At 34.9% G+C, this 72,089-nt stretch overlaps 1 pseudogene; it reads right to left on the reverse strand.

The window, feature by feature from the left end:
• Positions 1-3,133: 3,133 nt before the first annotated feature.
• Positions 3,134-25,677, reverse strand: LOC104867305 (annotated as a pseudogene).
• Positions 25,678-72,089: the final 46,412 nt, after the last annotated feature.

The following is a 72,089-nucleotide window of genomic DNA, read 5'->3' on the forward strand; positions in this document are numbered from 1 at the left end:
CCTCTTCCTCCTGAAGTGTAAGTCCCTGTCACTGGGAAAGCTCCCTGGTATTGGATGCAAGGCCGGCTAATCAACAAACGGTGGTGCTGGAGGAGCCCCTAACCCAAGGTGGGGGATAGGGGACCACTCAAGTCTACCCATCTTCACACAATGTAAGGACCTACATAGACTTGGAATTACAAGAGCTGATGAAATAACTGAAGCAAAAGGTGGGTGAAACAGTAACCATGTGGCTGGTTGTAGGACAGAGGCTGATAACCCAATGTTAAGCTCACAGGAGATTCCCAAATAGCATAGCCAGCACCCTCTCTAGGCAATGGGTTTTGTAGGAAGTGCAGAAGACAGCCCCACAAGCAAGTAACCAGGCTTTGATAAAGTAGTTGATGGAAGCAAGCCACTTGGTTTGGGCAAATTCAGGAGACTTGCCTGAGCAAGTCACAAAACCGACGACCTTTTAAACTTGGTAGCTGAGCTACTGGAAATGGACATATGACAAATGATGTTTGCTATGCATTATCGCAGCCTGGATGAGGAACTGCTTACAGCATGCATGAAACACCTGATCCTTGCTAGTGGACCTGCTGGACAGAACATGGCAAATGACCATGGATTATGGGGAATTGAATCAAGTGACCCCTCCTCTGCCCCACTGCACGTAGTGAAACCTAATATTGCAGGCCTGATGGACTGTCTCATCCTTATGCTGGGTCGATACCGTTATATTACAGATTTGGCCAATGATTGATGATGGCACGTTAACCTCTGATTGCCTTGAAGATCTGGAAGATGGTGAGCAGTCTGAAGGAAGCTTTGATGGACTGGAGGTGGGCCATCAACAAAGACAAAGTCCAGGGAATGGGCTTGTCAGTCAAATTCTTAGGTGTTATCTGGTTAAGTAAGACGAAAGTAATTCCAGAGGACTCAGAAGGGTGTGACATACGACTGGATAGATGCAACAGAAGCTGCTTTTCAGGCCTGGAAGAGGGCACTTGCACAAGTACAAGCCCTCTGAGTCACTGACCCTACCTTGCTTTTTATCCTGTTAGACTAGATGGTGTTGGGTTTGGCTGGGCCTGTGGCAAAGGCAAGGGAAGCAGAAGCACCCTGTTATCTTTGGTCACAGTTGTGAGAAGGAGCCCAGAGTCAGTATTCCCTGATAAAGAAACAGCAGCAGTGCATACTGCTCTGTGTGCCTGAGAAGGGATCACAGGGTAGCATACTGTGGAAGTTGAGTAGATACCCAGTATGTATGCACATGTATGTCTCATCGTAGGAGTGAGTAGCCCAGGTCCCCACTCTGGGGGGACACATTTGCAACAGAGGGCCTCCTTATCAGCCAGCCCATTGGTGGCTGAATTAGCAACTGTCTGGGGAAGCATGATGTTTAAGGAACAGGAGACAGTAAAGGATGATAGAGTGTAGTTAATGACAACCAACCCCTATGTGAAAGGGAAAGAAGGCCCTCTGGCCGAGGCCTCATATATCTATGGACGGCTGTACTTGTGGAAGAGCCCTGTAATACATGGCAGTTGCTGTCCATCCCAGTATAGGAATCTTCTCTTTTGAAACAGGGACAGGCAGGTCAAGCTACTGACAGATTTGTGGACAGAGTGACTACTTGTAATTAATGAGAAGGAACTCTGCATATTTGAATGGAGAGTTGCACCATATACTGAGGGATGACACTCTGGTTACTGGCTTGGACAGCCCAAAAGTGACAGATAGGGCACTGACTCTAATGCATTGGTGGCAGCCCATTGGATCCCCTCTTGAAAGCATAGCCAGCCTATCTGCAATTTCAATCCGAAGTCCTTAGGTAATAAAAGGAAGTGACATTGTGGCTGCTTGGTCCATCACCCTAGTGGCAATGGATGTAGCTCTAACTCCATTACCCCTGGTAGCAACAGTAACCCAAGTCTGGTGTTCTAAGCCAGAGTGTAAAAGCTGATTCAGGCCACAATCAAATCACAGGATGAGCATGTGGTTTGTACTGACCAGGAAGGTCAGGATCTCCTGATACTGGTTTCTCTTTCTACCTTTTCCTTTGGACCAGGATGAGTCACACTAACAGCGTTATATCTTGGACACACACATTTCACTGTGTACACCAAAAATCACATTTTTGGCTGTGCAATGAAATCCAGACTCATGAAGTCAGCCAAAGGCCTCCCATGGAGGATCTTGCCAGTGTCCCTGCTAAATTGGATTGACTGGCCGTGATAGAACCATACCTACACCCTGGGTTCTACAACGCCAGAATGTCCAGGTGCTTATCTAAAAAAGCACCACCACCCAACAAGGACTGGGACCTGTTTTGTATAATGGGTGGGGGTGGATGATGAAAAATCAAGTAATATTGCTGGATACCAGCTGCACCATGGCAGCAATAGTAGTAGTGATATTATGTTGCATTTATTGTTGTTGTGGTCTTTGTACTCAAGGTTCAGCTCTATGGGCCACTCATACAAGCAACACTTCCCTGAACTTTGTGGGGTGGGATGTAGGGAATCACTTCTGATTGATTTTTTGGTCTAAAAGGTACATTGGTAAATAATTATTTAAAAACTGACCAGGCCATGGGCTGGGGATTGAGCTAAGTGGTTCTGCAGCCTGCCTCACAAGTACAAGGACCCTAGTTCGATCCCTGATACCAAAAACAACAACAACAACAACAAAAAATAAACAAAAAACAAAAAAATTGACCAGGCCCAAAGACTGGTCTTCATCTCCAAACCAGAGGTATAAAGGAATGGGGGTGGTGGGTTGGGGGTTTACCTCCAGCATTACCAAAGCTCAGAGCACGAGGCTCCCACTGCCTCCCATATCCAGGCTGTGAGCCCTTGGGCCAGCCCACAGGTACCTCTGATTGTAACTCTGTCTGGACCAGGTGACCAGTGAGGGCTGGAGGGGGCAGCCAACGGAGTCCAGTGCAAAAACAGATGTAACCAGGAGATGGAAGCAGACAGGTACTGCTTGGCGGTGGGTAAGATGTGGCGAGGCAGGCTGAGGAGGGGAGGGCCTGGGGCAGTACTGCAGCAATGCAGGACGTAGCCCTAGGCCCTGTCCTGGGTGTTGGTTGTGTGGCAGCTGGCAGTCCACAGGTGATGCTCCTGACCCAAGCCCAGCCAGGGTCTCACACATTGTGGGTTCTCTTTGTGAGCTGGGGCTCCTCATCCACCAGCTTGGACTTGAGGTATTCCTTGTAGACCAGGATGTCTCTGGATCATTTTGGTGATTGTATGCTCCTCACAGACCCAGATTTCCTCTGCCACCTGCTGAATGGATCTGAAGTCATAGCTGACCAGCATCAAAACCTCAAACTCATTGATGTTACCTGCCAGTGCATCAATGGGCTCCATGTCCAGGTGGTTGGTGGGTTCATCCAGGAAGATCATGTGAAGGTTCTGCCAGGCCAGCCAGGCTAGGCACACTCCGCATTTCTGCCCATCTGACAGGCTTCAGATTGGGCTCACCTGTTGTTTCCCAGTGAGACCATACTGTCCAATGATCTTCCTCATCTCTTCCTTCTCCTCCATCTCAGGGAAGCACTTCATCATGTACTCCAAAGCTGAGACATCCAAATCCAGCTGCTCCTGTAAATGTCGATGGTAACAGCCTATCTTGAAGTGAGAAGTCTTTCAGATCATCCAGTCTATGGGTAGTAGCCCTCCAGTTAGAAGCTTCAATTGACTGAATTTCTCTGCTCTGTTGGGCCCCACAAGGGCCACTCTGGGGTTGAGATCAATACCAAATTCTAGACTTTTACAGATTCAAAGCTCATCTTTTGTGTACTTAAAGCTCATGCTCTGAACCATAATGACAGATGAAGGGATCTTGCCACATGGGGGGAAATAAAACGATAATGTCTTGTCATTCACAAGACCCTCTCTGTCAGTTCTGAGGCCATCATTTTCTGTAGTGTCTTCTCCTTGCTCTGGACCTGCCAGGCCCGCTTGGCGCTGACTTGACCATACCTAGAAATGTAGTTCTTCATGTGTACAATCTGATTCTGCTCCCAGTGAAACCTCTTCATCTGGTTCAATTCCAACTCCAGCAACGTCTTCACATTCTGGTCATAATTACCCTTATAATACTTCAGTTTCTTGTGCATGTGGATGATATTGGTGCAGACTCCATTCAGGAAATCTTGGGAATGGGACACAAGGATCAGGATGTGCTTAAAGGTCTTCAGTTCCTCTTCCAACCACACACAAGCATCCAAAACCAGGTGGTGGTTGGGCTCATCCTGGAGCAGCATGAAAGGCCAAATAAAGAGGGCTCTGGCAAGGGCGACCCTCATCCTCCAGCCCCCACTAAAGTCTTTTAGATTCTTTTGCTGCACGGTGAAACACAGTGTGTGCAAGATCCATGAGGCCCTCATCTCTGCTTTGCCAGCATCCAGATCCTCCAGGTGCTCGTAGAGCTCCATGACCTTCGCACACTCTGAGTCCTCATGAGCCAGCCAGCCGCTCGACCTCCCACCCCAGCATGGCCTGCTCTGTGTCCACTTCCATCACGCACTGCAAAGGTGTCTTGTCACTAAGGGGCATCTTCCGAAGCAGGTGGTAGATGTCAATGTGCTCGGGGATGGGCAGTTCTTGCTTCCCGATAGCAGAGAGCAACATGGACTTTCCAATTCCATTTAAACCAAAGAGGCCGTAATAATGTCTTGAGTTTAATTTCAGTTTGGTGTCACTGAGCAGCTCTTGACCATGGAAAGTGAGTGAGAGGTTGATCATGTAGACATCACTACTGTTGGGGTGAGAGGTCAGGATACTAGTGACAGTGTGAGCAGTAGCTTTCTTCATCTCAAAGTCCTCCAGCTCCTTTGTCAGCAAATCTACTTTTATAGTCTCTCTGCCATTGGCCTCTTTGTTCTTCTCCTCTGCCACTTGTGGTTCTGTGACAGCATCTCTGCTTTCTTCATGCCCCTTTTGGGGCTGCTTTTGAACTTTGGCAGCTTCCTTCTTCTTGGCCAAGTCAGAGGGCACGGTGCTGAACCACAACCACAGGAGCACTCACTGTCCTTTCATGGAGTCCGGCTTTGTCGCTCGGCCTCTGACTTCTGATTGATTTAAAGCCTAGGGCACCTGAGGACCATTAAGGACATGATTCTTCCATCTAGCAGATACACACAATGGGACACACTTATGTAAGCATGACTTAGCATAGACTACCATGCATTAGTTACCTGGTTCTTAAAGACATAATGATGTAAGGCTGTGTAGTGGCCTACAGAGAGGCTGAGGAGCAAAGACATGTGCTCTTGGTCTCATCCTTGATGTTGTTTTGTGTACTTTCTTTATCCTGGGGTCCTTACCTACAAAAATACCCCTTCAACCTCCTAACCCTGACACAAGCCCAACCTAGGAAACGCAGTTACATAGCAAGACCCTATCCCAAAATAAAAAAAATAAGTGCTTATGAAGTTGAAGTCTCGGGATTAATTTCTAGTACAAAACAAAAACACAACACAATAAAAAGAAGTTTTAAAACCTAGATATATGTCATTGTCTCTCATGCTACTTGTCTGACCTTAGATACTTTATTTCTTTTCACATTCAATTTTTATAGTAATTTATATTTAAAAATCTAGTAAAATTGTGAGAATCAGGTGAAATAAATGATATAGAAATTCTTTGCTTAGAGTAGCAGTACGTTTTCAGCTAATTGTCCAAATCAGTAAAAATATATTTTAATTATTCAATGAAACAATTTTAAAGTAATATTTCATCACTTTCTAGCATTTTGGTACTTACTGTCTTCAAAAACTTTACCAATATTACATGTAGTTTATTTTCTGCATCTTTTTTTTCCTGTAGGACAATGAGAAGAAAAAAAATTTTTCTTTAGTAAAGTTAATCATTTTTTTTCCCTAAAAAGAAAATTATTCTTTTTTGTAAGGAGAATTAATGTGTCCTCACATTGTTAATTCTTGACTTGAGCTAAGTCAGCTGCTAACTCTCTGTGCTTCCATTTCGTGCCTGCCCTAGCAGTTTTTAGATAGAAAGTCTAATTTCTTTTCGAAATATTTTCCCAAACTTGTTCATCTAACTCTTGGCCTTTTCTTCGAATACTTTTTCAGTACTTTAGATGCCCCATGCTTATCCATCTCCCACAAGGCTGCAGAGCAATTCTCAAAGAATATTTCTGAAATAGCCATTCCTATGTAATGAATGTCTTTAAAAGATGTATAAGTTTACAAAACACTGAAGTTTAATAGCACAACATAAGCTTATTCTTAGTGTATTAAGGAGACTATTTAGGGAAGCTTCACTGTGTACCACCTGAAGTATACCATGCAGGTGACCATGACTTTATTTCCTCATAAAAGCAGCACAGTTTTCCTTTCCAAGACCACTGTGGATCACATTATGTTTTGACTGTAGTTTAGATGTTTGATTACAAAACATCTATATTTCTAAGGTGGTTATTCTTCATTATTTTATTTTTGTATATGTTGTTGTAGTCAGGGTTTTTCAAGGGAAATAGATTTAATACAGGACACATAATTTCTAGGATTATTTTATGATATTTACCCAACAAGTCAAATACAGAGCAGTGAAAGAGATCTAGCCACACACTAGAGGCCTATAGAATCCATCCAAGGGCCTGGATCCCAAAGCAATGTCACACACAAGTCAAGCTAAAGGCTTAGAGTCAAAGGCAATGTCCTCCACAAGTCCAACCAATGGCCTAGAGCCCATGGCAATATCCCATGCCTTATGGAGGATCTGCACCCAGAGGGCCCAAAGACCAGTGGTGGAAGCCAGAAAGTTTATGGCAATGGGGTGAAGGATTTGTGCTATCAGGCTGAGAAATCTATACTGGAGCAAGGAAGTGATGCTTCTGGTGAAGATCAGAGCTCCCCTGATGAAAAGACAGCGAATCCCAGTGACAGTAAGGCCCCAAGCTCCTCCTTGGATGAAAACAGCTAAGTTTGCATCAGGAAAACCAGCTGCAGAAATCTAGAAAATCAACAGTGCACAGACCAGGGATTTAGCTCAGTGGTTCCACTGCCTGCCTTGCAAGCACAAGGTCCTGAGTTCAATCCCCAGCACAAAAAAAGAAAATCAACAGCTCATGATTGTCTCCTCCAGTTCTCTTTTTAGGCTGTTGGCAACAATCCTCAGGTGGGCTTCCATACACAACCATGCTAATTCAGTTCAACTGGGCATTATAAGTTGACCATTATTTTACCCATCACATATTTATTTAACATGTAAAATTATACATATTTAGCGAGTACCATGTAATGATTCTATAGGTATATACATGGAGTAATGTTCAAATCAGAGTAAGTATCTCTACCACCCAAATATTTATCTGTAGGAATCAGTCTAACAGTTTATCCTTGACTGGGGGGTGGGGTGAATGGAGATTAAAGACACAGACACAGAAATAATTTAGAATGAGGCAGCCAGGGAGCTCTTTGCCTCTAGTGGACAAAGAGCCCTGAGTGTTTGGCTCACCTCACTTTTATTCACTTACACACAAGAGCAAGAAATTAGGTTAAGAGAAGATTTATCTGCTTCTTGTTATCTACAGCACGTACTCAGGTAAACATCCAGATCTCAGTTATATTGACTCTTCTCTGGAACTTGCAATATGCTAGCATGCCTGGACATTGCCAAAGGAGGCACAGATTGCTGTTTTTCTCTTTTGTGCTCACAAAGGTCAATTAGGCTTCCATCCTCGTTATCTGGTCTCCTACATTGTCAGATTCATTTGTAATGAGAACATATGATATCTTTTCTTGGAGCATTTTTGAAGTGCACAGCACATTATTGTTAACCATAGTCAACATACTGGGCAACAGAATACTCCTTACCCTTCATTATTTCAAAAGAAGTCCAGCTATGTGTTGAGGAATGCATAGACTAAGGCCTCTCCTATCTGCTTATAGAGAGATTTTCAGCAAGGTGATACCAGAAGTGGGAAACCTGACATTCTAATATAAGTAATTCAATATCTCCTTTTCTGCATCAGTATGATTGCTTTCAATTTTAATATTTATATGTATTAAAGTATATTGATGGTATATGGATTATGTCTAGCATATTATACTACTGAGAAAAATTAAATTTTTAAGCATATGACTTTTTACAGGTTTGATTAAAATCAAATTAAGCATTTAAAATATTTTATAGTAAGGTTGTAATATATGTTGAACATTTTTGATATAAAATATCACATTTCAAGCCTTCACATTGTTATTTCTATTATCAAAGTGTCATGCTAGCTACCAATCAAATTAAAAAAATTATGGTCAAAAATAACATTTGAAGGAAGAGACAAATGGTGTACCTCTGCATCTCATAGGTATATAGCTACCTAAAGATTTATCTATATAAGGATCAGTCCTTGTTGGAAGGGGGGAGGCGAAGATTTCAGTATGAGAATTAAAAGCTAGAACCTAATTCCAAAGACAGACCCCAACTGGATCCCAGTGTATAGGCTATCCTCAGGCACAGCCATTTTCAGCTTCAGAATTCTTGCAAAACCAACTGAGCAACAGTGATCAAAAAACAAAATAAAAAGCATTTGGGCAGAACTAATTTGCTATAGTAATAGGCAATTATCTTAATTTATTAGGAAAGTTGGCCGTGGTTCTATTCAATTCAAGTGCTTAGAATAGTGACACCTTGTTTAAACAGAAGTTGAATCATAAGCATGTCCAGCTGTCTAGAATAAAGAAAATCCTGGGGAAAAACTGTAACATAATTATCCAAGCAGGCAAAATAATGTCTAGGTACCAAAGTGCCACTGAAAACTTGCTAAGGCCTTTGATCAGATTCAAGTGAATTTCATCAATATAAATGAGTTTTCTGTTTGTCTATTCCTGTGTTACATGAAATCATTGCAATAACGCTTTGTGCTACCAATATTAGAGACTATGTTTGCAATATACAATCAAGAGTAGTTTGTATGCTAGACATAATAATGATTCTCCAACATGTTCATTCTGAGATTCCCAGAAACCTTGAAGACATTTTCTTAAATTCCAAAATACAATAAAGGTAAAAGATGAGATTAAAGTCTGTTATGTGATCACTAGGATTAAGGGTGTGAGTCTAAGTAGTCTGGATAAGATAAAAGGGGCAGGGAGACACTTGTCAACACTCTCTGGTTACACTGGCTGCCTTCTGGTACCATGTTGTTCCTGCTCTGCCATGCCTGTTTGTCATCCCTATCTTGGAGTCAGCCTAAACCTCTGTGAAACGTAAGCCAAATAAACCCCTTCCCCTTTAACTTTTGGTGTCAGGTATTTTGTCTCAGCAATGAGAGAAAAATAAATAACACAAAACTGATTAATTCATCATGACTTATCCAGGCCCAAGGTAATCATTATCACCCTTGAATGGGTGGGGCCCTAAATGGTCTTTAAAAGGGTAACAGAAGAGAAGACTCATGATGAGAGAATCTGAAGGAGATTTGCTATCTTTGAAGACAGAAGAGGTATGTGAACCAGAGAGATAGAGCAAGGAAAGAGTGTCTTCCCTAGAGCCTCTAGGAAGCATTAAAGTCCTACCTATGCCACAATTTTAGTCTAATGTGAGTCTTCAAACTTATGACCTCCAGAATTGTGTGTATGTGTGTGTGTGTGTGTGTGTGTATACATAATTTGATGTCACAGTGATCTGAACCTCATACAAGTTATCTGATTCATGAAAAATTCAGTTTGGGCGATGATTTATCACCCCACCCACCAACTGCTGCAAAAAAGAGAAGCGCCCATTATTTGAAGGCTAATTGTTGTGCCGTTGATTATTTTATTGTTCTCAGATTCCCTAATCTCCCTCCTCTTACTTTGCTCACTGGGATAGAGGGGGTAACCCTGTAGAACTGGCTTCCCTTCCTTTTATCAACTGGTTTCCTATTAGGTTCAGCAAATGGGACATTTGTGTGCTAGTGGCAGGAGAATGATAGAAGATGGAGCATCAGTGCTCCAACTCTCCCTGCCTCCACTGGTATCTCTGGGGGTGCCACAGGTTTTCCTTGTGTTGTAGCTACAATTGTAGTGGGTGTTTGGCAGCTTGAAAGAGCTTTCTATGATCACACCTTGCACTGGTGGCCCTACCGCTGTTAGATGATCCCAGGTTCTTCCAATTGTACATTAGTTTTTACAGCTGTTTCCTACCATTGCCTGCTTTAATCTCAGCTAAAACCTTCTTCACTTTCTGATCTCTCCTATAAATAAATCTTTTTGGTTCAATCCTTGCTATTTAAAATTCCTGGAGAGCTTTTGTTTCCCTCACTGGAAACTGTGCTAAATAATAATCTTCCCCAAAGTATGGTTGCATAGGTAACTTTAGGTATTTTTCTAACATCCATGATGTTGGTGAGAAGGATTATATTTTAGATGACTCTCAGTATTAGGCTTCACAGGTAAGTGGCTCAGGAAACAGTATCCTGTACACCATGATAAAGAGGAGTTTGATGATGTTGCTGTGTCCTGTGGAGGTAATGAAAGCCGTAACAGCAGTGGTGAAAGAATAATACAAATGGCAAATGGTGGTTTCAGTTTGAGTCTTTGTATTCAAAACAAGTTGTGTCTGTGCAGGAAAGTCTGCCACTCAGCGTGAACCTTAAGCTCTACTTTGGTTGGTGCAGCTGTAATATGAGTACCATCTATCTCAAGGGACAACTTTGGGGATAGTACTGAGATATACAGAAACAATGAAAAATTGTCATGTAGAAAATACTCAAATGATAGAGGTAGTGCCAATCTTTTATATTGAACTTCACTATTAGTAAAGTATTCTGCCTTTCCTTAATATGGTCCCTCACTTTTTAACAATTAAATGTTCTAACATTTATCTAGGATGCACCTTTGCACAGTTCTTTTTACTTCTATTGTACTGTTCACATAGCATAAGGAACTGCACTGTACTTGTTCTTTCTAGTTCTTGGGTTGCACTGCTCCATCTGGATGATGAATTTCACTTTGTAAATCCAGATTTCAGACTCCTCATGCCACCTGTCACCACACATTCTCTCTACAAAACTCTCTCTACCTGGTTGGACTTTCTCCAGTTATTGCTGCTGGGCTGGAAAGCCAGGGAAAAATATTCTAACTCATTTAACCCTTCTAAATCCAGCAAAGGTAAAGACACAGAGAAGCTGTTTTACATATCCATGTAATGTGTGAACACTCTTACGTGCTGCAAGACAATGAAAACATTCTCTATTTAGCATAAAATGATACTTCTTCCAGACATTGGAGACTACTGAACAAATTGTTGTTCCCCTTGTTCTATGAAACAACGACTAAAGCCATTTTCTGAAAACGAGTATTGTTAATCAGTGGATCATTAACCTTTACAATGTCAATGTGTTCTCCATATCAAATTCAGTTAAATGACTGCCGCAGGTAACAGTTAAGGGAACATTTCAAGTAGATGAACATATTAATGCTTTATTTAGTTCTAAATGCACTGTGAAGGATTTAGGTGAGAGCTAAACTACGTTTGAAAAAAAGCAAAGTACTAGAAAGAACAATTTCACAGCAAGTAAGGGGGAATTTGACAGAAAATGTCACCTTTCTAATCTTTCACATATTTTGTTTCTTACCTTGCATTGTATCTCATACTTTTCTTTCTCTTTTTCAATAACTAACTCATACTGACCAAATTGTACAAAGTGGAGAAAGCTCTACATTTTATTTGCATGAGTGAGTGATCACCCAGCACATCTGTGTGAGGAACAACTCCCATTCTGATGGAAAGCAATTTTTCCATTCGTAGTTTCCACTCCTAGATGGAAGAGCTGTGTATTTGGTTTTTGGTCCAGAATCACAATTTACATACTCCTTTGTTTATTTCTACTAACATGCAGTTGCTTCTGATCATCTATAAGTTAATAATTTTTATTTTTAAATTTTTTTGGTACTGGGGATTGAACGTCCTTGTGCTTGCAAGGCAGGCCACCAAACCGCTGAGCTAAATCCCCGGCCCAATAATTTTTAAATTTAAGAATATTTTCATAGAAGCTATTTCTTAGATTAATTCCTTTAAGATTTATTAAGATTTGTGAAATAACATTCATAAACAAATTTTCCCAAAGGGGACAGGTTGAAAATAATACATGTCTACTAATTTTCCCATGTATCCCTGATTTCCTATCAGTGTTTGAGCAGTTAACAGGTTAGTTAAGCATATGTGAAACCTGCTCTGAAAATGAAGACACATGCACTACATTGAAACATGAGCCACATTCATAGAAGACAACTTGATAATGAACAGATATACAATACAATGTAACTTGTTAGTCATGTGGAATAGTCTCAATATGTCACCATATGAGAGACTTTTAAATGGAAGCTACATGATTATGAATGACCATGAGTTTCTTCTTTCAAGAAAGAAAACCTAAATAAAAATAGTAATTCTTTTTTAGAATCATTTGGATCAAATTTAATTAGAAGCCATTAGTGCCATCCTGTTTTAAGTAATATTAGTAAAATGTTATTTGTTATGTGTTGCTAAATAGTTTTTGACATTTGGTATACCTACTAACATTGCACTGAGAATCTCTATTCCAGGACCTAACAAACACCAAGATCTTGAGGATTAGTATCTTGGAGTGGAACATCCAAAATATTCTATTACAAGATTCAATCATCAAAGCCTTTCACTTTGTGAATACCATCAATCAAGTCCAATTTCTCCTGCCACATCCTCATCATTCTTGTTAGGCTGCTTCTATGCAATGTGAGATCTACCAGTCACCTTCTTCATCAAGTGGATAAATGTCTGTCAAACCAGTCATTCCAAGCAATGTAGACAACTTGCAGATTAGATTAATATTTCACTCTTCAAAACACTGTACTGTGTCAAAAAGACAAAGGCTTTATGCCTTGGTTTCAGTACTTCTTGAGGCGAGACTACTTCCAGCCAGAGTGGCATAAAAATTTGTATTCAGCAGATAACACTTCGTATTTTACACCCTATTGAACTACTTTAGGGTCACCTAGGATTATTATTTTTTCCTTTAAAATCTGATTTCAGAATTTTTATAAACATAATGATCAAGATGTATACTAGTGAATACATCACTGAAAATCTTCAGTATGACTTCTACATGACATATTTTAAAAAATATTCCTTAATTTGTAATGTGACATCTTACATAGCAGAATGGAAAAGATATTTCAGAGGGTCAGGGTGCCTCTCAGCTAGCCCTGAAATCACTTCCTGCAAACAGTAGCAGATCTCACATACCTTTAAAACCTGCTATGCTAGGAGGTTTATGTGACCTTGTTTGTCATTCTGAGAACTACCTTCAATTGAGCCTCTGCAGAGCACTAAACTTAGAAGTATAAGTAGGTCTGTAAAGAAGGAAAGCAAGGAAATTCTTGGAAAAATTATGTAATTGTCAATGTCTGCCCATCTAGCCAGTGAACAGAGCTGAAATTCAAACGTTGTGTCCTTTAGCATTGATATATTTTGCTTAAAGTTTCTACATCACATTGGGGATGAATTGGAACATAAAATTACTCACATAACTATACCTTTATGTACTGTGATCGTACATTTTGATTTGGTGGTGACATTTCAATTTATGTCATTTTTTCAGTACTGTTAATCTCTCTCTCTCTCTGCCTTTCATTCTCAAAAGTATCAATATTTGACTGTTAAAGTATATAATTGCCCAAACTTCAAAATTTTAATAGATTCTTCTTTAGAAATGAAGCCTTAGTTGTTTAAAAGAATATACACTGACCATAATATTTTTGCTACTGGAGCTAGGCTCTTTGGTTCAGAAATAATAAAAACAGACCTGACCCAAAAGAATATGAGCACAGGCAAAGTTGCTGTTTTTGTTGTTGTTGCTGTTGTTGTGTTTTAACTGGGACCTTCTCAAGCAGGAAGGGAGTTAGTCACTCTTTGACAAAGAGTAAATCATAATGCTGGTTCCTCAAACAAAAGAAATGGGGTAGCAAATAGTTCCTGCCAAAGGTTATAATCAAAAGTACCCACCAGACTGTCTGTACTCAGGGCTAGTCTCTTGGTTGGTGACCTTGACTATTCTGATAAGGCAAATGTTCAGGAGGCTATCCCTGGCTTTCAACTGCATCAGTAGGCTGTGTTTGTCGGTATTGTGATTTTAATTCTGGGGAAGCATGTGAGCCCTGATTTCTATTAATGTCTTTCTTAGGTGCTGCTGTGAAAGAACAAATGGGTCTGATCCCTGCAGAACCACTTCCTAGCACTAGATTATTCTACTCCTTTTCCAGTGGTCTCCAACTGTCTCATTTTCATCAAACTTCTACAGACTGCAGAACCCAGATTTATGTTTGTCATTGACATATTACTATAAAATATACAAAATTATTGCACTTTAAGCAAATCCTGAGTGGAATACTTCCTTTCTTTTACTTAGCATGTATAGCTGTGACAAATATCTGCACCGGGTTATGACACTGTGTTTTGGTCTTTAAATTCTGGTGTCTTCTGCTTGTATTTTCTGGTTTGGTTTTTCTTTGCCTGCCTCAGCACAAATCTCTGGAAGCATTTTCCTCTATTGTAAAGTGTGTTAGAAGTCTCTCCTGATCTTCTCTAAGTCTAGTAGAAGTGATTTTATCCCCTGATATGTTCTACCACTTTCAATAGGAATGTTCTCAATTCTGAGGGTTGTTGATTTGGGATGTTGAGAACAGTAGTCTACCCTATCACAGATCTATTGAATTAGTTCCTATATTCATTGAAAACAGTGTAGGAACTCAACAGCTAAGGAGTTTGCCTGCCTAAATCTGTGTGACTAAATTTCTATTAGAGCCTTCAGTTAGACTCCAGTTGTCCCACTTCGCAAGTAGAAAAGGAAATAATTATTAATGAACCAAATCTCTCCCCCAGTTTGTGACCTCATCATTATCTACATTGTGCCTTCCTTCCATCTTTAATAGGACCTGAAGGAACTGCAATTTAAAAAATACATAAAAATGTGTTATATGAAGCCCCAGTATTTAAGCTCCAAGTGTGTCTTCACTAGAAACTACTTAGTCTTCAATATATTAATATTTTTCCTGAATCTCATTGTGCCTCAGTTTTGTTATTAGGTTTGTTTTTGTTAAAATAATGAAAGATCTACTTTCTGATTCTTTCATCTTTATTTGTTCCTTGGCAGTTTTTTGTTGTTGGTGTTGACATAGAGACCAACCAAAAGGCACAAATAGGGTGTATCTGTAGGAGAACTATAAAAACTGTGTTGATATATAAATAGAAAAAAAGGACAAGGTAGGGAATCTGATCCTGCATGTTGGTTTGATGAGCTATTTAGGGCTAAATTTGACAAAATATAATTATTATAACTATTATCATAATTATCTAAGTTAGCAGGATTATTTTGAGGACTGAGTAAATTAAGTACAATATCTGATATATGCAGTGTTTGCTACATATTAATACTACTGTTTCACTCTAGAAGAATTATTTTGGTTGGGAATTGAAATTGAAACCGATCTTTAAAAAATGAAGATTTTTAAAGCTGAGCTATTTCTCTGGCTTCCTCATGCTGAAAGCAACACTTTGAACCAAATAGCCCACATGCCTGGGAGGTTTCCACAGAACAAGAGTTTCAACATTTTTTTCTGGGTCACTGTTGGGCCAAAAGCTTGTTGAATCTATTAATGCATGTTTCCCCTCCTATAACATTAAACACTTCTGTGTGCTTCTGGGGGTGGATTAAATCTGTTCTGAATTTGGCAAATTTAGCTAAATTTTATATTTGTATAGTTTTTTAAGATATATTCTTGGTTGTGGATAGGCTACTGAATCCAAATACAGACATTCCTCATTTAACAACAGTTTGGACTTGTGACTGAGACATGCTGTTCAGACTTAACAACCTGCATTTCCAACTGAGAATCTTAGAATCTTTTTGTACACTTCTGTCCATCTTGCTTATAGAGCATCAGTGTCTCTTTTTGTACATATACCTTGTCTATAGAGTATTGTAATTTTTGCTGATTGTACTGTATAGTACAATACCATTTTATGATGTTATACATTACAGTAAGTGCATGCAAATTATGCAAATAAAAGGAGTTGGAAATATTGGAGTTTCCTTTGAGCATTTCTTTGTTCTGAATATTGTAATGTATATACTCTATACCATTCTTCATTTAGGAATGAAATCATTTAGTGACCTAATCATAGGAACAAAACTCAGTCATTAAATGGGGAATATCTGTAGTCAGAGTCCAGTTTCAGGGCTGTGAACCTGTCCCCATTAACACGAATATTGGAAAAATGGTATATTGACAATCTGGTAAACTTTAGTACATGAACAATGTGCAGGTACTACAAGCTCTGCTTCATGCAACTGCTGTTTTCTCTGAGTTCAACAGTTACACATTCTTCCTCTCTGCTAAGAAACAGACACAGGAGCAGAGGTGGTCAAAGAGAGAGTAGGCAAAATTTATATTTCAGGGAAGGTGGAAGTACTGACAAACTAAGAATATTAAACAAACTAAGAAGACTGAACAGTTTTACATGAGAGTAGAGTTTAAAACAAGTGATAGATTGTGTAGTATTTAATATAAATGCAACAAATTATGAGAATATGAGGAATTGAGAAAAAAACAAGGAGAGGGCTGGGAAAGCTCTAATACAAGCACAGGAGTAAGTGTAAGGAATAGTAGCAAAGCTAAGTAGTCTGAGAGCCAGAAAAATATCAGGAGAATTTGAGAATGGAAACTATAAAATTGCACCAATATCATTCTGCTGAATTCAGTTAGAAGATTTAATAGACTTGTAGCTTGTAGGTGAATCCACCTACCTGTAACTGAAAAGCTAAGAGCAAAGAAATCTCTTTGACATGAACAATTGCATTTAGGAAACTACTGTTGCCCTTTACTAAAGTGTTGACTGGAATGGCCATTCTTAGACTGATAACCTCATCATTCACTTATAATACCTTGAAAACCAATGAAGGATCTACTTCCTGATTCTTTCACTTTTTTTTTTGGCTTGGAAGATTCTGTGGATATAGAGACCTCCAAAAACCACAAATAGGGTATGTTTATAATCGAACTATAAAAAGTAACTGTGTTAACATATACAAATAGAATAAAGGACAAGGCAGAGTATTAGATCTTGCATGTTGGTTTAAGGAGCTAAGGCTAAATTTGACAAAAATACAAGGTTGAGCACTATATGTCTGTAATAACAACACAGATAGATAAAAGATGTCTTTATTATGGAAATGAATATTGAATTGCACTCCAATGGCTGAAAGGGATAAAGAACAACAGAAGGAATTCTCTTCATGAAAAGGGGAAGGCTACCCTATTTGAGGCATGAAATGATAAGAGAAATATTTAAGGAAAGTAAGACTGGAAAGACATGGAAAATTCTTACCAATATCTGTAAGCATGGAAATAGCCATCCTGCTCACTTTCATTTTTGCTTTTATAAGCATGGAGACATTAATGGTAAAAGGCAATAATGACATAAACTCAAATAAATAAATTTAAAGTAATTTCTCTTCTATCTTTCCCTCAAGTACTTTCCCCCAATCACCCTTCCATACTTCCTTTACCTAAAGACTCCAAATTGCTCACATAACAGCCAAACACTTAGTTCTTTCCTCTTGTTAGGAAGAGAAGTTAATCTCATTAACTTTAAGGTATTATTTGTATGTATAAGAAAAAGAAAAGATCAAATTACTAACAAATATAGTTGATTAGGCACAAACTCCATGGTGCTGTCATTTATAAAATTGTTTGGTAGGTCTGTTAGATATTAGCAGAGCTTTAGAATAAAAGGGTTCTAAATAGCATGGTTTGCCAGTTATAGTTAGGGGAAGAAACTCAGACCTCTATGTATAATATAATCCTTCATTAGGTCTCAGACCCAAAGCAGTCCTCCAGAGCATAGCGATATTTCAAGGTTAGCACATTGTGCCCGTTCAGTATTACACAGAGATGTCTTTTTCCAGAAAACAGCAAAATGCATGCCTGGTTGCTTTAGTCTCCAGTGCTATGATACCAGAAGGGAAACATTCTTTAGAGACCTCTTTACTTTGGACTGAGACCTGATTTAGATTAGAACTTTTACCCCATACATTTCTTTCATAGATTTCCTATATGATTAAGGCCTCCACAAGAACACTGATCATAAGAAAAGAACAAGGAAGACATTTTCTACTTCTAAAGTGACCCTCCAAGGGAAGGTCAATATGCATATACATTGTGTAGATAAATCATAATAATATCCATACTCCGCCGAACTTCAGGTGTAACTTGTGTGTGTAAAATGATTCCACTTCCACTCAGTGCAGATGCCTAAGTAGCACTCCTTGCATTCTCACTACCACATAAATCTGTATCTGTTTTACAATAAACTTTTGCCTCGACTTCCACACAGCCACCTATGTTTCTTACCTCAGTTCTTTCACTGAAGACGCAAAGGACAGAGGAGCAGGACCAGGTTCTCACAGCATCAGGACCCCTCTTTCTGGTGATGGCATCACAATGTCTGTATCCCCCCACCTAAAAACCTTCACACATGCATTATTATCTTGGGCCCCCCCTGCATTCTATTACCTCTGCATGATATTAGATTTCATTTACCTTCTTTCAACTCAGAGATGAACTCTGAAGGAGAATATTTAAATAATTTAATGATTTCTAATGAGACATTAGAAAAAAATGTTTCATTACAAATTGAAAGACTTTTACCCATGTGCTTTCTGTTTCATGGTGTATGCCCTGGACAGTGTATATTTAATGGAAACAAGGATCTTCTCATGGTCTTAATGTAATTAGTTGAGAAATTAGTGATGATAAGTATCTCTAGTGTATGCTTATTTCCTGTCTTTCTCTTATGTTACAGATGCTAGATCAACCTGAAAATCTATAAATTCTGAGCTTCTGCATCCCTTCTGCACCCTATGCAGCTCATGCATTAGAGTATAGTGATGGTTTATGATCCCTGCCTTTCTATTCTATTAAATCTATGATGCTTAAATGGTAACTCCAGCCCTTTTAACACCAAAGGTTTAATGTCATTTGATTTTCAAAGGGAATTTTTAGTAGGGTGATAAGAGGAAACACTTTGTAGGCTTTGTGAAATTCTCATGTGACAATGTACAATAACTGTACTACCTTTTCCTTTATAAGCATTCACATCCTCATATTTTCTAGGTCTTAACATGAGATTAGCAATGAAGCTCAGCACTCAAACTGAGTAGTGGAACTTGTTTGGATAAATTTCTCACTTCTCCAGTTCAGTCTACCCAGCACATCATTTTATGGGATTATCGATATTATCTAAGCTGAGTAATTTAAAAATTTTAAAAAATGAAAAATCCTTTGAGAAATGTATAAATTTCTCACATACATATTTTTCAGATTTCCATATGATTGTTTATTAGGAGTCTAGAGTTCCGGTTTCTAACACACTTCTGATCTGCTGCATCTTCTCAGAGTTAAGAACCATTTATCTAGTCAAAATCCTTCTGAAGTGAGGGTGACACTGAGTTTATCAATCAATGGTCTGCGAATCTGCTCATTAACACTGACACTTCTAATAACAGGTGGTACCTTTTATGAACCTGACTAATAAGCAGGCAAATTTATTGTTCTTCAATTTGGCAAAAACAGTAGGTTTTAAGATCCAAAAATTTCTCAGGAACCAGCTGTGTCCATTTTCCTGGGCAAACCACAAGCCTGATGAAAAGAAGAAACAGGATGTAGAAGAAACAGGATGATCAATTTAAAATAAAGCCAGAGGAATTAGCCTCATATCCATGGAGTCACAATTAGTTTAATTAGGAGATAAGCCAGGATACATAGCATCTCTTCTCTGTGCAAATACTCAAGGCCACAGAAGGAAAAAAATGGTGTCATAATCTGGAAGGACCACAGAGCCAATACAAATTCAGCTGACACCAAGGCTACACATCAGGTGTAATTTGCTAATGGATTGACACATTGAACATTTTGGAAATAAATTAGGAAGCAAATTCCCTTGCATTCAAAAGGCACTAAGAATTAGTGGAGTTAATATGTTTTATGGAAGCATTTGCTGGTAGTTTGCTCTGACTGAATGTGAAGACTAACCCTGTAATTGTAGAATAATGAAGAATAATACAAGGCAGGGAAGATAATGTCCATGAATGGTAATAACTTTATCAGCTAAGAAGGGATTTTCTTAAACTGTTTGATCCAAACAAGATGATTCAGCTAAAAGGCAAATATTTTTCTATTATGATAGTCTACTGATAGCAATGAAGAGTGAGATAGGAAGAAAGAAGGAACCTGTGAAGATTAACAAAAGGCTTCCAAGTGTGCAGTTTACAATACTTACAGAAATACTGATGAAATAAATAATGTGTGTTCATTCACTTAATCAGAAATTGTTATTCTTTACATATTATTATTTTAGGGTCCAACTTTGGAGAAAGACGACGTTGAAAATTTCAGTACTTTTAAAGAAATTATTTTATCTATACAGAAAATAATGGATACAGAGTACGCCTTTTAGAAAAGCTATCACAGTTTTCCTTTCTCAGGTTCAGCATTTCTCATTACAGGATAATTACTGAACATTACAGTGGAAACAGACCTGAGCCTCTGAAGATCTGATTCCCACATGCTGGTATAGAGAACAAGGTCACATTAAAGCTGCAGAGTCTCCTGGAGAATTGAGACATACAAAAAAGTATTAATATGACTTTTGATTCAGTAAGACTAAAATTGGTCTAGGAATCTGAAAAAAATCTCTTTATGGGTTTCAGTTGTATAGCCTTTTTAGAAAATGCTTTTGGACATTGGAAAGACTATGAAATATGTTGCAAAAATGTTTTTTGGCTTTTGTTAAAAACCTCCCATGAAAAGGGATTAATTAACACTTAGGTCACACATTAGTAGCAAAGATTTTTGTGTGGAGTCTGAAGTTTGTTCTGTATTAACAATGGATTGACTTCATTCTGGCTTTATTTACTTATTTATTTTTTTTTGATACCGGGGATTGAACTCAGGTCCTTCTGCTTGTGAGGCACGTGGCAGAACCACTAAGGTAAATCCCTGGCCCTGATTGACCTCATTCTGACCTCTGGAATCAATCCATCTACACATGTTTTTCCCAACTACATTTATGTGCATGTTTCTCTAAACTCAGGAGCACAGACACAAATACAAATTACTTTTTCTGCATCTTAACTTATCCTCATTTTCACCACTGCAATCTTATTGTTTGTTGTAGATGATGGTTAATTGCCAAAGAAGCTGTGTTCATCCAAGTATCAGGATACAACCAAGTTTGGCGTGTATATATTACTGTATCATAAAGCTATCAAGATGATTAACCAATGTCTTTTTTCAAATAAATTAATTTATTTTTTGTGTCTAGAAATAGCTCAGATATGTACACTGAGAAAAATGTCATTAATCCCTCCCCTATTCCATAAATAAATGGAAGCTATAGGAAAATGTTATCCCAAATAATCATATCAATCTTTTTAAAGTTAAACTGTAGCAATTTAAACTTGTAGTCCTGAATATATGCAAATGTATATCCAGAGTATATGGAATAGAGTTCTATGAGTTTAGATAAATATTTTCTTTTGTTGTTTTTTGTTTAAGTGAAATTATGGGAATAATACAGGTAAAATCCCAACACTGTGACATTCAGTCTAGCACACTCTAAAATAATGTTTTGCATTGCCTAGGGTTCTCTAGAGAAACAAGTGCTAGAGTAACAGGATTAGAGATGAGAGTCCACCATGATTGTGTGCTGCAGATCTTGAGTATCTGCTCAGCTAAAGAAGCTGAAAGTCACACAACAAGAGGGATCAAGGATGTAGAACCACTCTGAAACCTGGAATATCCCTTAAAAATCATTGGTATGAATCTACATTGGTAGGCTGAAGAAACTGGATACTAATGTCCAGAGGTGACAGCAGCAGCAAACGAAACATCAGCGCAAGCAGAATGGAGCTTCTAAAAAACTGCAGCAGACTCATTTTCTTCCCCTTCTATTGCAAGCTTGTTGGATAGTGCCAGCCACAATCAGAACAAGCACTCCCTGCTCTCAGTTTGCTGGATCACAGTTCAGTATCTCTGGAAATATTACATAGACACATCCAGAAATGTGCTTTACTCGTTTCCATACTAATCTCTTTATCTAGTCAAGTTGATGTACCACAACAAGGTTGGTCATGTGTTCATTTGACTAGAGATGAGAAATCATAAAAACGTGTCAAGTTCATTTGGGTTTGATAATATATGTCTATAATTTAAAATTACCAAGATTATTTCTTGGGAATAGTACCCATTATGCTTTTATTTAATTCATATAATATTCTATAAAATTACTGTTTCTGTGCCAAACATGTGGGCTTATTTATTGACCAGGGTAAGTTAGTTTTATCATCTTCCCTCCCCAATTTTTTAAATATTTTGTTTCATTGTACTAAAAAACTAAATGATTTTTAAGGGTAGAAAGAGTAACAAAAATGAGGGAAGTACTGGTGAATGAGTAGAGACCGTAAGCTCTTTTAGTATGGGAGCACAATCTTCACCTCCCACAAATACTGCTCTAAGAACAAGCCATAAATCTATTTTAATATTAAACCTGATTTCCATGTGATTTTTTCATTTTAGTTTCAAGGGAGGAAGGGAGACTGTGTTGGCTGTACAAGTCACATCTTTGAAATAGATTTACTCTGAGATGATTAGTTTTTGAAGTCCGAGTTCCAGTTTCTCTCAATCCTATATATAAAGGATTTATAACTGGACAGCAGTCTGAAGTCTTCACATTTAACCACTGCAATTAAAAAAGAGAGAGGTTTGGCTGATTCATTGTGAATAAGTATGGCAGAATAGAGAAAAAGTGGGTTTCTTGTTTTAAAGCAGAGGTGCACAGAACTTGTCAATGTACTTCGAAAAACAAACAATAGTATAATCAAGCTTTCTTAAAGACGTCTAACAGAACTGGGCTCTTCTTTTTAAATTGACTCCTACAGTAGTGAATAATGAAGTACAATTCAGTTGCTGAAATTTATAGCTATATTTTTATGCCTACTAAAAGACAAAATGGGGTGTTCAAACCACATTTTTGACAGTAAAAGTAAATCAAGTGTGTGTAAGATTTCTCTAAATGACCAACTCTGATAAACTATTGTTTCAGAAGAATAATTTTGAATGATTTTCTAGTTGCCAGACCAATGTCAGCTTTTTGTCATGATAACAAGATATTTTAGACAATAAATGTAAAAGCAGGGAAGGTTTATTTTGCCTCCCAGTTTTGGAAATTTAATTCTGTGGACAGTAAGGCAGACATATAACAGGAGCACATACTGAAGAGGTCATTCATTCAGAGGCCAAACTGAGGTCCCACAGTATTCATCGAAGGCATACCCAAAGGACACGACTTCCTGCTTGTCCCTGCCTACTAAAGTTTAAAACTCTCAGTAATGTCATGGTCTGAGGAACAATCAATCATTGACCCATAGGCCTTGGGTGGGGAACATTCCAGATACTCATGTAAATTTTGAGAGAGGCACTTTATTCTTCCTTTATCTTTATTCTACAAACAAAAGCACATTAACCCATGCTGGTGGTTAAGTTTGAAACTCTATATTGTTCCAAGGGTCAAAAGTTGACGGTGATTGTCCCCAGAGTATTAGAAACAGCAGTCAAGTTGCCTGGCTGAGCAAATCAGATGGAGAATAGTTCATATTCTTTACATTTATAATATTTTCATGAGTGTTTTGTAGTATTCTTTGCATAACTAATATCTTTATAAATCTGGGTCAAATTATTTGCTTCCTATACTGTTTATATTATTGAATTTCACTTTTAAATTCCACCCAATTCATGTAAGCTCTCTCAAATATCTAGGGATCATTGATTATTTATAATTAAGAACACAGACATGGCGAGCTGCCTATGATCTCAGGTTAAGAGATGAGCCATGCTAATACTGGAGTGAAAATAAGATGAGATTGGGTGAGAAGCTAAATGTTTTGGTGAAAGGCCCCACATTATAACACTTCAAATTTTTAAGATTTTTTTTCCATCACAATGAGTTTTTCTGAAAACAAACTTCCAGTGTCCAGCTTAGGGAAGATATAGAAAGAGATCAAGGCAAGAGAAGGTGCCAGAAATACCTCATCATTCAGTTTTTAAGTTCAAATTGATCTTGATTCGCTTTTTCACTCACTCTTTCTATATATTCCTTCCCCTGTCACTGTGTTCAGAATCCTGGAGGCTTGCAAGTGAAATAGTTAATAATATCTTTTCAGGGCTGGGGATTTAGCTCAGTGGTGCCTTGACCTGCCTAGAAATCACAAAGTCCTGAGTTTGATCCCCAGTACCAAAAAAGAAAAAAAGAAAAATCTTTTCATTGGCTGGGTGGGTATGGTCACATGACTAGGAGATTGAACGTGAAGCAAATGATGCATAAGTTTGTGCATTGATATGAGCACTCTTAAGATAAGTTTATAACTATTCTTTCTAGCTTAGCTTGAAGACTCACCTCATCTTCCTGGGTACTTTGTCCCATGAACTCCAGAATTTTGAAACTGACATTTGGGAGCTTTACTTCTTATTGCTATCATATATAGAGGACACTCTTCTGAATTTCTAATTCAAATTAGCTTTCTTGCTAATTCAGTAAGTAATCATCTGCTATGTACATCTGCCTGCTAGGATTCTGTTGGTATATTGACCCCACTACTGCCTGGTGCCTCATTTCCTTACTCTCCACTTTATTTCCACAATAGCAAAATCTTCATGAAAGTACATCTGTCTTTATTACATTTAACTCCTGATCAAAAGTTAGTAGTTTTTCCTCTCTGCATTTTAAGAAGAATTAAAGCACCCCTGAACTAACTAGTAATTAAGATAGCCTCTATGATTAAAAAAAAACAACACGTTATTTTATTTTTAAGGTGAGTGACAGAAACCCATTTCTATGTATTTTAGTACAACAATCTCAGTTATCTCAGCTTTGTAGCAGTCCCTGGGTTGTTAGAAACCTAAAATGTCAGAGGAATGAATATGAAGGAAAAAGAAAAGGAAAAATACATTACAGAAAAAAGAACCCTAGATTTTCTGCCCAGCATAATGGCTTTTAATTTTTCCTCCTACTTACCAAAGGGAGAAGGGTAGTCATTTCAAGAACTGTTGAAAGTCTATCAAGCTTTCATTAAAAAAAATTCATGTCACAATTAAATAAGTTCTCATTCATAGTAATAAAACATTTATATATTTGCAAAATAAGAAAATAAAAGCAGGATAATATAAGGAGCATTGCAAGTTCATCGTTTCTGTTGCAAAATAGTAAAGCACTCCAGATGCATGCTTTATTATGAGATTTGGGGGGAAGATTTTCCCATTTAAATTTCTAATCCTTCTCTTCAGTGCTTTGGTGCACAGAATGCTTTCCGATTCATTTACTTAGAAGTAAAGCTCTCAAGTCTTAGAAAACATAGCACAGGCAAGGATAGATTTTACTCTTACCAAATGATAGTTTGTGAATATGTACAGCAATAAGGGTTATAAATCTGCCAATAAGCTCTCCACTTTCCAATATATAACCAAGAACTTCATCCTCAAAATTAATAAGATATAGCTTGTATTATGCCAGAAATCAATACATAAACATAAAAGCAGTCTTTCTAAACTTACTTCTTAACTCTGTCAGACTCTTGCTTCTTAGCCATGCTGCTACTTTCACAGAGGACAGGTAGCTACACATTTAATCCCAGAAAATGTAGTACATTCTTCACTCTTGTTAATTTGAGTTATTTTTTTCTATGCTATGAAGTACTCCTACATTGCTCTCTTTCCTAAAATTAATTATAGGGCAAGTTGAACTAGTCACTGATGGAGAATTTGATAAACTTTCTTCATTAGGCTTAGTTTTCATTTCTTCCTTCTAAACCCTGCCCATGAGAAACGGATGAAGGCCTGACAATATGATAAATGATAGAAATAAATATTGTTATGGTATTTTGAACTATATTGTTTTATAGCCATTATCATATTTGTACATCTTTGCAGATGTATGGTGTTAGGGAGGAGAGGATTAGGCGTATTTCTACTTTGTAATTTTGAAGATTTTTATGTCAGTTAACTGCATACTGAGGATAGTCAACTAATTTCTAAGCACAGGGGCCTTTTTTATTCTTTTGTAGGAGTGTGGAGGTAACAATTAAAATGTAAGATTTTATATACATATATATATATATATATATATATCGCAAATGCGTAATGGAGTATTATTCAGCTATAAAAATAATGAAATTAGGTTCTAAGCAGAAAAATGTAAGGAAGTGGGGACTACTATATTAAGTGAAACAAATCAAACTCAAAACACATTTTTTATATTTTCTCTAATATATGGAATCTAGAAAACAAATACACATGCATGTACACACACATGCAATACCACCAAAGATAACATGAAAATAGAGGGAATATTATTAAGTAAGTGACAAGGAATAGGGAAAAGGGGAAATGGATAGGATCAAAATATTTTATATGCATAAATGAAAATTGTCTAAAACTTTTTATGAGGTCGTTGCTTTTTGATTCTCATAACACTGAGTAATTGTCTAAAACTTTTTATGAGATCATTGCTTTTTAATTCTCACAACACTGAGTCACTGCCTTCAATTTAAGGGTAAATGAAATGATGCTTATTAACTTGCTTTTGTGTTTTTGGTCAGGTGAGCAGTCATATAGTTAGATTCAGACTCAGGTAAGTCTAATTTTAAGTTCTGATTCATATCCACTATATCATCCATTCTCTAACTGAGGAATGGTTTATGGTTATGGGCACAGAAGATGCATTTCTTTTGGTAGAAGAATACAGAGCCATGTGGTACAGTCATGTACAAGAACCAAAGGCTTAGAGCCCTACAGAACAAAATGCCATTTAATCCGTTGTCATCAATGATCAAAAGAAAGGCTAAGAAGGCAATTACTAGAGTTAATTTTAAAAGCATTAACAAGAAGTAGCAGATAGACGGAGTGACGAAACTAGCTACCTATAGCAGACCTCATGGCAAGGGACAGTTTATATCTAGGCTTTTCCAACTAGTGGCTGGAAAACTATTGTAAATTACTTTTCTCCCCTGAAACTTATCAACTCTCACCTGCTTGGATCATGCACTATTGAAATTACAGCTTTCTCTCCTGTATCTGTTCTAGGGGAAAAATTTTAATATTATTTGCACATGATAGAACTCCTATTAAGAATAACAAAAACAATGAAAATGATTTCCCCAATATTTTTGTTTAATTATAACTCTACCTCTCTTTACCTCCTCACTGTGAAAGCATCTTAAGTGTTCTTCAAAATATGTGTATCCATTTCTATGTTCTTGTTGCTACATTTTAAAAAGGTTAAAGTGAAATACATCATACATTTAAAATGTTGTAAAACATGCTTGTTTTGTTTTTCCTCAATGCATTATGGTCTCAGTTTAAAGCTCAATAAATGGAAAATCGCTAGTAGCTTAGGCATATTTTGCATAGTCTAGATCCACCAAATACTCCCCCTGGAAGCAAACACTGTTGTGATTATTTTATAAATTATTTCTTATTTTTCTTTATAAAATTAATATATATATATATATATTTCTAAACATTTAGTTTAGCTTTTATGATTTTTGAAATTCAATTCACTGTAATTATTCTTCATGCTTCTTTTTAGTGACTGGAGGCATTTCCTAAGTAGTAGAATTTTTGAGATTTGACTATACTGATAAATGCAAATGCAGTTTATTATTTGCTATCCTGCATATTTTTCAATAAATAAATGGATGCAAACTTATTTATCCATTTAACCATTAATGGGTACTTGGGACATTTGCATTTGCTCTAATAAACAACTCTGTTACATTCTCACACATATCCTAAGTAAATAACTGAAAGTATTTCTCTGAAGCATATACTTACATTGGACTGCAAATTGTTTAGATTCATTAGCAATGCAAACACTTCCAAAATGTTACTGTCTATTATTTGGATTACCATATGATGAGAATTTTCTTTGCAGTACAGCTTTGCAGAGAGGTAAAATTACTTGATTTGAAAGTTTTGCCTATGTGTGAAATTGTTTTTTGCAGTTTGCTATAAAGGTCTCTTGAGTACTTTATTATTGATTTGTAAGATTTACCTGTATATTGTGCATGACAATTTTGGAAGGATTAAATAGATTTGAATGTCTCCTTTTACTTTATGAACTTTAAGTTTTGTTTTTGATAAGCAAATTAAGTAGAGCAATCATTTCATTTTTCAATTGACACATAATATCTGCCTACATTTATGGGGTTCCATGGGATATTTTAATACATGCACATATTGTATAATACTTCTCAAAGGGTAAGTGTTCAATTATTGCTCTGTGGAAATAACATTCAAAATCCTCTCATATATATTTTTGAAATATATAATGCATTATTGTTTTCTATCTCAATCTTGCTCTGTGATAGAACACGAGAACTTTTTCTTGCATCCAACTTTAACTTTGTAGCCATCGAGCAGACTTTCCCCATTCTCCTCCCTCTTCTTTTCAACCCCTAGTAGCCATTTTCTACTCTCAATTTCCATAAAATCAACTTGTTTATGTTCAGTGTTTGAAAGAGATAGTGTAGTATTGGCCATTTTGTGCCTGGCTTATTTCAGTTATTGAAATGTCCTCTCATTTTATGTATAATTTTACAAATGGCAGTATTTCCTTTTTATAAAGGTCAAAGTGTGTACTATTCTGTGTATGCATCACACTTTATCCATTATCAAGTGACGGCCTTTTATATTGATTCTATTTCTTGGATGCTATGAATGGTATTGAAATCATCAAGGGAATGCAAATGACTCTTCAGAATTCTCATTTCATTTCCTTTGGGTATATATCTAGCAGTGGTGATGGCGAATCATATGGTAATTCTATTTTTGGTACTTTGAAGTATTTCCATAATGTTTTCCATAATGGCTGTGCTGATTTACATTTTCTTCGGAAGTGTATAAGTGTTCCCTTCCCTTCACATGTTTGTCAACATTTGCTATTTTATTTTTATTGATTTATTGCTTCAATAATAGTTACTCTAATTGTAGTGAGCTTATGTATCTCAGGGTGAGTTTATGTTGGTCTCAATTTACAGTTCCCCAATGATTAGTGATGTTGAACATTTTTACTCACACACCTGTTCACCATTTGTGAACAAGTCTTTTGAGATATTCCTACTTAAGTCAAAAGTTCATTTTTTTATGTGGCATTAGTAGCCCCATTTTATTTTTTTCCATTGTTTGTTGTTACATTTACAGCAAACCTCTGGGGGCTACCTTGCAAGCACAAGGACCTGAGTACGATCCCTGGTACAAAAAAAAAAAAAAAAAAAAAAAAAAACTTGGAAAAAAAAAAAAAAAAAAAAAAGCAAACATCTAAAGTTCATTTTTAAACCAGAATGTTTGTTCATATATCCTGAATAGTAATCCGTTATCATATCCTTATTTTATGTTTACATCTAATGTGTTTTAAATTCAATTTAGTATATGGAGTCAAGAGAAATAGCCAATTATTATAGCAAGACTTGCTAAATAAACCTCCTTGTTTATTGATTCAAAATATCTAGTGTGTCTCTAATTAGCTTCTATACATTGGAAGCCATTTTCTCACATTTATAATGGTTTGTCATTTTTCTTCTTTTACTCATATTTTAAGTGCATATGCACAAATGGGTAAAAACAAAAAATGTACAGTTTAATGACTGATCACAAATGAGATGTCCATGTTATCAGCATCCTGATCAATAAGTAGAATTTTGGTCATCCTCTCTAAGTTTTCCTCATGCCTTTCACTTGTTCTATTCTTTATCTCATTCCAAGTTCATTTCTTTCTTCCTGCAACTGTGGTTTCTCATGTTTTTTAGGATGTTAATATATTAAGAATGATGTTTCTCCTTTACATTTAATTTCTATCATTCAATTGATTTGTGTCCCTGGGTAAGTTTAAAATGAAATTTGTTTGAATATACCAAAGGGCTGCTTCATTGGCACACAGATATATATGTACATGGGTATACAGAGATGATGAAACTTTGATCATACTCATATTTGTATAGAACATGACATTGTAAATGTTAAAGTTTCAAGAGTATATGAATTTCTAAAATTGATCAAACGTGAAGACACAGAATCAAGAATAATTATAATCTTCATGTAGAATAAAAAAGAAAAACACAGATTATTGCAGTCCAGGTATCCTTAGTATCTAGATGGATGTATATAGGAAGATTATTGATGATTGTTCTTGAGGTGTATTCTTTGGAGAAGGGAAGTTAGTAGACCTGTCCAGATGGAGAAGCTGAGCAGCAGTGGAGGTACAAAGGCCTCAGCTAATCCCAGGGATATCTTTAGAGGTATCATTGAGAATCATTCCTCATGTAGGTATGGGGTCAAGGCCTTTATATGTCTCTAACAATCAGGCACAGAATGTGAATCCTCCCAGAAAGGGAGGGTGACCTCGAAGCAGGTCACTTTCTCCTAAATAGAAGCCAAATTAGATGCTGCACAAATAACAACTACAGCAGCCTAAATAAAGCACATGCGAGTTAAAATCATCTGTAGGCAAAAGTGGGATGGATTGCCAACCAACATTAACAACAAAAAAGATAATAAGTAAGGATTTCTTGAGAAGTAAAAAATTCCCAGAATTCTATGAAGGAACAGAAAGCAAGAAAATTTCACATGTCTAGCTATTAAAGGGGTGATTGAAAAATATTAATATTTAAATTTTATATAAATTTTATCACAGAAAAGACACATTGCCAATAATGGTGTGTAAAAGTGTGTCAAAATAAGGAGTATTTGGATTTTATGGGGACTAATGCCCATGTGCTTTTACTAAGGTAAATTTTTATTTATACTTTCAGTAGATTGTTTATTTATCCTTCATTGACCAACTGTTCACAGCAATTTATTTAAAATAAAAATGTTACTGTGCAGGTGACGGATTTAGCTCAGGGGCACCATGCCTGCCTCACAAGTGCAAGGTCCTGATTTTGATACCCAGCACCTCAAAAAAAAATACTGTTTGTCCTCATCCATTTTATTCACTGAAACTGCCACCATGTGACTTCTGGTTTTTCCCCAAAGTCAAAATGACCAAGAAAAATAAATGTTCTGAATGCATTTAGAATATCAAGGCAGCCATAACAATGCCACTAAAGATACTCATGAAAGAGGACTTCCAGAGCTGTTTCAGAAAGTGGGAATAATGGGATAAATGTGTGAAAAGGCAGGAGAGATTTTTGAGGGACGTTCATGGCAATTTGATTTTAGTATAATAATTGTTTTGAAACTCAGACATTTATTGTGTTCTGTGACCATATTGCATATGCAATTGTTGGTAATATTATCTTTTTGTGTGAGTGCTTTTTAAATGAATTTGTTCATATTTTAATGATACTTTATGTTGTATATTTTTTTTCAGTTTTCCATATGTAGTATTACCATAAAATTCATAAAAGTATAATTTTACATGTCAAATCTTTTATAATTTTTAAATTATAGACTCTAATACTTCAACGTTGTGATTTTTCTCCTTTTCTATTTACTTATCTTTGAATGAATAGCAATGATTTGTGCTGCTACACAAAATGACAGAATTTAACTTGATAATTTTTGTTATTATAAGTATGAGTGTTCCATTCAAATATTAAAGTATGATGGAATAGTGTTTCATTTGTGGTATTCAAGTGAGAAGACTGATGGTATCTTTTAAAAAATTATATTTAACTTTATGTCACCAGATTTAAAGGGCTTCCATCTGTCTCTTTATCACAGTAGGAAAATTGCATTTTCAGTACTTGTAGTGCCAAGAAATAGACTAAAGAGTGGGTTGTTATTATTGTGGAGGGAGAAGTAGTAGTGTTGATCTGGCTGAAAGTGAAAGATTCCTGAATATTGAGAGTCTAATTTGTGCCATTGGAGACACAAAGAGGACAGAACATTCTTTACACACTTCTTCAGGGTCTTATTCCAATGGCATTTAGTCAATTTTCCCTTGATGCTTAGGAGATTACTCAACACTAATCTTTTCTATTATTTTTGAAAATCCATTTAGTATGATACTGGCTGTTTGTTTTCATAGATGGCTTATCTCAGATTGAGGTAGAGACAATCTATTCCAATTTTTGGAGGGTTTTTTATCATAAATGTGTGTTAGATTTTGTCAAATGCTTTCTCTGCGTCTATTGAGATAATCATATGGTTTTTGTCCTTAGCTCTATTAATCTAGTGTATTAGTTGTATTGATTTCTGTATGTTAAATAATCCCTGCATCACTGGGATGAATTCCACTTGGTCAGGGTGTATCATCTTCTTGGTGATCTTCTTCATTCTATTTGATAGTATGTTGTGAATTTTTGCATCTATGTTCATTAGTGAGATTGGCCTATAGTTCTCTTTGTCAGTTGGGTCTTTTTCTGCTTTTGGGATCAAGGTAATGCTTGCTTCCAGGAATGAATTCTGGAGTATTGCTTCCCTTTCAATTTCAGTGAAGTGTTTAAACAGTAGAAGCAGTAGTTCCTCTATAAATTTCTTATAGAATTCAGCAGTGAATCCATCAAGACCAAGGCTTTTATTAGCTGGTAAATTTTTAATTGCATTTCCAATTTCATATTTGATATTAGGGCATTTGGAATTCTTAGATAATCTTCATTCAACTTTGGTAATTCATATAAATCTAGAAATCTGACTGTTTCTTCTTTATTTTCCATCTTATTGAAGTATAAATTCTCGATATCATACTAAATGGTAAAAAAACTGAAATCAGGAACAAGACAAGGATGTCCACTATCACCATTTCTGTTCAATATAGTTTTGGAAACATTAGCCACAGCAATTAGAAAGAGAAAGAAATAAAAGAAATAAAGATAGAAAATGAAGTCAAATTGTCATTATTTACAGACAACATAATACTCTTTATGGAAGACCTCAAGAACTCCACCAAAAGTCTTCTAGACTTAATAGCCAAATTTAACAAAGTAGCTGGATACAAGGTCAATACACAAAAATCCGTAGCTTTCCCATATACAAACAAGAGACTCACTAAAAGAGAAATGGGCAAACAGCTCATTTCACAATAGCATCCAAAAAATTGAAATACGTTGGAATCAATCTAACAGCATAAATTAAATACATCTACTCTGAAAATTATAGTTTGAAACTATACTCTAAAAAGAGAGATTGAAGAGGATATCATAAAATGTAAAGATATCCTTTTCTCCTGGGTAGAAAAAATCAACATAGTTAAAATGGCCATACTTCCAAACCCTCTGTATAGTTCAGTGCAATCCTAATTGAAATCCCAGCAGCATAATTCATGGATCTTGAGAAACAATACAAGAATTTATTTGGAACAAGAGACCTAAGAGAAGGTAGGGGGTATCATAATCCCCAACTTGAAAATATACTACAAAGCGTGATAAAAACAGCATGGTATTGGCAAAGAAACAAACCTGAGGACCAGTGGAACAGATTAGAAGAAGCAGAAAAAAACTCCAGACACATTTATCCACCTCATCTTCAACAAAGGTGCCAAACACCCTCACTGGGAGAAAGACAGCCTCTTTAATAAGTGGTGTTGGAAAAATTGGTTGCCAAAGATTAAAACTAGACCTGCATCTCTCACCATGAATTAAAATGAAATAAAAATGGGTTAAAGATCTAAATACTAAAATAGAAGCAATAAATAGGCTGGAAGAGAGGTTAGCTAAAACTCAAAGATATTGGTGTAGGAAAATATTTTATGAACAAAATCTTAGTTTCCTGTGAACTAGCAAAAACAATCAACAAGTGAGATGTCTTCCATTAAAAAGCTTCTGCACAAAAAGAGAAACAATCAATAGTATGAAGAGACAACACGCAATGTGGGAAAATCTTTTTACCAGCTCTTCTTCAGACAGAGGTCTAGTATCTAGAATATATAAAGAACTTAAAAGAAATCAGACCTCCCAAATTTAAAGACCCAATGCCAAAATGGGCATCTGAAATGAACAGAAATTTCTCAGACCGATAAGTAGAACTAGCAAATAAACATATGAAAAAATATTCAACATCATTGGTCATTGGAGAGATGCAAGTGAAGACAACACCGAGATTCCACCTCACCCCAGAAGGAAAGGCTGCTATCCTGAAATCAACCAATAACAATTGCTGGGTGGGGTATGGGGAACCAGGAGGAACCCTGCTCCATTAATGGTGGAAGTGTAGACTTGTGCAACAACTACGGAAATCAGTATGGAAGCACTTCAAAGATCTAGGATTGGAGGCCCCATTTGACCCAGCTATCCCCCTGCTGGGTATCTTCCCCAAAGAATTAAATGAATCCTACCACAGTGATATATGTGTAGCCATGTTTGTAGCAGCACAATTTGTGACAGCTAAAACTTGGAAGCAGCCCAATTGCACATCAACTGGAGATGTGGCGGAGAATTTTTTTTTAATAAAATGGAATACTACTCAGCCATAAACAATGAGAAACTAGAGACATTTATAGCTAAATGGATGCACATTGAGGTGATACTCTTAAGAAACTAGAGACATTTATAGCTAAATGGATGCACATTGAGGTGATACTCTTATTTAAATTAAATAGGACACACATGTGTAAATACTGAATGCGTATTTCACAGTGTGAGAAAATGAAAGTGTAAATAAGGACTAAAAGTATAATAGATAATGTGAAATAGGAAGAAAAGTTGCAAAGAGGAATGGGAAGTAGGAGGTGTAGGGGAAAAGAAAGAAGGTAATGGAATTAGTATGAGTAAAAGAAAAAAATGGAAACAAAGACTTTGCAGATAAAGGGGGTGGAGGGGATGAAGAGAGGGCAGGGAAAGGGGGCAAAAATAAGAGCAAAGATGGATTATGTGAAGGTGAAAATTTCCAGTGATTAATGTCATTATGTTGTATACCTTAAATGTTCTAATAAAATTAATTTAAAAAAGAAAAAAAATCCATTTTCTGTTATTCACCTTGGGTGATATAGAGGAAAGGTCCTATATCTTTCTAATCTCATGGAATTTCCTTACCTATTTTGATATTTCTAGAATAACTTTACTTACTACTTATTTGCAAATCATTTCATAGTAAGACAGCATAAAATACAACATTAAAACATGCGTTTTTTTGTCATTGCATAGATAAAGGTTTACAAACCTGAATTCATTTAGACTTTAAACCTTTAATGTAATAATATTGGCAAAATAAAATTATTTGAGAAAGATTTGGTTTTCCATATAGGTGTGCCTTACTAACTTTGGTCTTTGAAAACCTCACTTTAAATAGAAAAAAAAAATGAAATAGATTTTTTTCTATTTTCCCAGTGATTTTCACACCACTTAAATCAGAGTCGCTCAGTGTAGTGGGCTCATTATAGTGGGAAATAGAATTTGGGGTGTCTGTCTTTAGGTTGGTTTGCCTAGTGAGAAGGTGCTTGACATCAGTAGAAGTTTCCCCTTTCCAAACTTTAATTTCATCTTTTCTCCTTTGATAAAATGAGAGAATATTAGAGTAAACGATCTTGCTGTCCTTTCAACTCTGATATTCAAGCACTTAGATGAAGTGCTGAAGTTTGTCTCAAGTTATAAGATAAGCTAGCAATAGAATTGGAAATAAAGCCTCCAGGATATATCTTTAGTTCCAATAAGATGACCTGGTGGAAAGAAAAATTTCATAAAAAAAGAGAGCAGCAAAATATATGAATCAAGGTGATATGGAGAGTAAGATTAAGGATGAAAAAGAAAAGAGAAAATTGTCTGAAAAACAAGAAAGGACAAATCGAAGGGATATGTGATATAATTGCATAATTGAAAATCATTATGTTTTCAATAAATAATAAATGTATTAATGATGGAGTACTGGTATATACATATATTGGATGATTACACATTTTTTTCTAAAGACTTACATAACCACAAAACCTTGAATATTCAATTTTGCCATTCTCCTTTCTTTTTAATTATGTGTCATGAAAAAACCTGTCAAATCCTAAATCTCTGTCTTGTTTTATTAATACTCTGTTTTCTCTGTTTCTGTACTCATTCCTCAGCATCCTCCTGAGGCAGTTATAACTTTTGTCAATAACCTAATACATCACCGCAAGTGAAACTCATTGTTAAACCACTGCCCTCTCATGTCACATGTTTCCTAAACCCTGGTTGGTGCCCCTGCACTGAAAGGACTAATTTCTAATTTAGACATATAATGAGTGATTTTATTTTAAGATTAAACACTTTTTATTTTTTGATTGTAGTGGTAGGGGCTTTTATGAAGACTGTGGAACAATAGGATCATCCAAGAGCATTATCTGGATGTTGAGTGTATGAGGATGAAGTAGTGATGCAAGAAACAAAAGGGTTGTGATTATATTACACAAATAAATGTTTTAGAACTTATTTTCAAAACTGATATGATACAATAAAATACTGAAAAAGGTGCATCCTATATTTTGCAGTTTTTATTTGATTTAAATTGTTCAATTAATATATGAACATTATTAATATGGTCAGGTACAGGAGCAAAAAAAAAATATATATATATACATGCATAAAAATACAAATGCTGTAGCTGGATTTTTGAAGGGTAAACAGAGATAAGAAAAGTAAAACTCTTCTTGTATAACCTGAGTGTAAACTTGCAAAGTTTTCTTCTTATGACTGAGATGAACAGATCATGGTTTCACTTTCTTCTTAAGGCCAAATAATAATTTTCATCTATTAAAAATCGACAAAATATCTAAAATTTTTAACAGAATTTATGTACAGAAAGAAATGATCATAAAAACTCTTTATTTCATGCACTTCACTCTGCTATACAAAAGAAATTATTAACATCCTTTACAATCCACAACCATTGTTAGTGAGCTGAGTTGAACTTATTTTAAAACCTAAATCGATACACTAATTCTATTTTATAATACTCCACCTAAGAGGATTTCTCCTTCTCTGACCAGAATCCCTTGTTTTTGGAAGCTCAATGGATTTGAAAAATCATTGTATATGTTCAAAATTGGGTTTACATCCCAGCTCTGTTACTCATAAAATGAAAGGTGATATTATATCTTTTGAGAAACACTGTAAATAACAGAACATATGTATAAGACTTTTACTCAGTGTTACACATTTTGTAGCTATTCAATTACTGGTAGTGTTTGCAGTTTTTGTTTGACATCAAGTCATTTGGTATCAAGACTTTTTTTTTGGATTGTGCATGCATGAAATTTGTGTAATCTCACTTTACTGTATATGTAGAAAGCTCAAGCTCTTTTGCCAGACTTAGAGTTGGGTCTGTGTCTTATGGTTCCCCATCCACACCTCTACTCCACAGCATGCATGATACATTGAAAAGGCTGTCTCCTAGGGACCGCCTTTGAGGTTGTGGTAGGTAAGCTAGAGATATTTGGCTAAGATATTTAGCATACAAAAAATAAAAATTTCTACTTGGATAGGAAGATGGTGGGCTAACAATTTAAATGGTTAAAATTTGTATAATTATGTATAAGCATGATTTATATCAGTTCTGTATTTGCTAATACAACATGCAACCATTTTATCCAGTCCCATTGTAAAATCAATTATTAGTCACACATGCTATTTTTCTTTTCTCATTTCCATTCCTTTCTTTTCTTTCCATTCTCCTTTCCATCTCACTTTTCCTTCCCCTTTGGAACTTTTTCCATATTTCACATTATCTATATACATTTTAATCCTTATTTACATTTTCAGTCTTTCATACCAGAGAAACTATTCAGTATTTACATCTGTATATCCTAATTATTTCACTTAAGACAGTGGCCTCAAACTGCATCTATTTAGACATAAATGTCTCTAGTTTCTTATTCTTTATGGCTGAGTCGTTCTTCATTTTATAAAAAACAAATAAACAAATAAACATATTTTCTCTATCCAGTCTCCAGTCGATGGTCAATGGGCTGTTTCCAAGTTTTAGCTGTTACAAACTGTGCTGCTATGAACATGGATGCACATATATCACTCTGGTAAAATTATTTTAATTGTTTTGGAAAGATACCTAGTAGGGGAATAGCTCAGTCAAATGAGACCTCTAATCATATTTTTTGCAGTATCTCCATACTGATTTCCACGGAGGTTGCACCAGTCTACACTCCCAGAAACATAGGAGGATTCCTTTCTTTTGACAATCCAAACAGCATTTGTTATTGGTTGATTTCTTGATAGCAACCATTCTTTTGGGATGAGGTGCGATATCAGCCTTGTATTCATTTTCATTTCACAAATGACCAGTGATGTTGAACATTTTTTCATATGTTTATTTGATGATTCTACTTCTTTTTCTGAGAAATATCTGTTTATTTCAGATGCCCATTTTTTGATTGAGTCTTAAATTTATGAAGTCCTATTTTTTTATGTTCTTTATATATTCTAGATAGTAGACCTTTGTCTGAGGAACATTTGGTAAAAACTTTATCTCAGATTGTCGATTGTCTCTTCACCCTGTCAGTGGTTTCTCATACTGTGCAGAAGCTTTTTAATAAGATGAGATCCCAACTGTTTTTTAGATCCCAATTTTTATGCTTTTTTCACCTGTGATTGAGATTTTGTTCATGAAATAATTTCCTACACCAATGTTTTCAAGAGTTCTACATAAACTCCTTTGCAACTGGTTTAGTGTTTCTGTTTTAATATTTAGAACTTTAATCTATTTTTATTTCAGTTTAGTGCATGATGAGAGATATAGGTCTAGTTTTATCTTTGGCAAGTTGAAGCCCAATTTTTCCAACATCATTTACTAAAGAAGCTAACATTTCTCCAGTGAGGGTATTTGGCATCTTTTCAAAGATAAGGTAGCTGGATATGTCTGGAATTGTTTCTGCATCTTCTAATCTGTTCCACTGATCCTTGCATCTTTTTCTTTGCCTGAACTATGCTGTTTTTTTTTTTCATATTAGCTTTATAGTATAGTTTCAAGTTAGGGATTGTGATACCCCCTACCTTTTCTTTATTGCCTAGAATTGCTTTCACTATTCTAGGTCTTTTGTGGTTCCAAATTAAGTTTTGGATTGTTTTCTCAAGGTCTGTGAAGTAGGAGGTCAGAATTTCAATTGGAATTGCATTTAATGTATACAACAGTTTTAGAAGTATGGTCATTTTCAGTATATTGGTTTTTCCAACCCAGGAACAAGGGATATCTTTCCATTTTATGATTTCTGTTTTTGTCCCCTTTTTCAGAGTGCTGTAGTTTTCAGAGTACAGCTCTTTGATTACTTTCACTAGCTTCATACCTAGGTATTTCATTTTTTTGATTGCTATTGTGAAAGGAATTGTTTCCCCAGTTTTTCTCTCAGGGAGTCTGATGTTTGTGTATGGGAAGGCTATTGATTTTTGTATGTTGACCTCTTATCCAGCTACACTACTGAATTTGTTTATTAAGTACAGAGAACTTTTGGTGGAGTTCTTGGGGTCTTTTATATAGAGTATCATGTCATCTGCAAATAATGATGAATACATTTCCTTGTTTTCTCTCTTTATTCCTTTTGTTTCTTTCTTCTGTGTAATCTCTGTGGCTAATTTTTCCATTGAACAGGAGTAATGATTGTGGACATCCTTCTTTTGTTCCTGATATTAGCAGGAAGGATTTTTACCATTTAGTATGATTTTTGGCTGTTGGTTTTTCATAGATGATTTTTATCAGGTTGAGATAGAGATTGTCTATTCCAATTTTCTGTAGGTTTTTATCATGAATTCATTTTGGATTTTATTGAATGCTTTTTCTGTAGCTATTGAGATGATCATTAGGTTTTTTCCCCTAATATCTGTTAATATACTGTATTACAAGTATTGATTTGTGTATGGTGAACCATCCTTGCATCCCTGGTATGAACCCAACTTAGTTAAGGTACATGATCTTCTTGATGATCTTATGAATTCTGTTTGCCAGTATCTTATTGAGAAATTTTGTATCTATGTTCATTAATAAAATTGGCATATAGTTCTATTTTTTGGTTGGGTCTTTTCCTGTTTGCTTCCAGGAATTTGGAAGTATTCTAGAAATTTGGGCGTATTGCTTCCCTTTCAATTTTATTGAAAAGTTTAACCAGAACTAGCAAAAATTCTATATATGTCTTGTAGAATTCAGCAGTGAAGCCATCAGAACCTAGGCTTTTCTTCATTGGTAAGTTTCTGTTACATTTTCAATTTCATTGATTGATATCAGGTTGTTTAGAATTTTCAGGTATTTGTTCAACTTTGGAAATTTATATGTAACTAGGAATCTGTCCATTTCTTCTGTGTTTTCTGTCTTATTCATATATAATTTCTTAAAGTTGGTATTAATGATCCTCTTATTTTGCTGAGCCTCTTGAAACTTCACTTTTTCATTCCTAATTGCATAGATTTTGGCCTTTTTTTTTCCTTTTTTTGATAAGGTTAGCTCACAGTTTGTCAATTTTGCTTATCCTGTCAAAGAACCTACTCTCTTTGCTTCATTCTTTTCTTTTTAGTATTTTTTTCATTGCTTTGATTTCTGATTTAATGTTTATAATTTCTTCCTTTGTATGAGCTTTGGGTTTATACTGCTTTTCTTTTTCCAGAAGCTTGAGGTTCAGCATTAGGTTGTTTGAGCTCACTCTGCTTTCTCAATATGAACATTCACTGCTATGAATTTACCTTGTAAAACTCTTTCATTGTATCCTATAAATTCCAATATTTTGTATTGGGATTGTTATTTAATTGTAGAAACTGATTTCTTCTTTAATTTCCTCTGTAATCCATTGGTAGTTTAGGATTTTGTTTTTCAAGATCCATGTGTTTATGAAATACTTGTATTTTCTTCTGTTATTGATGTCCAACTTCATCTCACTATGATGTGATAATATACAAGGGATAACTTCAGTTACTTTGCATTTACTTGAACATGATCTATGAGCAATTGTGTGGTCTATTTTTGAAAATGTGCTCTGTACAATTGAAAAGAATGTGTATTCTGATTTTGTGGTGTGGAATTCTGTGGAAACATCTGTTAAGTCCGTTTGTTCAAGAATTTGCTTTGTAGCATTTCTTTTTTTATTTTTTATCTAGTTGGTCTAGCTATTTGTGACAGTGGGGTATTGAGGTCCTGCACTGCTATTGTATTAGTGCTTGTTGTATTTTTCACATACATTAATATTTGTTGTATATAGTTGGGTGTACTAGTGTTTGGTGCACATATATTTATGATTGTCATCTCTTCCTGTTGGATTTTTCCCTTTACAAGGATGTAGCAAGCTTCCTTGTTCTCTTAATTAGTGTTGGTTTGAAATCCATTTTATCTGAAAATAGGATAGCTACTCCTGCTTTATTTCAGTTTCCTGTCACATGGAGTATTGTTTTCCACCCTTTAACTTTCAGTCTATGAGTTTCTTTTTAAATTGTGTGTTTCTGGTATGCAGCATATTGTTGAGCATTACTGCTTTACACACTCTGCCAGTGTATTTCTTGGTGAATTGAGGTCACTGGCACTGGTAGTTATAACTGATATGTTTTATCTTTGTCATGCTATTCTTTTTTTGTATTTTTAACTTTGCATTTAATTTATTGTCATGCCTGATGGACTTAATCTGCTGTACTTCCTGGGGCTGTAATCCTAGGATATTGTTTAAAGATTTTTTGAGTGCTGGTTTGGTATTTATGAAGTTCCTCAGGTATTCTTTGTCAGGAAAGTATTTTATTTCTCCATAAATTTTGAAAGATAGTTTGACAGGTTTCATTAGTCTGGATTTTATGTTATTTTCCTTTAGGGCTTGAAATATGTCACTCCAGGCTCTTCTTACCTTGAGGGTTTTTGTTGAGAAGTCTGCTGAGATTCTGATGGGCTTTGCTTTGTATATGATTTGTTTCTTTTCTCTCACTGCTTATAGAATTATGTTCTTTTGTTGGATTTCTAGAATCCTAAATATTATATGCCTAGGTATAGACTTTTTTTTTAATCATGGGTACTTGGAGTCCTATATGCCTCACTTAACTGTATGTGAAGTTCTTTTCCCCTGCTCTCTGACAGAAAATAGGGAAGTTTTCTGTCATTACTTCTGTGTACATTTTTTTGTGTTATTTACATTTTCTCCTGTTTCTTCACTAACTCCTGTCAGTCTTCTGTTATTCTTTTATCATCTAGGAGCTGCTGGATTGCTTTCTGGTTGTCTCTTGTGAATTTTAAGAAATCTTTCTCTTTCTGGTCATTGATCACAATCCTTTCTACTATATGTGATATTCTGTGCTCATATTGGTTCTTTCTGCTGTGTAAACTTCCAATGGAGTTTTTAATCTCCTGGAAATCTGTTTGCATCATTTTTATGAATTCAAATTGTTTCTATACTGGGATTCTGTCATGTTCCTCAGCTTTTCATTTTTTTTTTTTACTTGTGTCTGCTCTAGAGTTATTAGTTATGCTTTTCACTAGGGACACAATCTTTGTTGATATCTGAGAAATTATTTCTGATTTTACTTTACCAGATTCTCTTTCGTTGCCAGTTCAGGTTGACCACCTCTTTGTGTTTCAGATTTTTCCATCTTATTGTCCCCTGGGGTTGTCTTTAGTGATCTGGAAGTCTGTTTTTGAGACTTGTTTAGGTGTCTTCTCATTTCAACCATTTCTGTCTACTGTACCTTTATTGAAGTGATTCTGCTCACCCAGTGGGCTTCAGTTTTCAACAAGCCTCAGAAAGACTTTCTCTCTGCTTCTCACCACTGTGCCATTTCCTGGGTTCAGAATGATGGCCTTCTGGATTTCCAAGCTGAGCTGTTTTCTGGGCAGGATTCTAGCTGGCTCTTGTGTGTACTTCCTAAGGGTATCTTGGCAGGCCTCTGGATGGGGCCTGCAAACCTATGCAGCTGTTTTCCAGGCTCTCCTTTGGCTTACACCTGCCCAAGCTGCTGGTATCTGGGTGGGTTCTGACTTGGGCCTTCCTGCCTGTACAGCTGTTTTCCAGGCAGACCTTTGGCTGGTGTCTGCACTGCTCAGATGCTGGTGTCTGGGCAAGTTTTTGGCCGGGGCCTGCACCATTCATGCTATTTGTTTTGATGGAAAAATAAATATCTGGAGGCTAAAATTGAAATTGTTTGATGACTTCTCTAGTATATTAAAGCTGAATTTTTCACCTTTTTATAATTGTTCAGTTGAAGTAGTGCTAATATTTCTAAAAGATTGTTTTTCGTACAGCCTCTTAAAAAGAAAACCTTGGATAAGTGTTTATAATCATTAGGGAAAGATTTTTCCCTATTCATTGAACTGATATTTAAACATTTAAATTGCTACTAAGTTTTGCGGTTTGCTTTTCTTTAATACTAATATTTTTAAAGAGATGGTGGTTATGTATATAGTAATGTACATATTTACTAGAGAGAATGCAAATTATATAGAAACCTATCTATGAATATTCCTACAAAGCAAGGTACATGGCTCATGAGAACAAGGGTCAAATTTGACAAATCACATTTTTAAAATCTCCTACAAGTCAAGCTTGGTGTTTAAAGGTATGAGTTGAATAAAATAAAAAAATGCTTTCACATATAAAATTATATAAAGTTCAAATTTCTTTGTCCATTGAGTAAAATTTTATAAAACTGCCCTGCACAATTATTTGTGAATTGTTGAAGGCTGTTTCATGCCATAACAAAGTTCAGTATATCCTACAAAGCCTAAAAGATTAATTACCTGACCTTTTGTCAGCAGTTTTGTTAATCTTTAATATAAAATAAATGTAATAATTCATTGCTCCTTTTGCTATACTTTGTCTTTACTAGTTTATTTCTTGGCTTTCAGCTCCTTATTTCCCTCTTACTCTCACTATCTCTCTGGCAAGATAGCTACTGCTATCTTCTCCCTCAAACTTATGTCAGTCCAGCTCAATCACACTTCTCATACCTTGCCTATTCTTCCAATATACTTCTCTGTTATTAGCGTTCCTAATTTATCTAAGTGCAATTTTCTCCTACTTTTCCTCAGTTAACAGCCTTCTAAAAAAGCATCCTTTCTCAATAAAAGGCATTCATTATTATTTTTCCATCTCATACAATGATAGCATTTTCTACACACCAAATATTGTAACTTCCCTATAAATAACATTTTTTTCTCATGGAATTCATATATATGATAAATACTCTTACTAATTCTGTTTTCATCCTCCTATACGTGTAGTCTATTAATTTGCATAAATATGTGTTATTCAACCTACTAGACATAAAGATGACAAATGTCTTCTGTACTTGAAGAGCTCACCTTCTGGTGTAGAAAAAGACAAAACATTTGGAGTTTTTATTGCAAGACATTATTAAGTGTTATGAAAAACAAAGAGTATAAAACTTCTAGTGTATTATCAACACCTACTAATCCTTTTAATAGTTTATTTATGTTTCCCTGATATGCAATTTATAACTATTTTATATTGTATAATTTGTTAAATTCCTCTGCTCTAGTGGATGGCATTTACTTCACTGTTACCCATAGCATGGCTGCACTAGGATAGTTCCAGGTGATTCTGAATCTCTTTGACAACAGTATTATTAGTTCCAATTTCCTTGCACTGACTAGAACTACTGTTGACCCATGTTCTGACCTACAGTAGTCCATGTGAGACTCATTCCTAATATATCTTTGAAAATCCTCTGGCCCCTACTTGGGGTTGGTTCAAAGTATAAGTTCAAAACACTGACTTGTTTAATAAGAATTGCACTCGACTCTTGGTCAGTGTCCTTACTCAAAACTCTGTTCCTACATTATCACCAAATATTTTCTTTATTCCTTATTTATATTATCAGCTGGCATTTAACAAAAAACATGGATAGAGGGAAATTTAAGAGAGGAGAAAATGAGCCTTAGAGTTTAGTGAAGTTAAGACAATTCAGCATTTTCTTCTCTCCCATTTCTGAGAAATGAAGACATTGACACTAATTTGGTTTGCTACTATACACAATGGCATCAGAACTTTGAGATTGCATTTCTGGAAAGTATTAATATTATCAGAGTAATATTATAAAATAGGACAGGATTCTGGCAGAATTCACTGGATAAAATCAAACTAAGAAAATTAAGAAAAAAGCTATGAGCTTTGTCAGTCATTGACTAATACAAACCTAGGCAGTAAGTCTAGTTCTCTTCTCATTATTCCAGACAAATAAACATATCCCAAATATAGGCTGAGAGTTTGAAGGGCAGTTAGGAGAGTTGTGTCAAAGTTTATTTGATATATTTTCTATAGTGTGTCAGTATATATGTCAATTTCTTGAACTTTTCTGATGTTTTCTCCTCTCCAACTATCTCTAATCAGGTCACTTTTTTCCTAAAGTATTATATTACAACAAACATCCCAAATGCCTTCTCACCAATGGAATGTAGTATGTACTTTTCCATTAGAGTTTGTATTTTATAGGCATACTTTTGTCCTATTGGAGAAAATTAAAATAAGTTTCAATGGGTGTACAGTCTTTTAAAATTGACCCAGAAAACCTAACTAATTGTTGAATGTTGGAAAGATTTTTTTTCCAGCAAAAAGAAGAAAAAATGTTTCATATGGATTAAAAACTCAAAATTGTGTGGTAGAAAAAGATATATCAGAATGTTGCAAGAATAAAAGACTTCACTATATTCTTTTATTTGCTTCTTGTCCAATACCTCTGTGTTGGATATATTAAGAATACAGCTCCTTTTTTTCTCCAGTGCTGTGGATTAAACTCACAGCCTTCACACTGAGACCCCCACCCTCCAGTCTTTATCCTTGTTATTTTATTTTGAGACAAAGGCTCATTTAGGTCAACATGTTGCCTGTGCTGAGATTGAACTTGCAGTTCTGCTGTCTCAGTCTGCTAGATTGAGGATTACAGGCATGTGTCACCATGTCAGGCTTAATTCTTCATTTGAATACTGGCTAGAAAGACTCAGCTTATAGATATCACATAGTTAAAACATTACACTGATGTTTTAAGGTTATGTGACTAGAATATAAGGGAGAATACATGCATAACATTCAATATGTGTAAATATGAGGTTATACATGGAGCATAGCTTTGTCAGCAACAAAATACAGTGGCATTGGTATAAAATGGAGAACAATTATAAGTTCAGTATCCAACATATGTTTTCTGGATGGGTCATACATGCACTTTATGATATATTCCAAAATTTCAGGCTCATATGAAGAAAGAATATGTTCAGAAAAATAGTTCATTTAAAATGAGGTTTAAATAATTAAATTTAATTATTTTGCTGGTATATAAGTAATGCAACCAAAAATTAAAATACTAGCAGTATTGCTTTTATTTAAAGAAAATGATTTGCAAAGTAATGTTTTAATTCAGTTCTCTTATTTCTTGTTAGGATTTTTATTACTATCAAAATGCTTTTAAGCTTTTAAGTAAAGAGTGGAGCAAACTGTCTAATATTATTCATGCTTTCTGTTTTTTATTTTCTCTCATTGAGTTTATTGGTATATTTTAGGTAGTACAGTTACATTCATCATTGGGATCTTGTACCTTTACATGACAGGTCCTGATTCTCATTTTTCCTCTGTCTCTGCCCTCCCTTCACCCCCTCCTCCCCTCCCCATTTACAAACTCTTTATTTCCATTTTTTCATTTTCTCATATTTTTTTCTTTTCCCTTATTATCTTTCCCCTACCCTTCTCACTTTCCCTACACCTTTAGCCCTTATGTAGTCAAGTTTGTCATTGCTAAGATAGTTAAAATAACAATTTAGGAAGTATAAGAAGCATGTACATTCAAGGCAATGAAAAGAACAGCTACAGTGAGACTAAAAGTGTATAAATTATACTAATTTCTGATTCACTGACCACTTTACAATGCTTGTGATAATGAATGTGAAATAAATATATTCTTAGCTGAAATGTTGTTCCTCTTTCAATGAGAACATCCTTTTAACTCAGATGCACTATTTCATGGACATTGGTATACTACAGGATGAAAAAGACTTTATCATATTAAAGTCATGCCTTTTTCTTTCATTCACTTGCCTTAATTTTGGAAAATGTAGGTTCATTTCTTCTTAATCTGTTTTGACTTATTTTGTGTATGACCCAGGTCATTTGCCCAGGGTTTTACATAAGATAATAAAAATTTCTCCAACTGGATTCTTTGATTTTGCTCTTATCAATAAATAGATCTGTTTTATTTATTTTACAGATATGTAAGCTCCGCCTCTTAAATGATGCTTTTCTATTCTCATTTATTCTAACTACCTTAGTTCCGGACACTCGTGATCTATATTATTATATCAGATCAACACAGCAAATGCTTCTATACCTGTAGGATCTATATTGTGTACTTCTGGCAGTTTCTGAAAATATTGAATGTCTGCTTTGCCTTAAGATGTAAGCATCACCCGAAGCTTTTCTAGTAACTTTCCCACTAACTTGGTAGTCATATTACTGAAGTTCTCTTCAAGTAAATTGTCCTCAGAGGAATTTATCCTGCTTCCCCTCTTCCAATTACAAATCTTCCCAATCTATCCACATGCCTCAGTTTCTTGCTCAGCATCCGCTCCCCCCAAGCTTCAAGGGGAAATTTTGCCATCCAGGGCCTGTATTCAAACCAAGAACTGCTGCTACAAAAACGAGAGCCAGGGGACATGGGAGTGGGGAAAAGAGCAGGACTGTTTTACCCTATCAGTCTACCAGCACCAATGATCTAAGTTTTTATTAATACTGTTTGATTGCTAATTATATTTTCATCTTAGATGTTATCAATTGAGCATGAACCAATGGTATAACCTGTGTGAATCCATTTGAACAAAGCTGTCATTAAAACAGTGTGGAGAGAGACTGGATAGTCTAAGAAGGCAGTATGTGATATGTATAACATATGTATACATCATTTTGAATGAGAATGCTTGAAAATTTAACCGGATAAAATAATTACATTTTCCCCCATTTCCCTGCCCTCCCTTCAACCCTTCCACATCTCCCCATTTCAAAAGGCTATTTTTCCATTTCTCATATTTATTCCTTTCCTTTCCTTCCTTTCCTCAATCCCTTCCACTTCTCCTTCCCCAACTCCTTTGGACCTCTTTTTTTTTCCTATTTCACCTTATCTATTACATATTTTCATATCAATTTACACTTTCAGTTTCTCACAAGATGTATCATGTGAACATACAAATATGAACATACTGTATACCTAAAGTGCACCAATAAACTTAATGACTAATAAAAAAAGTTACTGGTGTGCATGCAGATAATACAAAAGGATTTTTGTCACAGGGAAAAAGCTGAAATACCCAATAGCTGGGAAATATTTATATATCTTAAACACATTCATACATTAAAATAACAGAAATTTTAAAAGTTGTAGGAGGGAAAAGGGAAAAATAGAACGATTTGTTGTGTACATGTACTAACTCACCAAAACAAATGTAATTATTATACACTTAAAACATGTACTAATGATTTTTTTAAAAAAGATATGTTCATATAAATAAAAATAGTAATAAATTATAGGAATGATGATTGTGTCATGTTAAGAAAAGTGTAATTCTGATAAATTTGTTCTCAGACATATATAGGCAGGCATTAATAATAAAAACCATACATTAAATATTACTAATTTCTAACTGCCACTGTATCATATTCTCAGTACTTTATTATTTAGGAAAAAATTGTCATTTTTAAAAGATATATTAACATGTAACATGGTCAGGTTCTAGTGACATTAAATATTTTTTTTCCTATGAGCAGTTTGATAAAATAAACTTAAAGCAGGACACATATAGAAAACTCAATTTAAAAAATGCATTTAAAAGTATGATTGAAATACATCTTTGTTCCAAATTTAAGATTTCTGGCAGTCAGGCTCAGCCTCTTGTTTTAACCTGAGCTACTGTCAGGTACCACAGTGTGCTTGTTGTTGGGCAGTTCTCTTCCCTGCTTACATAGCTTTTCTTTAGAATGACCTTTCCTAGATGCATCATATTTCTTTCTGTATCTTCTCATCTGTTGGAAAAATCTTGCATGAGTTTTCAGTACATACTACTTGTGCTTGCTTTCACTTTAATTACTTTCTATATTTTTCTTTATTGTACTGTAACTCAAGATATTAAACTAGGACAGCTACCAAATAGCTACTAAATTCATTGGAGCCTTCTTCACTGTTTCCTTCATCAATGATTTATATTTTCTTGAGCAGATAGAACTGCTTAGTTGGCAACAGTCCCGACTGATACTTCCTTTGGAAATAGACTCATGCAAAATAGTTATTTCCCTGAATTTTTTTTCAAGTTTAATCACACTGGGATTCTCTTATCCTGAAACTAAATTTCCTTATTTTGCTGAACCGGGTGCTTAGTAGGAACTACAGCTGGTAAAAGCAATTTGAGTGTAAGTTGCTAACTAGCAGGGGTTTTTCTCAACTCCCTCATTCCTACATGAAGAGGAAATTCCTTGACTTTCTTATTAATAAAGAATAAAAATTCATGACCTATCAGTAAAGAGAAACTCAAAACAGACTGCTTTTTAAAATAAAGGCACATGTATTGAAAATGTTTGAATTCCCTCTTACGACTTACTAGATGCAAGACCTTAAACAAGTAACTCACACTAGATACCCTTCAAGTTCCTGCTGTGAAATCAGATTCCTAACTTGCAGCATTCTTATGAAAATAAACAAATCCAAGTAATATTATTTAAAATTAATAGGCCCTAAGCAAATGTTTGTTACTTTCCTGTATTAAAATGTATTCCTCTCAGCAAGAACCCACTGCTTAAGCACACTGAATCCAATATTATAAATCAGGTCTTTGCAAAAAGAAAAACTTTCCTTGAGCATCCACTGGACAAAAAGGACAGGAACTTAAAAGGAGCTCAGTATTTCCTCCTAGATCATCTGGTGCAAAGTAATTTATAGAACCAGAAAAAGGAGAAGCTTAGTTATTTGGTGGTAAGAGAGAACTTGTAGGGTTCTTTTGATCAGGACTTGAAGGGTCATCATGCCTCTTTCCAGGTTACATGCTCTTTTCCAGGAGGAGCTGTCTGTCATGTTCTCTTGGCATTTTGAGCTTATGATGTTATTGACTAGAAGGGCTGGCTTCCTGTTTTTCTTGTTTTTTAAATTTTCATTCTTGAAAAGCAGATCACAAAATATCCTTGAGTGGATTCTGGAGGATTTTCCTGAAGGTTAAAGACCTTTTTTTTTATTTAATGAATTTATATTCAATTGTGTCTGTGCTTTGTCCAATTTTACTGTACTGCTTGATGTTTCTTGAAAAAATATTGATCAGCATAGGAGTTCTTTTGTTGTAGTCATATGTTCATGCACTTGGCCAATCTGTAGGAAGAAGCAGGAAAAATAAAGAATAATAATATTATGAAGACCAATGAATTTCATCAGGTGTGCAGGGATATTCTAATCATTGATTAAAACAGTGCCTCATGTGGTTTTGCCTTTTAAAATATAACAAAATTATGATGTATTCATCATATAGCATAAATCTTCAATTGGCTATGTAGTTATATTGAAAAGAGGGACTTAACACTGAAATTCTATTTTTATGTAATATAATATTCATCTATTCTTTTTCTCTACACCTTTAAATTCAATTGGTGGGGTTTCCTCCTGAATAATTTTTCTAGTGTGAAAAGCTAAAAGTGTAAATAAGATCCAAATTATATAATTGACAGTGTGAAGTAGGAAGGAAGTGGCTAAAGATGTAAGGGAAGTGGGAAGGGTAGGGGAAAGGAAATAAGAGAAAAAAAAATATGAGAAAAATGAAAACAAAGTTTTTGTAAATAGAAAAGGGTGGAGGGGTGAAAGGAACGCAGGGGTATGGGGAAAAAATGAGAACCAAGACCTGTCATGTAAAGGTACAAGATCCCAATGATGAATGCAGCCATACTGTATACACAAAAGTACCAATAAACTCAATGAGGAAAAATTGGTGGGGCTTGCAAAGTAAATTGACAAAAAGATTAGTACATAAGAAAACAAGATTTAATTATGTATATATTTGTGGTCAGCAAAAATGTGACATGATTATTGGAATTTGAAGCTTATATGTCATCTTCATAGAGGGTGAGAATATATAGAAGAACTTATGAGAGAACAAATCACTTCTTAGGGGCATTTATGGAAAACATGTTTTTTTTTTTTTGGAAAAGTAAATAATCTGACAATAGACAGATTTGATAGTTTTGTGACACTTTCTGAAAGTGGTGGCAAATTCTTGACTCTGTGAACAGAATGTGAGATTTGGTTCCTCCCAGAAAGGGGATTTAATGTGAGGAGTTATGGTTGTTTTACTACTGTTTTTTTTAAGGCCGCATGAGGACTGGTTGTTGAGTCTCAGAGAGCTATGCACCATACAAGCTATGTGCAAAAACTATGCATATATAACTAGATGATCTAATCAGCTCTCATACTTTAGAGGATACCATTTCTTGCCTTATAGGAATACAGCACCAAAGGTCCCCTTCAAGTACAAACATATTTTATTCTGATCCTCTTGAAACCTGCCATTTGTTAATCTTTGCATATTTGTAAATTAATTTTACCTGGAAGGATTTTTATAGAAATGCCAAGGACCTTGGACTGTGGCAAACAAAAACATTACATTCATTTTCAAACAATACCTGGATATACTATACTCAGAATTGAGATATAAGGACAATAAAACCATCTTGACCTGATGAAAGCATCCCTAGATGACAATTGCAAACCCCCCACATTAAAATCAAATACAAAAATCTCAGTCTTTAATGGTGATAGCTCTATCTGTTCCTGAACTTGGCTCCTGCTTTCCTGAACTAGATCAAAATCTTCTTAACCTTTCTATATTCTTTTCTATAGGTAAATACTTTTTTACAATCCATACCACCAGCCTCTCATATGCCACACTTACTACGGCATTTAAGACAGTTGAGGTCTTTTGGAGAATCTAGTTTTATGTTTTATAATTGTTTCCAGTAAATTGATTGCTATATTTTAGTTATATAATGCAGTTACATTCATCACTGGGATATTGTACCTTTACATGATGTACTTTGGTTCTTACTTTTTCCCAACTCCTTTCTCCTCCCCTCATCTCCTCCACCCTTACTTATTACAAAGATTTTGTTTCCAATTTTTGTTTGTTTGTTTTTTGAGACAGGGTCTCACTATGTACTTGAGACTGACCTGGAACTCACTATGTAGCCAAGGCTCATCTTGAACTCACAGCAATCCTCCTGCCTCAGCCTCTGGAGTGCTGGGATTACAGGGATGCACCACCATGCCTGGCTCATATTTTTCCTTTTTCCTTCTTTCCTTTCCCCTACCATTCCCACTTCCTCTACTCCTTTAGCCTTTTCTTCCTATTTTTACATTATGAATTATACAATTTGAGCCTTATTTACACTTTAGTTTTTCACACCAGAGGAACTATTTGATATTCACACAAGTGTGTCATAGTTATTTCACTTAAGAGTATGACCTCAACGTGCATCCATGAAGCTATAAAAGTCTGTAATTTCCTGCTCTTTATGGCTGACTAATACTCCATTTTATAGGAAAACCACATCTTCTTTATCCAATCCATGATTGATGGGCAATTGGACTGTTTCCAAGTTTTGGCTATTACAAATTGTGCCACTATCAACATGGGTGTGCATGTATCAATCACTGTGGTACAAATCTTTTAACTCTTTTGGGCAGATGTGCATCAGAGGAATAGCTAGGAATAGCAGAGGAATAGCTACATCAAATGGGATTTCTAATCCTGGCTCTTTGAGGTATCTGCATATTGATTTCCACAGTATTACCAAACTGGACTTCCACCAACAATGGAGAAGGGTTTCTTTCTCCGCACAACCCTGCAAGAATTGGTTATTGGTTGATTTCTTGACAGCAGCCATTCTTTCTGGGATGAAGTGGAATCTCAGTGTTGTTTTCATCTGCATAACTCAATTGACCCATGATGTACATTTTTCATGTATTTATTTCCTGTTTTTACTTCTTTTCCTGAGAAATGTCTGTTAAAATTACATGTGCATTTTTAATCATGTCTTTGTATTGGGGGGGTCTGATTTTTTTTTGTTCTTTATATATTCTAGATAGTTGAACTTTGTATGAGGAACAGATGGTAAAAATAATTTCTCCCACATTGTAGGTTGCCTCTTAGTTTTATTGATGGTTTCTCTTGCAGTGCAGAAGCTTTATAATAAGATGAGAGTCCAATTGTTGAACATTTGTGCTCATTCCTGTGCTACTGAGGATTTGTTCATAAAATATTTTCCTATGCCAATGACTTTGAGAGTTCAACCTAAATTATCTTTCAGCAAGTTTACAGTTTCTGTTTTGATATTTAGCTATTTAATTCACTTGATTTTTAATTTAGTGCATGGTGAGATAGGGGTCTAGTTTTAATCTTTGGTAGGTTGAAGCCCAGTTCTCCAGAACAATTTATTGAAGGGGCTATCTTTCCTCCAATAGGATGGTTGACTCCTTTGTCAAAGATGAGGTGGCTGAGTACATCTGGAATTGTTTCTGCATCTTCTTATCTATTCCATGGATCTCCAGCTCTGTTTCTTTGACAGTACCATGCAGTTTTTATCACTGTGGCTTCATAGTATAGTTTTAAATTGAGGATAATGAGGATTCCCCCCACCTTGTCTTTATTGCCTAGAATTTGGTTTGCTATTCTAAGTCTCTTCTGGTTCTAAAAAATTTTTGGATTGTTTTCTCTATTTCTATGAAATATACCATTGGGATTTCAATAGTGATTGCATTGAATCTGTATAACCATTTTGGAAATGTGGCTATATTCATTCTTTTGGTTCTTGCTACCTGGGATCAAGGAACGTCTTTCCATGTTCTTATATCCTATTCAATCACTTTTTTCAGAGTGCTGTATTTCTCAGTGCAGAAGTCTTTTGCTTCCTTTGTTAGATTGATATTTCATTTTTATGCTATTGTGAAAAGAATTGTTTCCCTATTTTTCTCTCTCAATGAGTCTGTTATTTGTGTAGAAGAAGGCTATTGATTTTTGAGTGTTGTCCTTGTATCCAGTTACTCCACTGAATCTTTCAATTAAGTCTACAATTCTTTTGGTGCAAATGTTTGGGTCTTCTATGTAGAGTATCATATTGCCAGCAAATAATGACTTTTTTTTTTTGGTACTGGGGATCAAACGTTGGTCTTTGAACTTGAGAAGCATGTGTCAGAACCACTGAGCTAAATCCCCAATCCTAAATAATAAGTTTAACTTCTTCCTTTCCTATCTTTATTGCTTTTCATTCTCTTGTCTAATTGCCATGGCTAATGTTTCTAGAACTATATTGAACAGGAGTGGTAATAGTAGAAATCCTTGTCTTGTTTCTGATTTTAGTGTGAAGGTTCTCAGTGTTTGACCATTTAGTATGATGTTGGCTGTTAGTTTTTCATAGATAGGTTTATCAAGTTGAGATAAAGACCATCTATTCCAATTTTCTGTAGGGATATTTCTTATACTGACTAGATGTTCGATTTTGTTGAATGCTTTTTTTTTTTCAACTATGGAGATAATCATATGGTTTTTGTCCTTGATTCTGTTAATATATTGTATTACACTTAATGATTTGCTTGTGTTGATCCCTCCTTGCATCCCTGAGGTAAATCTGAATTGGTCAGGGTGTATGATCTTCTTGATGATTCTTGCATTCTATTCACCAGTATCTTATGGAGGATTTTTGTATCTATGTTTATTAGGATGATTGCCCTGTAGTTCTATTTATCTGGGGGGGCGGGTCTTTCTGTAGTTTGGAATCAAAGTACCACTTGCTTCCAGAAATGAATTTTAAAGTATTGTTTCCCTTTCAATTTTATTGAAAAATTTACAGAGTAGTGGCAATACTTCTTTAAATGTCTTGTAGAATTCAGCAGTGAAGACTTCAAGACCTGGTCTTTTCATTGTTGCCAAATTTTTAATTATGCTTTCTATTTTGCAGATCATAACCAGGGTGTTTAGAATTTTTATATTTTCTCATTCAACTTTGGTAATTCATATGTATCTAGAAATCTATCCATTTATTCTGTGTTTTAAATTTTATGAGACTACACGTTTTTGAAGTAGGTATTGATAATCTTCTGGATTTCTGCTGTATCTGTTGTAACTTCACCTTTTTTGCTCTTAATTGCATGAATCTGAACCTTTTCCTTCCTTTTTTAACAACACAAGCTAAGGGTTTATCAAATTTATTTATTCTTTCAAAAAACCAACTCTTCAATTTATTGACTTTTTATATTGTTTTTAATCTCCATTGCATTGATTTCTGCTCTGATCTTTATAATTTCCACCCTTGTGTGAGTTGTGGGTTTGTCTTGCTCTTCTTTTTATAGGATCTTAAGTTTTAACATTAGGTTATTTGAGCTCTTTCTGTTTTCTTAATATGGGCATTTACTACTGTGATTTTCTCTCAGAGAACTGCTTTCATAGTGTCCCATAAATTTCTGTACGTTGTATTGGCTTTATAATTTATTCATCAAAACTGCCTAATTTCTTCCTTAGTTTCTTCTTTGACCCATTGTTTGTTCATCAGGGTGTTACTCAATTTCCATGTGTTTGTGTAGTTATTGAAGTTTCTTATGCTATTGATCTCCAGTTAAATTGCACTATGGTCTGATAATAATCAGGGGATAACTTCAATTCCTCTGCATTTACTTAAACATATTCTATAAGATAGCATGTGGTCTATTTTGGAGAATGACCTAAGTGCAGCCCCCCAAAAATGTCTATTCCAATTTTGTGGTATGGAACACTCTGTAGACACCTGTTTGTTCAAAAGCTTGTTTCAATTATAGTATGTTGTTGATTTTTTTTTTTGTATCGGTGATCTGTGTATTTGTGACAGTGAGGTTTTGAGGTCCCCACTACAATTGTATTTGTACTTATTTTTTTTATGTCTATTAAAATTTGTTTTGTAAAGTTGGGGGAATTAGTACTTGGTGCATATATACTTATAAATGTCATCTTTTCCTCTTGGATTGTTCCCTTTACAAGGATGTAGTGGCCTTCTTTGTCTCCTTTTATTAGTTTTGGTTTGAAATGTACTTTGTCCGCAAGTAAGATAGCTACCCCTGCTTTTTCTCCAGGCATGGAGAACCGTTTTCCATACTTTTACTATCAGTCTATGAATTTCTTTGTGAACTACATGGGTTTCTTGTATACAGCATATTTTTAGATTTTGCTTCTTAATCCATTCTGCCAGCCTATTTCTTTGGATTGGTGAATTGAGGCCATTAATATTTATCATTATAACTGATGTGTATTGACTTAGCCTTGTTATGTTATTTTCTTCTTGTTGGTCTTTTATTTCTTTATTTTTCATCCTGTTCTTTCAATTTATTACCTTGCCTGATGGATTTTCTCTGTTGGACCTTATTGAGTTGTGACCTTCATTGTCTTTTCCCAGGATATTTAAAAAAAAATTGTTTGGAGGGCTGTTTTTTTATTCACGAAGTTTCTCAGGTGTTCTTTGTCATGGAAGTATCTTATTTTCTATCAAATTTTAAAAATAGTTTTTCAGGATATATTAGTCTAGGCTTGAGGTTATTTTATTTAACAGCTTGAAATACCTCACTCTAGATTCTCCTTGACTTGAGGGTTTGTGCTGAAAACTCTGCTGTGATTTTGATGAGCATTCCTTTGCATGCTATTTTTTTTTCTCTAACTTCTTGTAGTATTTTGTTCTTTGGTTGGGTTTCCGTCATCTTGATTATTATATGTCTAGGTGTGGATTGTTTTGATCATGGGTACTTAAAGCTTCACTTGTCTGTATGTCAAATTATTTTGTTCTGTTTTGGAAGTTTTATGTCATTAATTATGTGAATAGCTTTTTTACATAATTTGTACTTTCTGTACCTTTTTCAGTCTTATTATATTCTTTTTTGTGTCATATATGATCTGTTGGATTGATTTCTCATGGCCCTTTACTATATTTAAAAGATCTTTCTTTTCATGGTCTCTGACTGCCATCTTGTCTCCTATATCTGATGTATGTCTTCAGATTGACTCAATTTTTTGTGTATGCTTTCAATAGTTTTTTTAATCTCCTGGTATCTGTTTGAATCTTCTTCATGGATTCTATTTCTTTTCTGTGTTGTGTTTTCTTTGTTGCCATTTCTTTCTTATGCTGGACATTCATGGCTTCCATCATGGTCCTGAGATCATCTAATTTTTTTTAATCTGTTTCTGTTCTAGAGTCTCTAATCATGTCTTTCATTCTGCTGTCTCTGTGGTTATCTGGAAGATTATTTCTATTTTAATTTTTTTCTAGAGCCTCATTCACTTGTTTTGTTACTTCCTGTGCCGTCATCTCAGGGTGTTCGTGTGATTGGTTATCATATTTTTCTACCTCATTTCTCCCAGAATTTGCCTTTGGTGAGTTGATAGTCTCATTTTTTGTTTAGGTGTCTTCTTCTCATTTCTATTTTTGTTGTTGGTGCTGTTTTTGGTTTAATTCCTGGGTTGATGCTTCAATATTGCTTCGCATAAGTATCTTTGTTGTTTGTATTCAGGACCTTTATGAAATGATTGCTCTCAGAGGTGTCTTGTAGATATAGCTGCTCTTTAGGTTTTGAGTCTCTAATGACTCTTATGTGATTTCACTGTCAGTATACCAAAAAAGACAAATGATTAGATCAATCACAGCACCTTAGCCCAAGTGATGCAATCATCAAAAATAGTATACTTCATAGTTTAGAGAATGACAATTTGTATTAGTTATTGATCTATCACTTTTCAACATGAGAATTCAATCAGAATCAAGGACCAGCCAAAAATATATTTGTAGTGAATAAACTTCAGAATAGCAACTTCACCCTTTGGGATGGGGACTTAGAAGGAGTTGGGGAGGGATAGATAGACAAGTAGAATAGGAAAAGTTTAGAAGTGAGTCCAGAGGACAGAGGAAACTCTAGGGAGCTTTTGATGATAATAGGATGAGAGAAATGAAAGATCATACACAAGAACAGAACAGCCTAACAACAATAGTGGGGCTAGAAACTATATTCACTTTCTTTCAAAACTAATGGCATGCAAATGAAGGAAAAAGAGAGAAGAAAAGAAAAAGAAAGAAAAAAAAAGAAATTTGAATTAGGACAGGGACAGGAAAAAAAAGAGAGAAAAATGAAGAACATAGTGGGAGAGAGTGTGAGAAAGCAAGAGAATGAAGGAACAGAAAAATGAAAATTTAAAATTAAAAGTATATACAAATAGAAAAATACTTTGAAGATAAAAATAAGTAATAAAAGTAAAGGGCCTTCTTCATGCTATATCTGTGCTGTCACAGTAGACAGCTTTGGCAACAGTGTGTAGATCTACATCTATTAGTCTGAGAAAGCCAGTAGCTGTCTCCTGAGATTCAGGTTGATTTCTGGCTACAAGATCCAAGTGGAGCTCTCTGACAACCTGCTTGGTTGAACCCTGCAAGGTTCTACTGCAGATTCCAGCTGGCTTTTGCCTGGAAATAGTCTAGGTTCTGATGGGAAGTGATGATCTTTCCAACATATGAGGCATAGGTGGTCAGACACCATCAATGAGAGACAAAGAATTTGGTTGGATATAAAAAGAGATTATATATCATAGATGGAAGATTCTCTTCTTTTTAATTTAATTTAGCTGGGTTCTTATTATAACAAACAATGGATAAGTTCAGGAGGAAAGCTTGGTAGAGAAGAGGGTATGGAAGACCCTAAGATTTAGTCAATGAGAAAGGAAATAGGGAGAAATTCTATCAAATCTGGAGTATAAGGCAAGAGGAATAACTGGATATTCTCTAATTATTGATAATTTATTGTCTGTGCTTTTTTATTTTATAAAACTCATCCATTGATCTCATTGGCTATGTGTGAATTAATGTTTCCTGGCAGACATGCTATAACTTTAGTAAACAGATACTTTAAAATTCAAGCACTTGTTTGGAAAAAGTTACTTAAAAACAGTAGGATTAAAGTCTTGTAAGGTCACAGAATTAGTGGAGAACAGTATTCATCATTAAGGGAAACGTCTATGTGGTTGCTCTTGAATGAACCGAATTGCTCACTGTGAAGATTATCTATTGCAAAGAAGTTGTCAGAGTTCTTTAAGTTCTTTTTTCCTAATTAAGCCTTTGAATTTGAATTATAATTTCAGAAAAAAATGGGGGTAATGAAATTCTCATGAGTAGAATAAAATGATTATTTTAAACTTTAATGAAAACAGAAAATAACAGCAATTTAGGAAGCTCCTTGACATCATCTGACTGTTTCTAATTGGTAGGCAATTAGCATGCAGTTGTCCTATCTTTGTTGCTTTTCAGAAAGCTATTTTTTTCTTTTCTGCTACACACAGACAAATTCATGACACATCTTATCCCCCTTCCATTCTCTTTTGATCTTTTCTCTTAGGTTTTGTTCCCCTTTTCCACTTTTATCTCCTAGTAAGTGTGTTTTTCAGAAGGGTTGCTAAATACAATTCCATTATTTTACACATTAAACCTCTTTGTGATTTCTTGTTGGGAAATACAACTTGACTTTTGTCAAAGGAGCAATAGTTCCCAATACTGTTTAAGGGTGATGAAAAAATATCATTGCACCAAAATACTTTGGAATTAATGTCTCAAATTTCCTCATTAAAGATTAATTGACTGATATTTAGTGAAAATCTCTCCAGAAATGTAAATATCTCTTTGTGGGTATTAGATGAACTGTAATGAAATGGATTCTTGTATATATTTTCACATAAATATATTTTTAAATTTTTCACTCCTTACTTCCATAGACTTATTCTCAATAGAGCTAAAATATACAGGTACCAGTGTCCAGTTTCCATATTCAGCAGTGAGTCCTGGATCTGTCATCCAGTATATTTTGTGTAATTCTGATATCAATGAGTCAATAGTCATTGTAATGATTACCTAAATCTCAGTAGTAATAATGAAACAAAAAGAAAGCAATGTAAATAATGCTTCTTTACAGCCATTTTCATATAACATAGTATAGATAATAGCTTCCCTTTCTCTAATTTAATGTTATCCCCACTGGCAAGTTTTTTTTTTTCAAACCCTGAAAATACAAATCAGCTGCCTTATGTCTTAATGTTAGGGTACTGCATTAGTTCAAAATGGTCTTGCAAAATAACAGTGTGCATGTTTAAAACATTTTTATAGTAAAATACATATTTACATCAATACCCTGAAAAATATACTTATCTCATCATTTTTGGCAGTGCCTTTTACTGTGATAAGTTTTTAAAAACATAAAAAATTCATCATATGGCTTATTACTTTTGTATATTTTCTTTCTGCAATTTTGTTCTTTTGTCAATAGTAGGTGTCTTAGAACTCTACCACATGTCTCTGTACTTGATCTTTATTCAGACAAAACAAAAAAACTGGCAGAAATAGTAAAGCTTTGGCAAATTGTGTCTCTGCCATTTGGTTTCGCACAATAGAAAACACTTTATGGTGGAATCACTACCTTTTTTATCCATTTGAAACTTAATCATAAGTACTTAGGAGGAACATGGGAAATTAGGTTTCTATTTTATTATGGCTTCTCAAACACTCATCTCTTGTCAAAAATCTGTTCCTCTCTTTTGCAATTGACTATGTTACAATAGAGGAACTTTTCTGTTCTATGTATCATCTTGAGAAAGAATGTTACAAGCAGCCTGTAATCTTCAAGACTTTTACTAATTTTCTATCATTCTTAAAAATTCAAACATCTCAGTTGTTGATTCTTTCTGCTAGTTCCCGTGCTACTGAGGATTGAGGATTTAATCAATACCCTGAAAAATATACTTATCTCATCATTTTTGGCAGTGCCTTTTACTGTGATAAGTTTTTAAAAACATAAAAAATTCATCATATGGCTTATTACTTTTGTATATTTTCTTTCTGCAATTTTGTTCTTTTGTCAATAGTAGGTGTCTTAGAACTCTACCACATGTCTCTGTACTTGATCTTTATTCAGACAAAACAAAAAAACTGGCAGAAATAGTAAAGCTTTGGCAAATTGTGTCTCTGCCATTTGGTTTCGCACAATAGAAAACACTTTATGGTGGAATCACTACCTTTTTTATCCATTTGAAACTTAATCATAAGTACTTAGGAGGAACATGGGAAATTAGGTTTCTATTTTATTATGGCTTCTCAAACACTCATCTCTTGTCAAAAATCTGTTCCTCTCTTTTGCAATTGACTATGTTACAATAGAGGAACTTTTCTGTTCTATGTATCATCTTGAGAAAGAATGTTACAAGCAGCCTGTAATCTTCAAGACTTTTACTAATTTTCTATCATTCTTAAAAATTCAAACATCTCTAGAACGGCTTTTGAAGTTCAAGCATGATTCAAAAACAAGCAGTGTTGTTATCATCAAAATTCCTTTTTTGGTGATAAAGGAATCTACATCAGTTACTGATTTACCTCAATTCAGTCAATATTTTATTTTAGCATTTATCTCTTGGACCACTAGTAGCACTGCCAATGTCATTCAGGGTTCAGGTTCCATAGATAGATTCAATTCAAGAAAATTTAAGAAAGAAATAGAAATGAATTAGCTCACTTGACTGAGGAGATTAGAGGTTGAGTTGACCTCTGCAACTTGGCAAATGCAAAATATGATTTTCTATTCTCTACCCTTCTTTCACTCTTCAAGTACTCTGCATTGTATCTTCATCTTTTTCCAACTTCTAGAAAGAGAATCTGGCTTCAGAGAAATAAAAGATTATATTATTTGAATCTTATGATCTCAGAGGGTCTACAGATAATAGGCTCATCCTTGACCAATTACTATGAGATCATGAACAAGGTTAAGATAAATTATGACTTGTAACTATTGGGTTTCAGGACAACTTCTGTAGCAAAGATACTCATACTAGAGGCCTAGAGAACTTCAGCGAAATAGAGAAAATAAATTCCCCAAAGTAAAAAGAGTTTTATTTTGAGAAGAAGCAGGGAATGAAAAAAAAAATACAATAGGGTAAAACAGATGTCCATATCACATAGCCTCTCTCCATTTCCCTTGAGATTCAAGCATTTAGATTCAGATTCTTCAAGCCAAACCATCATTTTCAGAAACTGTTGCCTTTCCTTTTGTCAGCTGTAAAATAAACATTTCTTCAGGGCCACAGAAATCATGTTGATAGTTTTTCAAAGGAAAACAATTTAAAAAGGAGCAGTTGGTTGGAGTCACTCATGCTCCAAAATATTTTTCCTATCATCCTGAGGTTCTACCATCTGTAACTCTATTGAATAAGCCATTGGTAACTCATTAAAAAGACTCATAGAAATTGGGATTTCATAACTGAAAAAGTCCTGTGATATTCCCTATCTCCCAAGTCATTCAAGATATATTGCTTTTTTAAGTGGTCAATCACTGCTTATATTTCATCAGTGATAAAGAGTCCATTATATTCTAATGTAGCCAAGTCTGATATTGCTCATGTTCAATAAGTGGAGAGAAGCATGATATGAGACAAAGAACAAATTCTTTCAAAATGCAATAAATATTTTTTCCCATAATTTGGTGATGGAGACTACTTCCTGCAATCTCTTCTCATTTTTTAGTGGTCTGAGTAAAATAATTATATTTTCTCTTTCCTGAGACAGCTCCTCAAGCAACATAACTAGACAGAACTGCTATTCCCCAGACAGGTGTCATCCTTCCAGCAAAGTGAGTACAGTTAATATCTTCCCTCATTTGAGGAATTATAGCTCATTCCTCTGTAAAAAGACTTACAATTTTATATAACTTCCTGAAAGTTAGGGAGAATATAATAGTATGCCAATGGCACAGCTTTGAAATTGTTTTTTCAGGAAGAAAAAACTTGATTATACAAAAAAAACTTACTTAGAAGTTAAAAAAAAGTTAAAAAAAAAGTAAGCTTACTTTTTTTTCATGGTACTGGAGATCAAGCCCAGGGGTACTCTCTCTCTCTCTCTCTCTCTCTCTCTCTAATTGCCCAGGTAGAATGCAAATTTGCAATCCTCATGCCTCAGACTCCCTCAGGAAGTTGCTGTTTTATCATCATCATCATCATCATTATCATCATCATTATCATCATTATCATCACTAGTAGTAGTAGTGTTAGAGATTGAATTTAGGGTCTTCACACTGAGCTATATCCCTATCTCTTTACTTCATCCATTATCTTTTTTTTTCAGCTTTAATTGAGTTTATTGGTACATTTTAGGGATACAGTACAGTTGCATTCATTGTTGGGATCATGTACCTCTACATGACAAGTCTTGATTCTCATTTTTTCCCCTTACCTCTGCCCTCCCTTCACCTCCTCCCCCCTCCCCATCTACAAACACTTTATTTTCATCTTTTCATTATCTCACATTTTTTTCTTTTCCCTTTTTACTCTTCCCCTACCCATCCCACCTTCCCTACACTTTTAGCTCCTTTGTTCCCATTTCTAAATGTCAGTAATCATATTAGAATCTTATGCATTGTTGCAGATTATTTACACCAGGGAAACTATGCAGTATTTACACATGTGTGACTTATTTATTTCACTTAGGAGTATATTTTCAATATGTATCCATTTTCCTATGAATGAATCTATTTTCTCGTTCTTTATGGCTGAGTAATATTCCATTTTATAGAAAAACCACAACTTCTTTATCCAGTTTCCAATGGATGGGCAAATAGGCTGTGTCCAAGATTTAGCTATTACAAACTGTGCTGCTATAAACATGGGTGCACATACTTCTCTGTGATATGATTCTTTTAGTTCTCTTGGAAAGATACCCAGCAGAGGGATGGCTGGGTCAAATGGAACCTCCAGTCCAAGCTCTTTGAGGTATCTCCATATTGATTTCCATAGTGGTTGCACTAGTCTGCACTCCCACCAACAATGGAGAAGGGTTCCTTTCTCCCCACAACCCCGATCACCCGGTGGGTGCGCGACCTTCATTTATTATCTTTGTAAAGTTTTGAAACATAGTCTCCCTAATGTTCCAAATTGCCCGATTGATTGAAACTTGTAATCCTCCTGCCTCAGCCTCCTATATTGCTGTGATTATAAACCTGTGGCTCAATGTCTGCTTTAGGAAGTTCCTGATTTGCTTATCAATTTTTCTTTTGTATTTCATGGTCAGTGATTCTGATACTGATAATTTTTCTTTATCACCACCCCTGAGGATAGTAATAAATACAGGTAGAACATGCATTACTTAGTATCTGACTGACCTTTATTTTGCTTAGTCATGACAACCGTCCTGACAGTCATCTTTGATTATATCTCCTTTTTTGTTGTTTTTGTTGTTTTTTGAGACAGGGTCTCACTATGTAGTTGAGATTGAATTGAAACTCACTATGTAGTCCAGGCTGGTCTCGAACTCACAGTGATCCTCCTGCCACAGCCTCCCAAGTGCTGGGATTACAGGCATGTACCATCATGCCTGGTTTATATCTCCTTTTCTATTGAAGAAACTGAGTATTTATAAAAGTAAGAACTTCTCTCAGGGATTGGAATTCAAACTCACTCTCATTTAACTTTGAAGCCTCTGCTATTTCTCTCCAGTCACAGGAGTGCTGAATGGGACAGGCTGTCATGGGAATAGTTTGGTGCTAATCATATCAGTAGAAGTAACAACTGCTTGCTTATGTTTCTACTGCTTATGATCCACACTGCAAAAGAAACTTCAATATTGCACTTAAGTGAAGGGGTTTAGTGATGGAAGACCACATGTTGTATGATTTTGCTTGTATGAAATAAGTAAAATAGGTAAATCTATTTGAATAGTTGCCTCAGGTTGGTTTTGAGATGGAAATTACCTGTTAATGGGCAAAAAAATCTTTTCTTGGATTATGGGAATGATTTTAGATGGGTTATAGCTATATTTGAAGAAAATTTTAAAATTCCAATAGATTATAATCTGGACAATGTGTACAACTACAATACAGTCTGCGTGTATTCTTATAATGACATTCACTATTGATTTTTGTTCAAAGACAATAGACTCAAAGTTGCTTGTTATTTTCTAAAATGTTAAAACACAAAAAAACAGATTCATCTTATAACTTGTGACAAATAACAGAATGACATGAAAGTCAATTGCTCAAACTAATTTCTGAGACATATATGACAGTATAGGGAAGGATGATGCTTTATGTGAGACGAACTTGGCGGAGGTAACTGAACCCAGAGGGAATACATGACAAAGGGGCAGGTAAACATTGCAGGGCCTTCCGTCAGTGTCACAACAGGAAGTGGTAGAGGCTGAACTAACACCTGAGATTTTTATACATCGTCATTTATTTGTTTATTCTATGCTGCCCCCATGAAGAAGCAGTGTCTGTAGGGTAGCAACTGTATCAACATCTGTTTTAGTACCCCGTAAGTTAGTCTACAAAAGTGTGGCTACTTATTCCTCAAGAGTTGCTGAGCCAAATCCAAACTGATTTGACCCCTTCCCTGGAAAAATGACTCTCTGCTAACGTGGTCTGTAGACCGCCAGCAGGCAGATGGTTGTTGTACAGAGAAAGAACCCTACTACTTGTACCCACATAGGAGTGGAAAGGAACAACTGCTATCTTTTCTTCTACTAATCACTCTTTTTGAAGGAACAATAAGATATGAAGGCTTTGTTGTGACTGCTGCGAGCCTTAGTGTATTAAGTGTACTGTAAAGAAAAGAGCATAGCATAAAGATCAAAATGCGTATCTTAAATTCAACACTCAATAGATACTTAACTTTGCCTACCTTATTTCACAACTTCTGGAGTTTTTATTTCCTCTAAATTAGTGATAATAACTAACATTGTAGTGTTTTTTAAAAACTAAATGAGGTTGATGAACAAGTATATTACCTAACATAGTACCTCATATATAGTAAAACTCAATAAATCTGTCATTATGGTCATCATCACCACTGTAATAATTATGTAACAATCACAATTAGTTTTATTAGTCAGTCAATTTGGAAAGCATGCTTTTGTTTTTAGGAACTGTTTGTCATTGTATCCAGGGTCATATAAGGTAGAAGCTTATTTTGACTTGCAGATTTCTCTCTTTCTTTCTTCCTTTCTTTCTTTCCATCTTTCTGATATCAGGATCAAACTTGGGACCTTGTGCCTGCCAGGCAGGCACAGCTCCACTAAGCTATATCCCCAGCCCTGCAGACTATTTTTGAACAAGTGACTGATGCTGTTATGAAAAACCCATTCTTTGCCTTTATTTAGTGAACAATGGGTAAAATTACATCTTCAGAGACTGAATCATTTACCATATTCCACCTGGTTTCTTTTTGTAATGATGTTTCCTTGTGACCTTAATGTAAAGGTATTGTATATTTTCATTCTATACCACAGACATCAGCACATCACATCTGAAAACTAGTGTCTTCAATTTTATTATTCATTGTATCTTAAGAATTCTTACCCTGATCTATTTTCAAGTGATTGTGTTACTACACTCACACTCCATGTGAATCATCACTACGTCTAGATTCAATGTCTTGAAGCAGTTCTTTGTTTTCAGTATTATAGCACCATCCCTCCATGCTTAACTTTTCTTTATCATGCCTCTGCCTTTCAAGGCTGGGTGTTCCCTTGCAAGGCTTGGTCTACATATACTGCCAGGAAATATAGTCCTATGAAGCTAATCCTTGTTTTACACTACAAAAGGTAAAACATGCTATTTCATACATATTTGTTAGTGAATATATAGCTGCATATCCCAGAAACACAGAGAATAGATTGATTTTTGGAGTTGCACTTGAGTTGAGATTTCTTTCTGTGTGTGAGAGTTCACAGTGAATTAGAAATTTCTAAGTAAATAATATTTACTGTGGAATAAAAAGATTGAGTAAGTTTGATATAGGGATAATATAGATTGAATAAAGCAGTTCTCAAAGCAATAGATTTCAGAAACAGCACATGAATTGCTTACACTGTGGAATATGCAATTCCTCCATCATGTTAAGAAATCATATAAAGCATATGTGCATATAATTATTTCATATTAATTAGTAGGACCACACAATTAAAATTGTTCTATCATGGTAGGGTTCTTTTACTGGCATATATATATATAAAAATGAAGTGGGAATACAAATAGCAAGGCATATGAAAATAAAGTACACAAACATAACCTTGTTTGAGTTAGAAGTTTAAATTTCCCATTACTACAAATTTCTGTTGTAATTTATTGAAATAAAATTGTAATTAACTTTATTAAAATATAAAAATGTCATACTTTTAAGAACATTTTATTTAACTTTAAATAATCTCCATTCTAGTATTTTTCTTATAACAAATAAATAGAAAAGCTAGCTTCAAAATTTTTTAAATGGGAAAACTGAATACAGATAGGTATGATTAGCATAAAGATTCCTCAAACTACCCTAAACAGTTAGGATAACATTGAATTTTGTCATTTCTGGGAGAATGTTCTTAGTCTTCTATAACTGGGAAGAAGATTCTGTGAAAGAAAGCAGAGCCCGAAGCAGAGCAAAGAAGTAACTTTTTCCCTTCCATTTGTGTGTGCACAAATATGTGTGTTGCATGAATGGGAAAGGGTGTTAGTGCTCCGGATTGTTGGTGACTTTTTACTTGGTCATTTAAAAAAAAACATTTTATGGCACATAAAATGTACATTTACTGGCCTGATCAAATTAGGGTCATTAACATCTCCACCTACTTAAATAGTTATTTATAGTGGTATCTTGATTTAAGAACTTAATTGGTACTTCGTATCTTAAAACACTAAGCTTTCCCCCATTCCTTATGATGTAGCTGTGGGTCTATTATGCACAGCCCTTACTAAGTTGATCTATGTTCCTTCTTTATCTACTGTTGAATATTGCTGTAAAGGTGAAATAGTTTAGATTTTGGATATTCTCCAAAGGTTCATGTGTTGAAAGGCTTAATTGCCAGCCTGTTCTACTATTAAGAATTGGTGGAATATTTAAGAAACGGGATGTAGCCAAAAGAAGTGAGGTCACTTGGCACATAGCCTAGAAGGGGATATTGAGACCATAGCCTCTTCTCTTTTCCTTCGCTTCTTGGCCACCATGGGAGGAACAGGCTTCCTATACCGAGGCTCCTACAAGGATGTATTGTGCCATCACCAGGCTAAAACTCAGTACAAAGCAACCACAAACCTCTGAAGTCATAAGCCATAATCAAACTTTTCTTCTTTATAAGTTGATTGTTTCAGGTGCTTTGTCATAGTGATTAAAAACTGGCTAATGCAGAAGTAATGTTGAATTTCATCAAATATATTTTCTGCATGTATTGAGAATAACACATATATTTTAACCTTCATTCTGTTGATGTGATGTACTTACAGGTTTGTACATACAGAGCCTTCCTTCCATCCCTGGAAAGGAATTTCTCTTGATCATGGTGTATGGTTATTTTGATGTCCTGTAAGATTCAGTTCACTAGTGTTTTGTTGAAAATGTCTACATTTGTTCTTATTAGGTATAGTAGTATATATTTTTCTTGATGTGTTGTGACCTTGAGGTTTTGGTATCAGGGTAGTGTTAGCTTCATATAGAATAAATTTGGAAAAATTATTTCCCTTTCAATTTTTAAAAATTTTTGAGGAAGAATTGTGAATAATTCTTCTTTGGAAGTTTGGTAAAATTTAGCAGTGATGTTATTCAGTTCTGGAATTTCCTTTGGTTTAAAATATTTTATTAAATAAGCAAATATTTTTATTTACTATTGGTTTGTTCCTGTATGGAACAGGTTTTGTAGGTTGTATTTGTTAAAAAAATAACATTTAAAAAAAATTTTCCAACATGCTAGTTTATAGTTAACAGTAATTTGTAATGAGCCTATATAATTCTGTATTATCATTTACAGTGTCTCCTTTTTCAACTGAGATTTTATTCATTTTCTTGGCCTTTAAAATTTTTGCCCTGCAGGGTGTGGTGGCACATGTCTGTAATTCCAGCACTTGGGAGGCTGAGACTGGAGGATCCCTGTGAGTTCATGACTAGCCTGGTCTACATAGTGAGTTCCAGGTCAGTATCAATTACATAGTGATACCCTGACTCAAACCAACAAACAAACAAAAAACAACAAACAAACAACAAAAATATCAAAATTTTTATCTTTACAAAAACTTTGATTTATTCATATTTGTATTTTAAATTTCTATTGCTTTATTTCTACTCTATCTTTATTATTTATTCCTATATACTATTTTTGTTAGTTTTTTAACTTCTTGAGTTGAATCACTAGTTGTTTGTTGATAGTTTTCTAACACTATAAGCTTCCTTCTTGAATTGATTTCACTGTATCCCATAGGATTTTACATATTGTTTTTATATCCTCACTCATTGCAGAAATTTGTAAAATTTCTCTTGACTTCTTTAATGATCCACTGGTCATTTATGAGTAGGGTAACCTGTGTGCATTTATACAGCTTATAAAGTTCCTTTTATTGATGATTTCATTTTTTTCACATTGTTTAGAGAAGATAAACCATGATTGTTATTTTTAAAAATAATTCACTGAGATTTTCTTTTATGTCTTAACTTATGGTCTATTCCAGAGAATGTTCCATGTGCTGATGAGAATTTTGCAGATGTTGAATGAAATGTTCTGTTAGCATCTATTACATTTATTTCATCAAAAGTATAGATTAACTCTGGAGCCTCTGAGCATTTTGTTTGGATGATCTATCCATAGAGGAATGTAAAGACATGAAGTCCCTACATATGACAATATTGGAGTTTGTCTTTTCCTTCAGATAGTGAATAAATCTTGCTTTATATAAGTGTTTGTCTCAGTTATCAAGGAATATATATCTGCAATTGACATTTCTCCAGTTGATCCCTTCATCATTATATGATGATCATCTTTAAGTATTTTCATTTTTATTTGTGTATTTTGTTGGATATAATTATAACCATTAAGTTTTCATTTTTTGTATGGAATGTATTTTTTCCATCTTTTCTCTTTCAACATTTTCTGGTAGCATGAGTTTAGTGTTTTCTTTTTGTTTAAAATTCCATTCAGCTTATTACAATATTTTGATTGGTAATTAATATTTTTACATGTGAGTTTATGGGCACATATTGAATTATTATTTTCATTTTTAAAGTTGTTTTCTGATTATTTTAATTCTTCTGTTTTTCTCCTCTATGTTAATCTTTGTAATGTAATGATTTCCTGTTGATAAATTTTGATATGTTTTCCCTTTTATGTAGTATTTGTTCTACTAATGAGTTTTATATTAATTTCATGTTTTTATGACTGTTTTTCCTGTTCTTTCACTGCTAGATATGTAAGGCATCCTCAAGCGCTTCTTGTAAAATGCTTCTATGGTAAAGAATTCTCTTTGTTTGTCATAGAAGGGCCTCAGTTTTCCTTCATTACTGATGAATAAGATTCCTAGGTATAACTTTCTTGACTAACAGTGTATATTTTTTAATCTTATTTTTATCATTTTAGTTTATTATGTATTATGTGTCTCCTTTTTCACCTGAGATTTTAAAATATACAATGTTTACAATTTTATAATACACAATGTTTAAAATATATAATGTTTACAATTTTTGTTGGAAATTGTTGCATGTAAATTATACTTCTTAATTCCTATTTTCATTCACTTTCCCTTCCTTTCCTCCACCCTCTACCCATCCCTTAATACTTTTTTTTTCTTTTATTTCATATTTGCAGTGAATTCTTCATTCTCGCTGGGCCTGAAGGGCTTTTCTTGAAAACACCACTATTTTCTAATGAAAATTCCCTTATGTGTGATTTGTTTTTCTCTTAATGTTATACAATTATTTTTGCATTAGATTTTCAACAGATTATTATATTATATTTCAAGGAGGATAGTTTGGGTCAAATATAATTGGGATTCCTTGTGTTTCCCACACTTGAAAGTCTTATTATTTTAAAAAATTACTTTCCATTCATTCTCCCTTATATTTGCCTTCTGGATTACTGATAAGGTGAAAATTTGTTCACTTGATGATATCCTAGAAGACTTGTAGACTTGTTTCTTTTTCTTCCCTCTCCTCTTTCTTTTTTTCTGATTGTATTGTTATGAAAATACTGTCTTCCATTTCATAAACTTCTTCTCAACCCAATCTGTTATGGCTCTTAGTGGTGCTTTTATTTACTGAATTTTTCTAGCTCCAAGTGTTTTTCATTCTTATTATGGTTATTTTCTGAATTTCTCATTCATATTATGAGTGGTTTTCTATTTTCACTATATTCTCTTGCTGATTTTCTCCAAAATCATTATTTTGACTTCATAAAAATTTAAAAAACAAATTTATTTACTGATTTTCAATTTTTGTTTTTATTACTGGAGGTTTGCAACATATAATGATTACATTCCTCTTTTTGCAGCTACATTGAAGTTTATTTATTTATTTTTTGGTACTCGGGATTACATTCTTTGTGGGGTCAGAACATGTACATAACACATCTTTATTTTCACTTTCTTCCTCTTACTTCTGTCCTTATATCTCTTGCTCCCTCCCATTTACAGATCTATTTATTTCCTATTATTTCCCTTTTATTTGGTTCTTTATGTACATTTTGGATCTCTCATATAAAAGAAACCATGTAATAAATAAGCTTGTGTGTTTGATTTAGTTCCCTTAACATCATGGTCTCAAAGTACATCGATTTTCCTACAAATTACTCATGTATCCTTTTAAAAAATAATTTTATTGGTACTTTTTAGGTATACAATACAGTGACATTCATCATTGTAAATTTCAAGCTTTACATAATATATCTTGGTTCTTATTTTTTCCCCTTTCCCCTGCCCTCCCTTCAACCCCTCCATCCTTCACTTTTTACAAAGACTTTGTTACCATTTTTTCATTTTCCCATACTAATTCCATTCCCTTCTTTCCTTTCCCCTATGTTTCCCATTCCTCCTTCCCTTTTGCTCCTTTTCTTCCTATTTTACATTACCTATTTTACCTTTTAGTGCTTATTTACATTTTCCATTTCTCACACAATAGAAAGGATTCTATATTTACACATGTGTGTCCTATTTATTTCATGAGAATCATCTCAATTTGCATTCATTTAGCTATAAATGTCTCTAATTTTTCCATTCTTCATGGCTGAGTAGAACTCTATTTTATAAAAAAACAAAAACAAAAACAAAAACATGACATTTTCTTT

This window comes from Fukomys damarensis, unplaced genomic scaffold (genome assembly GCF_012274545.1).
Source record: "Fukomys damarensis isolate Sample0158 unplaced genomic scaffold, DMR_v1.0_HiC HiC_scaffold_2, whole genome shotgun sequence".
Lineage (NCBI taxonomy): Eukaryota > Metazoa > Chordata > Mammalia > Rodentia > Bathyergidae > Fukomys > Fukomys damarensis.